The sequence below is a fragment of the Hypanus sabinus genome, chromosome 5 (genome assembly GCF_030144855.1).
Source record: "Hypanus sabinus isolate sHypSab1 chromosome 5, sHypSab1.hap1, whole genome shotgun sequence".
In the NCBI taxonomy this organism is placed as follows: Eukaryota; Metazoa; Chordata; class Chondrichthyes; order Myliobatiformes; family Dasyatidae; genus Hypanus; species Hypanus sabinus.
The window spans coordinates 129,206,346-129,278,434 of NC_082710.1; positions in this window are offsets into that span (position 1 = coordinate 129,206,346).

Below are 72,089 nucleotides of genomic sequence, written 5' to 3' on the forward strand. Positions count from 1 at the left end.
GGCTATCTATGAAATTATAATAACAAATTCCTCATATTCTGGTGGAAACAGAGGTGAATAGGTGAACAGTGCAACATAGGCAGTACTATCCCAGGCAACACCAGGCCCACCATGGTCGACCATCAACCATGCTTTTACACTAATCCAGCATTAATTCTGTTTTGTTATTGTCTCCACATTCCCATCAGCTCCCCCAGTTTCCACCACTCACCTACACACTAGTATCAAACTGCACTGGCCAAGCAACCTACCAACCTGCACACCTTTGGAATATGGGGGGAAGCCAGAGCATAGAGAGGACCTCCAGACTCCACAGAGAGAGCACAGGAGGTTGGGACTGAAGGCAGACCCCAGTGCAGTGAGGTAAAGGCTCTGCTATCACTTCAGCACAACAACAAAGTAAAACAATAACAGAAAAACAAGCCTCTTTCCCACCCTCCCAACCAACCAACCAACTAACAGACAGGCTTCCAAATCCAGGACAGACTACTCCAGTGTTTTTGGTCCTGGACAAGCAAACTCATAGACATCAGGCCTCGAACCTCCAGATCCTGACTCAGACTCACACCTATCAAGCCTTTCACTTCCACACATGCTGACCCAGGGGGCTTTAACGTCATCCCCCAGTCTCGCCCACTTCAGTCTTCAACCTTCGGACTTCAACCTGTAGTCCTGGTCCTAAGGCTTGCCAGTCATGGATCTTTAAACTGCAAGCCTCCAACTCTGGACTCAAACAACCACTGACCCTGGGACTTGTCAACCTTGGATGCCACCATCCCTCACAGACTTCAGACTCCAGGATTCACTGTCCAGAAGGATCACAGGCCTTCATCCTCAGAGCCAGCTGACCATGGTCCTTGATCTTGGGGTCACTGGTCTTCACTTCTAATGCCTGCCAAACCGACCCCCGGGCATTGCTGGCCTTTGACCATAGAGCTCTCCGATCTGGACTCTGACCACCAGCTCTTTGCCCTGACTCACCAGTTAAACCTGCAACAGCTCCTGGAATGCACTTCCAACTGCTACCATCTGGCAAGTGATACCATGGTATAAAAGACAGGACCAACAGGCTCTGGGACAGCTTCTTCCACCAGGCCATCAGACTGATGAACTCATGCTGACTTGAATGTACAGTCAGCCCTCCTTATCCACGGATTCCGCATGCACGGATTCAACCAACCGCGGATTGGGAAAACCCGGAAGTTCTCTCTCCAGCGCTCGTTGTTTGAGTATGTATGTTCTACTTTTTCTTGGCATTATTCCCTAAACAATACAGTATAACAACTATTTACATAGCATTTACATTGTATTAGGTATTATAAGTAATCTAGAAATGACTTAAAAGTACAGGCAGTCCCCAGGTTATGAATGAGTTCCATTCCTGAGTCCGTCTTAAGGTCGGATTTGAAGTTGAAACAGGTATATCCAGTATTATTTAGTGTCAGTTAGTCAAACGTTTTTCTTAGTATTTAGTACATATTTTACCTTTCTATGCATATAAAACATTTAAGAAATATATGTATTTCAATAATTAAACCACTGTGTTGCTTAGTAATAATTGTAGCTTTCATCGGGGCAGGGCCTTTCACATGCTCCATTAAAATTGTTCCGATCATTGACCGACTATAGCCTAACACTTTTCCAATGACTGATGGCGTTTCACCTCTTTCCGATCGCTTTTTTACTTCCACATTATTTTGAATCACGATCATGATTATTTTCGTGAACAGAAACACCACGGATTCAGAGCTGCGCCGGGTCCTAATGTCTACCGCTCTGAATATGTTAGGTAAAGTCCGGGGTTCCACTGGGTCCTAAAGACCACCCCCACTGCCTCAGGTTAAATAAGGGACTTAAGCATTCACGATTTTTGGTATCCGCGAGGGGGTCTCGGAACCAATCCCCTATGGATAAGGAGGGCCAACTGTACTCTATATTACGTTAACTGTACTATTTATAATAAAATACTAAAAATTACTATGATTCCACATTGCACATTTAGATGGAGACGTAACGTAAAGATTTTTTCTTCTATTGTATGTGAAGGGTGTAAGAAATAAAGTCAATTCAATTCAATTCTAAATTACTCTTCTCCACATGATATAAACAGTATAATAACAGCCAAAATCACCTGAAATACTTAGTTATACTTATTAATTCTGTGGTCAGTTAATTGTATCCACTGGGAATAAGTCACAATAGTACCTCTTACAAGTACGTTACAGGTGTTATGAAATTCCCGTAACTGGATCACTTACCAGCAAAGATAGAGAGGTCCGTTGAAGTCTGATGGTACTATTTTTAAAAGTCTTTATTTATAAAGGGGCACAAAAATAAGATTAATACATTCAGATAACATACGTCATCAATACTTAATCTAAAAAACACGGGTATAATAATAATCATCAATTAAGCAATAGCTCTATCGTTTGTCTAGGGAATATTGTATTGTCCGATGGAAAGATAAAAGTCACTGTCCTTTCAAGCTGCAGCTCTTTGGGTTTAAGAGTGATGGTTTTAAACTTGCCCGGGTCTTTTATGAGGCCAATCCATTGAGTCGGGGGGAGTTGGTTCCCCGTTGTTAGTTCCAAGTCATTTTCCGTGGTACCAGCCACCAGCCCCCAGGCAAGGGAACCATACACACGTGGCTTCCTTCAAATGGCTTCGCGCTATTACGGGATCGCTAGCGTTTCTTCTGGTGCATCTGAGGGGCTGTCCCTACAGCTCCCCTTTTATCTTAACTCACCAGGTAGTAGATGTCAATCAGGTTGGGGTGATGCAATCTCTCTCTCAACCAGCCCACTTTGCCCGAGGGCTTGCACGTAGCATAGTCCCCAATCCACAAACGTGGTCTCCAGGAGACAATGGCCATGTCTCTCTCTCATTTCCTGGGTCCTCTGACCCAACCCAATAATGCTCTTGCGATTCTCACAAAGGAGGGGGCTACCCCGCACCCTTCGGCCCCTCAGAGCTGTGGTACATTCATAACACAGGTATCACTAAAAATAAGCATATTCTTGCCATGAAGACTTTGCAAATTGTCACTTAGAAGACAATGTAAAGATGTGTAAGAAGGTCTTGTGGTTAGATGAGATAAAATGGAACTTCTCGACCTCAAAAGTAGTACAGTATGTGTACATTTAATACTGTGCATCAGTCAGGTAAAGACCATTCCTACTGTGAAGTATGTTGGAGGTATCATCATGCTACAAGATGCTTTTCAGTAGCAGGGACTGAAAATCTGATCAGGATTGATGGGAATATCGAAGCTGCTAAATCTAGAGTGATCCTGAATAAAAAAACCTGCTAGCCTCTTTCAGAAAACATAAATTGGGGAGGAAGTTCACCTTTCAGCAGGACAATGACCCAAGTACACTGCCAAAGCAACCATGGATTGAGTTGAATTGAATTATGTTGACTTTATTACTTATATCCTCCATATGTATGAGGAGTTTATGTTACCTCTCTATCTAAATGTGCAATGTGCATTTGTAGTAATTTATAATAAATATTATGTACAACAGGATAGTCAATATAACATAGAAATACAGTTGCATCAGCATGAATGAATCAGTCCGATGCCTGGTGGAAGAAGCTGTCCCAGAACCTGTTGGACCGGGCTTTTATGCTGTGGTACCGTTTCCCGGATGGTAGCAGCTGAAACAGTTTGTGTTTGGGGTAACTCGGGTCCCTGATGATCCTTTGGGCCCTTTTCATGCACCTGTCTTTGTAAATGTTCTGAATCATGAGAAGTTCACATCTACAGATGTGCTAAGCAATCCGCACCACTCTCTGTAGGGTCCTGCAATTGAGTGAAATACAGTGATGCAGCCAGTCAGGATGCTCCCTGTAGAAAGTTCTAAGGATTTGGGGGCCCAGCCCAAAGTTCTTCAACTGCCTGAGGTGAAAGAGGCACTGTTGTGCCTGGTATGTGAAGACCATGTGAAATCCTCAGTTATGCGTACATTGAGGAAGTTAAAGCTGTTCACCCTCTCAATTCCAGATCCATTGATGTCAATAGGGGTTAGCCTATCTCCATTCCTCCTGTAGTCCACAACCAGCTCCTTTGTTTTTGTGAAATTCAGGGAGAGGTTGTTTTCTTGACACCACTGTGTCAGGCTTCAAATGAAGAAAATTGATGCCCTTGAGTGGCCCAGTCAAAGTCGAATATCTCTGGCAAGACCTTACAATTGCCGTCCACCACCGTTCCCCAACTAACTTGGCATATCATGAGCAATTTTGCAAAGATTAATGGGTAAAGATTGCTCCATCACATTGTGCAAACTAATAGAGACTTATCTAGAAAGACTGCTGGCTGTAATGGCCATGAGAGGTGTTTGTCTAAGTATTGAGCAAAGGGAGATGAACACTTTTGAATTGCTGACATTTCAGTTTTTGAATTATTAGTTTCTCTTGTTTTACAGTTTTCTGTTTTTTGGGCTCTACTGTGGGAAAAAAGGAGCATGGGATTCGCAAATAAAAACTCTCAGTTAAATTGTTGAAAATCATTTATGTGAACAAAGGTTTGGGGGCTGAATACTTTAACAAAGCACTGTATGTGCTCATATAATGAAGTGCATAATAAATCAGTTCATTTTAAACAATCACAATACATAGAAACATAGAAAACCTACAGCACAATACAGGCCCTTTGGCCCACAATGCTGTGCTGAATATGGACTTCCGTAGAAATTACCTAGGGTTACCCATAGCCCTCTATTTTTCTAAGCTCCATGTACCTACCAAGGAATCCCTTAAAAGACTCTATCATATCTGCCTCCACCATGATTGCCGGCAGCCCATTCCACACACCCACCACTCTCTGCGTAAAAAAACTTACCCCTGACGTCTCCTTTTGTACCTATTTCCAAGTACCTTAAAACTATGCTCTCTTGTGCTAGCCATTTCAGCCCTGAGAAAAAGCCTCTGACTATCCACACGATCAATGCTTCTCATCATCTTATACATCTCTATCAAGTCACCTCTCATCCTCCACCTGTAGTGAGGTGACCAGAACTGAGCACAGTACTCCAAGTGGGGTCTGACCAGGGTCCTATATAGCTGCAACATTACCTCTCGGCTCTTAAACTCAATCCCACAGTTGATGAAGAGCAATGCACCGTATGCCTTCTTAACCACAGAGTCAACCTGCGCACCAGCTTTGAGTGTCCTCTGGACTCGGACCCCAAGATCCCTCTGATCCTCCACACTGCCAATAGTCTTAACATTAAGACTATATTCTGCCATCATATTTGACCTTCCAAAATGAACCACTTCACACTTATCTAGGTTGAAATCCATCTACCACTTCTCAGCCCAGTACTGCATCCTATCGATTTCCAGCTGTAACCTCTGACAGCCCTCCACACTATCCACAACACCTCCAACCTTTGTGTCATCAGCAAATTTACTAACCCATCACTCCACTTCCTCATCCAGGTCACTTATAAAAATCATGAAGAGAAGGGTTCCCAGAACAGATCCCTGAGGTGCACCACTGGTCACCAACCTTCTTGCGGAATATCTACAACCACTCTTTGCCTTCTGTGGGCAAGCCAATTCTGGATCCACAAATCAAGCTTCCTTATTTTCTCAATGAGCCTTCCATGGGGTACCTTTCCAAATGCCCTGCTGAAATCCATATACACTACATCTACTGCTCTATCTTCATCTTTTTTGAACTTTTCATAAGCTTTTCTTTTTTTCTTGACTAGATTTACAACAGCCTTTGTACACCATGTTTCCTGTACCCTACCATCCTTTCCCTGTCTCATTGGAACGTACCTATGCAGAACGCTACACAAATATTCCCTGAACATATGTTGCATTTCTGCTGTGCATTTCCCTGAGAACATCTGTTCCCAATTTATGCTTCCAAGTTCCTGCCTGATAGCTTCATATTACCCCTTAATCCAATTAAACACTTTCCTGACTTGCCTGTTCCTATCCCTCTCCAATGCTATGGCAAAAGAGATAGGATTGTGATCAGTATATCCAAAATGCTCTCCCACTGAGAGTCCTGATACCTGACCAGGTTCATTTCCCAATACCAGATCAAGTACAGCCTCTCCTCTTGTAGGCTTATCTACATATGGTGTCAGGAAACCTTCCTAAACACAACTAACAAACTCCACCCCATCTAAACCCCTTGCTCTAGGGAGATGCCAATCTATATTTGAGAAATTAACATCTCCCACCATGACAACCCTGTTATTATTACACCTTTCCAGATTCTGTCTCCCTATCTGCTCCTCGATGTCCCTGTTACTATTGGGTGGTCTATAAAAAACACCCAGTAGACCCCTTCCTGTTCCTAACTTCCACCCACAGAGACTCAGTAGACAATCCCTCCATGATTTCCTCTTTTTCTGCAGCCGTGGCACTATCTCTGATCAACAGTGCCACACCCTCACCTCTTTTACCTCCCTCCCTGTCCTTTCTGAAACATCTAAAGCCTGGCACTCCAAGTAACCATCCCTGCCCCCGAACCATCCGTGTCTCTGTAATGGCCACAACATCATACAATTTATTGATTCCAGTTAGTTAATAGATAGTTAGTATTACTCTGTGAGGAGTACAAATCTCCTCCGACTCCTAATGAAATACAGCTGCTGTTTTCTCTTTGTTGTAGTTGTTGGACCCAGGATAGATCTTCAGAATTGTTGACACCCAGGACGTTGGAACTGCTTATCCTTTCCACTGCTGGTCCCTCGATGAGATCTGGTGTGTTCCCTTGATTTCCCCTTCCTAAAGTTCACAATCAATTCCTTGGTCTTACTGACGTTGAATGTAAGGCTGCTGTGACACCACTCAACCAGCTGATCTCCCCTCCCCTCCACTGTATATTAATACACACTTTTCTTAATATAATTTACAGCTTTTTGCTCAGTATTGCAATGTACTGCTGCCACTAAATAACAAGTTTCACAACATATGCCAGTAATTTATAGTTTTTTATTATGTATTGCACTGTACTGCTGCCAAAAAATAACACATTTCACGACATATGCCAGTGATATTAAATCTGTTTCTGATTCTAAAGTTACAGTATATCACACACTGAAGCAAATACTTGTGGCAAATTACCTTAATCCTTCAATTAACTGCACACATTGTCTCCCCTCACTTTATCCACACAACCATCCAACTCCACCTCTCCCCCTCGGCATACCCAACCAATTTTAATTAGCTTGAGTGCTTATTCCAGGCTTCCAATGGTCCAATCTGTAACACAAGCTGCAAAGTGGGGTATAGGTACATCAGCAAAGGTATGCTCTCTTCATTTTCATAATGGCTGACAGGTAACAATATAATTACTTCCATCTTTTTGAGAGGGAAAACGTTTAAGTCTCATGGATTCATAGACCTACTGAACTTGAAATTATATATTCTCTTGATCAGCATCAGTTTACTTCCCAACAAGAGAGAATAATAGTCTGCCAAAGTGCAATTAATTTGTGATCAACATTCATCTGCTTCCAAGAGAATTCCCAAAAGAGTTTTTTTTTATGAAAATAATACTACTTTGAAATCACACTGAGACAAATTGTACCACGGATACTTGCAGATCAAAGCAATTCTTTACAACTTGGGCTGCTAATACCTGCATCCAGACCCAGGCCACAAGAAAAATCCAGCCAAACAAGTTATCATCAGATATTCAGATGATTTAACGATTGGATCAATGAGAAATTATTCGCAAGCAGCTTTGCCTTAGCATTTATTTCTAGCCTCCAGATTGTATAAATGATGTATAGAGAGAGTAGAAAGGCATACTGATGTAAATCAGCAAGCCTTCTCTCTAACAGTATTAGTACACAATGCCTTTCAAAGTTTAAATATAAATAGTAAGAAGCATTTTCTGTCCAACTTTCAATAGACCATGTCAAGAAATATTTAGAATTTGCACTCTGCCTTAAATTGGCTGAATCTGCTGCCCAAAGTTAGATGTTTTTATTTTAATTCACTAACCCAAACCACTTATTCCCTTGATAACTGAACACAGTGGGCTTAATGACTTCTCTGCCAATTTCTTCATGAGACTAAAAATCAACTTCGGTTGTAACATTAATCTGTGCAAATGTCTTGTTCATCTTCATTAGTAGTCAACTGGAGAATATTGGGGTAGGACATTTATCACATTTCCAGTTGACTGAACAACTAATAGCAGCAGAACAAGAGTATTTAAGGTCCTCTAACATTCTACAAGGAACACTCGGTGTGCCTGTCATAAACTAAACCTAAGGTTTAATTTATACCTATTGAAATATTTTGATATGGTCACATTTCAGTTTAAAATGAATTTGTGACTTTCCTGTATTTTCAACATTCTCATTATAAACATATACTAGTCTTTTGAGCCAATAATTTTCTATAAAGTCCTCTGAATACTATATGTATTCAGTATGGCGTCTGCTGCTGGTGAAAGTTGGAAGAGAAATGTGAACACTTAACAAGGATAAGTTAATTATGTTTCCTTAACACAAGCAAAGTACACGACACTTGTAAAATCAAGTCTTATTTACTGCCTCTGCTTAGTGATACAATAATATAGCATCTCAAAAGAAACTGAACACATAAAAATATGAACATTTAAATGTTACTATCAATTCCAAGAAAGCATAGTAAACTAACTGTAGGCAATTTTTAAAAAGTAATCCTGCTTCTTTTTCAAGTACTGCAAATTGTTGCCTACATTGCTCTTAACCAACCACCAACCCAAGAAAACTAGAACTGCTTTTGACTAAAAATATGTTTGAGTAGCTGGTTAGAACTATCTTTCATACTTATAATTATTTGGGCTCATGCATGAGGTGTAACGAAATTCACCTGCAAATTGTGGTGTCTGTCCTAGCCTACAATAATATGGTTATTTTAAAGTAAATAGCAATTTATTTGGGCACATTTAGGTTATTGAAATTTTTTTAAAAAGCAAGAACAACAACTGCACCACACAAATATGCATCAGCTAGTCTTTGGTTGCTGGAACTTTTGCCTTCTAATCAACAATATGAATATTCTAAAGCCCACAGTAGCCTCAGACCAGAGACTGGTGGATATTTCTTTCACTGTTGTGAGAATTCTGCTGTCACATTTGCTTTCATGACAGCTCTACAATATTTTATGAACCTGTGGACCTTGCCACATTAATGGAAATCTTCTTTCTTGGGACCTTTGGTAGCAGATGGCATTTCAATCATCAGTCAAGAGGAACAAGTATTTGAAACAGCATTGGTCTTTTCAACTCAGTCACACAAAAATTCATCCATTGGTATTGGTTTATTTTTCTCACATGTACCCAAGTATAGTGAAAATCTGTTCATGGATACTGTTCATAAAGTTTAATTCATTATATAGAGCACTGAGGTAGAACAAGGTGAAACAATAACAATGCAGAATAAAGTGTAAAGGCTACAGAATGCATGGAAATGAAGTTCAAGATCATAACAAGGTAATTTATGAGTTCAAGAGTCCAACTTATCATACAAGACAGCCATTCAAGTTTCTGATAACAGCCACATAGAAGCTGTCCTTGAGTCTTGGTAAGTGCTTTTAAGTTTTTGCATCTTCCAACTGATGGGAGAGGGGAGAAGAGGGAATGTCTGGGGTGAATGGGATCTTTGATTATACCGGCTACTTTGCTGAGACAGCGATAAGTATAGACAGTGTCTATAGAGGGAAGCCTGGTTTCTGTGAAGTATTGAGCTGTGTCCATAACTCTCTGTAGTTTCTTGTCATCAAGTACAGAACAGTTGCCATACCAAGCTACCATACATCCAGATAGAATGGTTTCTATAGTGCAGTAATAGAAGTTGATGTGGGTAACAGGGACAGCCAAATTCCTTTATTTCTTAATTCTTAAAATTTGGCAGTCTGGATGAAATCTGAGGAACATTAAACAATTTGCAAACCCAAGGACTGAGTTTTCAACTTTCCACTAACGGGCAGACAACATACTTCTTGAGGAATCGAGCCACAGTGCAGCTTCAGCCTGTTTTTTTAATGTTCTGTGAAAATCAGCTTGATTTATTTAGTGAAGGTATTTGCACAGTATATCTAAGTTTAAGCTTCAATTCTTGTTTACAGTGGTTCAGAGAGTAGCTGAGAGACACAACATAGCACGGGAGACCGTAAATACAACAACAGATCAATATGAAGCACTGTTAAATATCTGATTTGCTTTGCTCAGAATCATGTCTAATCCTCCATTAAAACATGCAGTGTTTTTTGATGTTTCATTCCCTTTATGTTAAACCCTGAATTTTAATATTTCTATTCAGGAAGAGGGGTCAGGGTTGACATTGAGTGTACTGACCAGCTTTGCAAGCAATTGAAAACCATTACTTCCTGCAGCAACAGCATTCCTTTCTGCAACATGGTGGTTCAGCTCTATCCAGCTGCTATATCTCATTAACGCACATTTGACCATTACAGAAGACTTCTGAGGGCTGACACTTGAAAGGCAGGCACTGGCAGGCTATCAACTATAGCAACAGGAAATTGCCCGAAGACAACAATGAAAAAATCAGCAGCTGCAAAAACCAAAGCAAAGTATCTTTACATGCTTGTCATTTTTTTTTTGTTTTTAATTTACACATTTTTGTTTAGACTTAAGCCTTTAATTGGAGTTTGTTCCAAGCTGAAATAAAGTACATCCAGATAAAGTGATTGTTGCCTAAAAATAAATACAAATTTTGAAGGAAATGGGAAGGCAACATTTAATATTATTACTTGCAGGGAATACATGCTTGAGAGAAAATAATGAAATAGTTCAAATCATATCAAAATTTGATCACCATAACCTATAAAATTTTAGTACACCCCTGCATATTGTTTTTTTTACTCTTTGAGCCTTACGTTAATTAGGCTGAATATAACAATGTAAGTTTGCTGTGAGTTTTTTTCAACTAAATTTTCCTGGAAGTGCAAGGTAATAATATCGTAGCGATTGAAATAGGGCATCTGGTATCTGACTGAATGGACTAAGTAATGGGATATCCTATTAAATTATTTGGTTGATAGACTCTGAGTTGTTAAAGTGGGTAAATTCAATGCCAAAATCATTACAAGGTTGGGGTTGGATAGGACCTTAACTGGAAGTCATGGGTTAAGGGTGAATGGTGAAAAGTTTAAGGGAAACATGAGAGGAAACTTTTTCACTCAGTGGGTCGTGAGAGAGTGGACAGAGCTGCCAGCAGAAGTGGTGCATGCAAGCTTGATTTCTATGTTTGAATCGGTACATGGGTGGCAGGGGTATGGAGAGCTATGGTCTGACACAGGTCGACGGGTGTAGGCAGTATAAATAGCTTGTCACAGACTAGCTGGGTCAAACGGTCTGATTCTGTGACTCTACAAAATGAGATATAAAGGGAAGGGAAGAGAGATTTTATATGGAGAAATTTAAAAGAAGGAGCTGAAGAGAAAGGAAAAGGGAACAGAAGCTTCACTGCTCTTCAGACCTGGGTTCAACCCTGACCTCAGGTGTTGTGTGCATGGAGTCGACATGCTTTCTCTGTAACTAAAGAGGTTTTCTTGGGATGCTCCTGTTTCCTCCCTCATCCCAACAATGTGCAGGCTGGGAGGTTATTTGTTCATTGCAAAATACCTTGAGTACTTAGGTGAGTGGTAGAATGTGGAGGGATGAGGAGTTGATGGGAATTTGGGGAAAATAAAATGGATTAATGTAAATGGGTAGTTGATGACCAACATATAGTCGTTGTGCTGAAGAAACTTTTTCTATGCACTACCTCTCTAAGACTCCATGACTCTCAACAAGTATTAACAACAATTGAAACTTGACTAGCTTTGGTGCCAAATGTATATTAGCAAGTTTTGGCTGCTGGACTGTTTCATTTTCAGTAATTGATGAATAGCAATCTGTTAAAAATAAAGTCTAGAAGTTAACTTGGGCTTTATTAAAATGCACAAGCTATACAGAGTTGTAAATCAGAGTCAGAATCAGATTTAGTATCACTGGTATATGTCATGAAACCTGTTTACTTTGTGGCAGCAGTACAATGCAGTACATGATAGATACAGAAACAATGAATTACTCTAAGTATATATATGTTAAATAGTTAAATTAAAATATGCAGTGCAAAAAATAAAGAAGTCGTGAGGTAGTGTTCAAAGTCCATTCAGAAATCAGACGGCAGAGGGGCACAAGCCACTCATGAATTGCTGAGTGTGTGCCTTCTCAACCCCACTTCCTGATGCTAACAACGAGAAGACAGCATGTCTGGATGATAGGGGTCTGAAGCACCACTCCTGGAAAATACCTTGGCTACTACAGAGACCGGAGCCCATGTTGGAGCTGACCAGTTTTGCAACTTCCTGCTGCACATTTCAATCCTGTGGAGCCGCACCATCACCCCTCAACCCATACCAGATAGAGATGCAGCAGCCAGGACGCCCTATTGCAAGTACATCTGTAGAAGTTTTCATGTGTTTCAGGTGACAAACTGAAACTCCTCAAGCTCCAAATGAAAAATAGCTGCTGTCTTGCCTTCCTTGTGGCTGCATCAATATAAGACCATAAGACATAGGAGCAGAATTAAGCCATTCAGCCAACTGAGTCTTCTCCACCATTCCATCATGACTGATCCCAGGTCCCACTCAACCCTATACACCTGCCTTCTTGCCATATCCTTTCATGCCCTGACTGATCAGGAAACGATCAACTTTTGCCTTAAATACACCCACAGACTTGGCTTCCACCACAATCTGTGGCAGAGCATTCCACAGATTCATTCCTCTCTGTCTAAAAAAAATCCTTACCTCTGTTCTAAAAGTTTGCCGTTCAGTTTTGTGGCTGTGCCCTCTAGTTCTGGATACCCCCACCGCAGGAAACATTCTCTCCACATCCACCTTATCTAGTTCTTTCAACATTTGGTAGGGTTCAATGAGATGCCCACACATTTTTTTGAATTCCAGTGAGCACAGGCCCAAAGCTGCCAACACTCCTCATATGTTAACCCCTTCATTCCCAGAAGCATCCTCGTGAGCCTCCTCTGCATTCTGTGCAATGACAACACATGCTTTCTCAGATACGTGGTCCAAAACTGTTGACAATAATACAAGTGCAGCCTGACCAATATCTTATAAAACCTCAACATTATTTCCTTGCTTTTATATTCTATTCCCCTTGAAATAAATGCCATTATTGCACTTGCCTTCTTTACCGCAGACTCAACCTGTAAATTAACCTTCTGGGAGTCTCGCATAAGGAATCCTAAACTCCTCTGCACCTCTGATGTTCGAACCTTTCATTCCTGGAATAATTCTCTTGAATCTTCTTTGATGTTAGTCCAATGTTAGTAAATCCTTTCTAAAATAATGTTAGTCCAATGTTAGTAAATCCTTTCTAAAATAATGTTAGTCCAATGTTAGTAAATCCTTTCTAAAATAAGGAGCCCAAAACTGCACACAATACTCCAAGTGTGGTCTTATGAGTGCCTTATAGAGCCTCAAAATCACATCCCTGCTCTTATATTCTATACCCCTAGAAATTAATGCCAACATTGCATTTGCCTTCTTCACCACTGACTGAACCAGGAGGTTAACCTTTAGGGTATCCTGCACAAGTTCTCCCAAGTCCCTTTGCATCTCTGCATTTTGAACTCTCTCCCCATCTAAATAATAGTCTGCCCATTTGTTTCTTCCACCAAAGTGCATGACCATACACTTTCCAACATTGTATTTCATTTGCCTCTTCTTTGCCCATTCCCCTAAGCTATCTAAGTCTCTCTGCAGGTTCTCTGTTTCCTCAACACTACCTGCTCCTCCACCTATCTTAGCCACAAATCCACTAACCCCACAGTACAAACCATTGACATACATCATTAAATGAAGCAGTCCGAACACTAACCCCTGTAGATCTGCACTGGTAAACAGCAGCCAGCCAGAATAGGTTCCCTTTATTCCCACTCTCTGTTTTCTGCCGATCAGCCAATGTTCCACCTATGCTAGTAACTTCATGGCTATAGGTTAGCTTATTATAGACCCTAATGGGCGAGGATAAGAATGACCTCATATAGTACACTTTGAAGCAGCACAGTTGTCTTAGTCTATTACTGAAAGGGCTCCTCTGTACAGCCAAGGTGGCATGGAGAGAATGAGAATCATTGTTCAGAATTGTCAGTGTTTTCCGTTGGGTCCTTTATTGCTGATGTTGAGTGCAAGGTTGTTGTTATGACACCACTCAACTAGCTGGTATTTCTTGCCCCTTACACCCTCCCATCACCATCTGAAATTCAGCTAACAATGGTTGTATTATCAGCAAATTAATAGATGGCATTTGAGCTATTTGCCTCAATTTAGAGCTGCATTAACTTTCTATAGCATTCTCAGTTTATATTCCACTATGCAACGACAGAAAATTAATGCATCGTTATATGTTTTAAATAATATCTAGAAGTAGTAACTTCCCAAAGCAGCATGGTAGCATAGTGGTTAACACAATGCTTTTCAGTACAAATGACCTGTGTTCAAGTCCCACCACTGCCTGTAAGTACTTTATACATTCTCCCCATGACCATGTGGTTTCCTCCACGTGCTCTGTTTTCCTCCCACAGTCCAAAGACATACTGATTGGTAAATTAATTGGTCATCATAAATTGACCCGTGATTAGGCAAGGTTAAATCACGGCTCAAAGGGCCAGATGGGCCTATTCAGCATTGTATCTCAATAACTGAATAAAGAAATAAATATTCCTGGAGACCTGAGTGGATTTGTACATTTTCTTTAGCTAAGGTTGTTGCAGTGCTACATGCAATATTATTGTCACTATTTCAAATTATGGAGCAACTGCATTTTGGAAATGTGACTATAATACTTAATGCTATTCAGTTGTGTGAATTAATAAGAATTTTAAGTTTTATGAATAAGGGAAAATGGAAATTCACAGAAGGATGGTGAAGAATTAAAATTAGACTCTTATATGCAGTGTAATGATAGCAAAGACAAAACATTTCTACTCCACAAGCCTCTTCCCTTCCCTTTAGTCTAGACTAGACATTTCCTGGCAGTGAGATGGAAAAATAGGATGCAGCCATCAGACCTGGATGATGAATTATGAATTTAATGGCAAGGCTTCTAAGTTCTCACTCCTGTTGCTTTGTGATTGAAACAGAGGAAGTGGGTGAGGTCCTTCACGAGTATTTCATGTCAGTATTTTCCAGGAATGACAAGAAGTGTGATGATGAGATAAGGAAGGAGTATCTTGATATTAAAAAGGAGGAGATGTTAAATGCCTTGTAAAACATTAAGGTGGGTAAATCCCTAGGGTCTGATAGGATTTATCCCAGGATACCAAGGGAAATTCACATAGATCTTTGTATCCTTTATAGCTATATAGCCAGAGGGCTGGAGAATAAGCAATGCTGCTGCTTTGTTTAAAAAGAACAATAGAGACAAGCCAGGAATTTGTAGGCTGGACAGCCTTGTACTAATAGTAGGAAAGTTATCAGAGAAGAGTTGGGGCCTTCTGGTGTACCTGGCAGGGCACTCAAAGCCTGTGCCAACCACCCGCCTGGAGTGTTCAAGGACATTTTCAGTGTCTGGCTGCTGCAGTCAGAGGTCCCCACCTGCTGCAAAAGGCAACAATCAAAATGGTGCTCAAGAAAAGGAGGGTGAGCTGTCTCAATGTCTATCGCCCAGTTGCACTCACACCTACAGTGATGGACTGCTTTGAGATGTTGCACATGGACGAAATTCACTCTTGCCAAAGCAAAGACCTGGACCTGCTTCAATTTGTCTATCACCACATTAGGTCTCCAGTGGATGCAATCTCACTGGCACCCCACTCAGCCTTTGATCACCAGGACAATAGCAATACCAATGTCAGCCTGCTTTTTATTGATTACAGCTCAGTGTTCAACACAATCACATCCTCAATTCTAATCTACAAGCTCCAAAACTGGAATCTCTATACTTCCTGTGCAACTGGATCCTTGACTTCCTCAATAGGACACAACAGTCTGCACTGATCAGAATTAACATCTCCTCCTCACTGACAATCAACATTGGCTCACTTCAAAGATATGTGCTCAGCCCACTGCTCTACACTCTCTACGCCCACAATTGTGTGGCTAGGTACAGCTCTAACACCATTTGTAAATTTGCTCATGGCATACTGTTAGCAGAATGTCAGATGGTGGGGAGGAGACATCCAGGAGTGAGACAGATTGGCTGCCTGAGTTGTGTCACAACAACCACCTCACATTCAACATTCATATTAGCATTCATTTCAAGAGGTCAAGAACAAGGATGTGATGCTGAGGCTTTATAAGACACTGGTGAGGCCTCACCTTGAGTATTGTGAACAGTTTTGGACCCCTCATCTTAGAAAAGATGTGCTGGCATTGGCGAGGGTCCAGAGGAGGTTCACAAGGATGATTCCAGGAATGAAAGGATTATCACATGAGTCATGTTTGGAGGCTCTGGGTCTGTACTCGCTGAAATTCAGAAATGTGGGCGGGGGATCTCGTTGAAACCTTTCAAATGTTGAAAAGCCCAGACAGAGTAGATTTGGAAAGGATGTTTCCTATGGTGGGAGAGTCTAGGACAAGAGGGCACAGCCTCAGGATAGAGGGCTGCCCTTTCAAAACAGATGCAGAGAAATTTCTTTCGCCAAAGGGTGGTGAATTTGTGGAATTTGTTGCCACATGCAGCTGTAGAGGCCAGGTTATTGGGTGTATTTAAGGCAGAGATTGATAGGTTATTGATTGGATATGGCATCAAAAGTTACAGGGAGAAGGCCAGGAAATGAGGTTAAGGAGGAGAACGAAAAAAAGGATCAGCCATGATTGATTGAATGGCAGAGCAGACCTGATAGGCCAGATGGCCTAATTCTGCTACTATGTCTTGTGTCTTATGGGCTACATCAGTAAGACCAAGGAATTGATTGTGGACTTCAGCAAAGGAAAGTCAAGAGAAGACACATCAGTACTTATCAAGGGATTAGCAGAGGGAATGGGGAGTAGTTCAAGCTCCTGGGTGTCCACATCTCGGAAGGTCTATTTTGGAGCCAACATATTGATGCGATTATGAAGAGGGCATGCAGCAGCTATATTTCATTTGGAGTTTAAGGAGATTTGGTATGTCACGAAAGACTAGCAAACTTCTACACCACTGTCTGATATGGAGGGGACCACTGCACAAGATCAGAAAAAATTGCAGAGGGTTGTAAACTCCTTCAAAAGGAAATACCTCATAAAGGTAGCATCCATCATTAAGGATCCTCACCATCCAAGACTTCCCTGTTCTCAATACGACCATGAGAGGGGAGATGCTGGAGCCTCAACATAGTTCTGCTCTCTTTTTGTACTGCTTATTTAATTTATATTTTTTATACATAGTGCATATATATGTTTCCTGTAAGATGGTAATGCATTCATATGTAGTGGCCTCTTAAGGGCCAACCAAAGATGTTTTGTCTTTTTTAAACATCTTTGTTACTGCTGCAGGACAATGCTGGACATGGACTTCAAATACTGCAGGTCTAATGCTCATTGGCTGAGGAGTTCGAGGAGCTGGACTAGGTGTAAACCATGTTGCTGCCTTTTACAGAAAGGTCGGTGCATGAAGGCAGTGTGCAGTCCAGAATGTTTCTCTTGCAATCACAAGGCACTGTTGAACGTTGATAATGTAGAATAATACGTCCATTTCCCTTATGTATTGCCGAGACAGATGCCAGGGAGTGTCGTGTAACCTCGGTTATAGCAAGGACTCGGCCTCAAGCCTGGGGCTTGCCTGTTACAGCAGTCCAGGAGAGGAGACGTCAGAGGTGGGTGTAGCATGGCATCCATGCTGGGTTGGGGGCTGACCTCTCCTGTCAATGCTGCCCTCCAGTGTTTTCTTGGCGGAAGGCAAGCTGGACTGCGTACATGCATGCTTACGCTCATCTGCTGTCTGCTGAGAACTGCTTGTTCTTGCTGATAAAACCCTTGTAACATCAATTTACAGGACATGTGACACAGGGACTTTGGCTATATATATTTTTTGTGTGTGACTGTATGTTTACTGCTATGTTATTTATGCTATATGCATCTTGTGTTGCATAAGGCTGTTGGCACTGCTTTGTGCAACCTGACCTCAAAGGAAGGTTGTTTTGTTTGGCTGTATTCATGGGTATGAAAATATGGTTGAATGCTAATTAAACTTGAACTTGAACTTAAACTTAAATTTGATGTATGCTATATTTACACTGTAGATTCTGGTTAATTGGGACAAATAGGACCAGTACATTTCGGCCAAACTAAGCGGCTGCCCCAATTAGTCAAAGTTTCATGGAAATAGTTAAAAAGGTATAAAAAGACAAACTACCATTTAACTGAGTAATAAGCTATGTTTCTAAATGGAATGCAGAACAAATTAGATCACTATCATTACTTCTATTGTACTATAAAGCTCTGTATAAGTTCCTAATTGTTATCGACAGAGGAATTCATTCAGTGTATGCCGTTGTGTGCTTTGATTGACTGTAAATAATCAAAATCAATGAAGACACCTATTGTAGAATGTTTTCATACAATGTTATCAATCATTGTATCCTTCAAATCTTCATTTTCATTGTAACATTCAAAATAATTCTTAACACCGTCAATTTCTTCATAATTCCTAACTTGCTGAAGTAGTGAAATAGTTTCATTTTCATTCCTGGAATGATCTGGCATCTCCAAGCCTGAAAGCCTGAGAACTGCAGTGAGCAAAACAGGTTTGAATTGTCTTACCACTTGTTTCTTGCAATTATCAGTGACAAAAATCATTGCTTTTTGAACACAAGCACACACACAACTGGCGCTATTTAAAAACTGTTTGCTCTACACACAGTGTAGTATCTAACAGCCAAACAAGTGACACATTTGCCACTAGTTAGAAACTGTTCAGCAATAGTCTCCTGTCCCAAGTAAGCAGGTTTGTGCCCCAAATAAACTATGGGAATCCTGGCTATTTTCTCAATTAGTTTTTATTCTTTATGAGTTGTCCAAGTAAGCGGCTGCCCTGGTTAACCAAATAGAACAGCATGTGTTTGCCCTGTCTGTGCCCCTCATGATTTTGTATATTTCTCTAAGATGTCCCATCATTCACCTGTGCTCCAGGGAAGTGATAATGTAGTGATGAATGGGATCAATTGGCTTGGCAATAATGTTACCAATGAAGAAAAGAGCAGGTCTTGTTATAAAATCCCATTCTCTAATCAAAAACATCTGAATGTTTAGATCTGCAAATTAGAACAGAATATTACTTTGTAATCGGTTACATAAAGCCAACAATGTACCAGCCAGCATAACACTTTACACCACCAGCAATCGATGTTCAATTTCTGCCGCTGTCTGTAAGGAGTTTATAGGTTCCCTTCGTGACCACGTGGGTTTTCCAGATGCTCTAGTTTCCTCCCGCATTACAAAGATGTACAGCGTTGGGGTTAGAAAGTTGTGGGCATACAACAAGCATGCAAACAGGATTATAGAAGGCAGAGCCTAACGGCAACTCCTTTGCTTGCATCTTTGGAAACAGCTGTAATTCTATCTTCAATATCACTTTTTTTTCCTTTTCAGGGTTCGTTTCAAGATCCTAACCTAGGATTACCCATTGACTTCGGTTCTTTGCAGGAGTGGGACCCGCTTTCAGGGCCTCACGACCAGCCATTTTATGACATGCCAAGGACGTGGCTGAGAAGAATAGCATGGCTTCAGGGTACCAGATTTTCATGGCTCTGGAGGTGGGCGGATTCATAGTCGGTGCTGCTGCAGAAGACTGGTGTGTCGTGGGAGTACAGGGAAGATCAAAAGCAGCAAGCTGGCTGCTGGCTGTGTGCCCAGAGACAAGAGATCTCTGGGCACTGAGCTCAGAAAAAGTGATGCAACAGACTTTTAACACAATAAATTGACGAGTTGTTCTGTTATGTCTCCACTGTCACTGTGAAAACGGGGACACCTCGTTTTCTGTTATTAGGGAAGAAAGAGAGAGAGAGAGAGAGAGAGAGAGAGCCTGTGGTATGTTGAATGCCGGGTGAATGAATAGTCTTTGGGGTACTGCAAATCTATGTCATTATTGATGCTTTGCTGCATGCTTGAGTGCTCCGTGGGGGGGGGGGCACCTTTTTTTTTGCTCATGGTGGAGGCTTGAGGGTTCTAACATTTAACTGTCATTCATTCTTTGGGGCACTTCATTTCATGGATGTTTGCCAAGAAAAAGAATTTCGGGATTAATATTGTATACATTTCTCTGACATTAAATTGAACTTATTGAACTTGTTGCACATCCGCAGATTGTATCGGTCGTTGACGCAAAAAAGCATTTAACTGTGTTTCAATATGCTTGTGACAAATAAAGATAAGCTTTAAAAATGTCACTGTTATGTTCCAGCTGGGTACCTAATGTTGAACAAATGAGTCGACTGGTGCATATAACTGGTCATGGCAGTCTTCAGGTGATTAATGGATTGATGAACACCAAACCTTCAGGGCATTCTGTCCGTCCTTTCTAGAAACATTGCAAACCTAAAGCACAATAAAGGCCCTTCAGCCCACAAAGCTGTGTCGAGCATGTTCTTACCTGAGAAATTACCTAGGGTTACCCATAGCCCTCTATTTTTCAGAGCTCCATGTACCTATCCAGGAGTATCTTAAAAGACCCTATCGTATCCGCCTCCACCACCGTCGCTGGCAGCCGATTTCACGCACTCACCACTCTCTGTATAGAAAACTTACCTTGATACTTCCTCTGTACCTGATTCCAAGCAGCTTAAAACCGTGCCCTCTCATGCTGGCCATTTCAGCCCTAGGAAAGAGGCTCTGACTATCACACGATCAATGCCTCTCATCATCTTATACACCTCTATAAGATCATCTCTCATCCTCTGTCTCTCCAAGGAAAAAAGGCCAAATTCACTCAACCTATTCTCATAAGGCATTCTCCCCAATCCAGGCAACATCCTTGTAAATGTCCTCTGCACCCTTTCTACCATCAGTTACCTGTGTTGTATGAACTTTAACTCCATTGAATGCCATCCTTTATAAAAAGGGATAATGCTGTACACCGTATGTCTCTTTAAGAATTAATTTGATGAGTTCATATTCACTTGGCTCATGTTAGCATCAGTTTTCTTATATTCAGCGTAAGAATGATAAAATTCCAGATTTAACAGGGAAGAATGATATCCACATCATGTTAGATTGATTCTTAGAAGTAGCCTGCATTTGCACAAGGTCAGTTTCATGTTTGCTAACATGAAAAGCTGTACAAGACCAGAAGAAATTAACTGAAGAATGAAGCAAGTGAATAGATCACTTGGTTTCATGCATGGGTTAGCGATGTGAATATTTGCCTACATAGGGTCTTTGAGCACTACAGCACAGAAACAAGCCTTTTGGGCCCATCCAGTCTGTGTCAGACTATTATTCTGCCTAGTCCCATTGACCTGCTCCCAGACCATAGCCCTGCATAGCCCTCCTATCCATGTAACTATCCAAATTTTTATTATATGTTGAAATCAAACCTACACCACTGCCTCCACTGGCAACTCATTCCAGGTTCTGATCACCTTCTGGTGAAAAAAGTTTCCACTCATGCTCCCCTTTCACACTTAACCCACGACCTCTAGTTGTAGTCCCAGTCTTCAGTGGAAATAGCCTGCTTGAATTTACCCTATCTATACCACCTATAATTTTGTATACCTCTGTCAAATCTCCCTTCATTTTCCTTTGCTCCAGGAATAAAGTCCTAATCTATTCAACCTTTCCCTCCAACTCACGTCCTCAAATCCCAGCAATATTCATGTAGCTTCCTGCTTCTTCTGGCAATTGTTCAGTATTTGTCAAAAGTCTGCCCTCTTATTTCACTTCTCACTCTGACTTTATTTACTTTCAGTTTTTCTTTCTGCCTTTTCATTTAACTCAGTTAAAAATCTGATATAACAAAAAGATCAGCCAAAGCTTCATGCACGAAGAAAAGTGGTGACAAGACAGCTCAAGTACGACTACTTTACACAAAAGGAAACTTACTTGTGGAAATGATTAAAGAGAGAAAAAAAAAATCAGGAGATAAAGAGAGAGAGAATGTAAAAATGAGTTCCTGCCAAAAATTTACGATGTATGAAATATCCTGACATTGGAAACAGCCATAAATAGAGGAGATTTTGCAGATGTGGTATTATGACTATGAGCAAAGTCACTGAAGAGACACTGAAGCTGGTGGAAATAGAAATCTTTATTCAGACAAACAAGCAGGAATCATTCTGGGACAATCTTGGACGAAGAATCCTGTTTATGCTAAAGATCAAAGATAATGGCAGGGCAATTCTATAGTTATGATATATCCACAATGCTTCCTTTACATTATATATAGTTTTCACACTCATATAAAAATATACACATACATATCCAATCTCATAAACTTCTCAACATCACCCCAGACACCCAAAATGAATGTTAATTCCCACTGACTCTGGGCAGTGTTCATGCAAATTCAGACATCTCAGGTCAAATGGAACTTCGTAAGCAGTCCCCCAGGCTGCAGCTTCAAAACTATCATTGTTCTGGGTACATTTTAAACTCATTCTACAATCCACGTTCAGGTCTGAAGACTGGTTGCTGTTGAAATTAATATTTTCTACATACCATATCTCCAGAATATGCCCTATCTCTGGAAATCCAGAGGAACATATATAGAATGTTGGAGGACCTCATCAGCATTGGAAACAATCTATCTGGCCTCAGCAACAGCAATTTCAATTTATATACCTCTTCAGGATTATTAAAATGTTCAAAGATGCTTCAGAAGGAACTTAATGGACTTAAATTGATACAGAGCAATTTTGAACTCCAACTATTTTTGATTTATCTCACTTAGTGTTAAAGACAATTCACTTCTCAACACAAAGAAGCAGAAATTTGTGGAAAAAATGTTAGAAGTAGAATTTTACAAACTGAAAGATGCTGTGAAATGGGACCCCCTTGATGGGAGGTGTCAAGATCGTCTTCATAGCCACCTTTTTACAAAGCTATGCCAGGAGAAAATCATCAGACTTTAAGGAACCCAATCTTGCTGCAACCACAAGCAAGTGGCATGAAAGCCTACCGTGAAGTATGACAAATATAGGAAAAAGGAATTCTATTGTTTCCCATGGCATGAATCACCGTGAGTTAATATGACTCAAGATGATCAGGATAACAGCTTGATGAACTGAAATATACAAAAATGAAAAGGATAAAATTAATGAGACAGCAAGTAAAAAGTTTTTGGAAAATGCTTTGACCAGTGGAACAAAGATCTTGGAGATAATCAGCACCTCAACAACACATTGGAGATCCTTAAAGTTGTGCTTCACTGGGCAGTGTGTTCCTTGCTCTTTTGTGTTATTGCCTGCACCTTTGAGCTCCAATTTCAAGTCAAGTCACTTTTTATTGTCATTTCGACCATAAATGCTGGTACAGTACACGGTAAAAATGAAACAATGTTTTTCAGGACGATGGTGCTACATTAAACAGTAAAAAAAACTACACTGAACTATGTAAAAACAACACAGAAAAGAAGCTGCACTAGACATACCCAGGACTGCATGAAGTGCACAAAACAATGCAGGCGTTAGAATAAATAATAAGCAAGAAAATAGGCACAGTAGAGGGAAGAAAGCTGGTGTCAGTCCAGGCTCTGGGTATTGAAGAGTCTGATGGCTTGGGGGAAGAAACTGTTACATAGTCTGGTTGTGAGAGCCTGAATGCTTCTGTGCCTTTTCCCAGATGGCAGGAGAGAGAAGAGTTTGTATGAGAGGTGCGTGGGGTCCTTCATAATGCTGTTTGCTTTGCAGATGCTCTGTAATGGCAGGAAGAGAGACCCCGACAATCTTCTCAGCTGACCTCAATATCTGCTGCAGGGTCTTGCGATCCGAGATGGTGCAATTTCTGAACCAGACAGTGATACAGCTGCTTGGGATGGTCTCAATGCAACCCCTGTAGAATGTGATGAGAATGGGGGGGTGGGAGATGGACTTTCCTCAGCCTTCGCAGAAAGTAGAGACGCTGCTGGGCTTTCTTTGCTATGGAGCTGGTGTTGAGGGACCAGGTGAGATTCTCCACCAGGTGAACACCAAGAAATTTGGTGGCTCTTAACGATCTCTACCAAGGAGCCGTCGATGTTCAGCAGAGAGTGGTCGCTCCATGCCCTCCTGAAGTCAACAACCATCTCTTTTGTTTTGTTCATGTTCAGAGACAGGTTGTTGGCTCTGCAGTAATGAGCATATGCAAAAATTCATGCCATTAGGTGCATGCCTACTGCAAGGAAACATTGGGCCCACTAATATGATTAGTGCACAGAAATACTCAATCCATTTCCCTAATAAATGCATTTTCACTGGGAAATGGTTACAAGTACATTTTACTCTCGGTTACATTATTTTTTTGCAGAAAACAGTTACTAATTAATCCAATTTCTAGACTAAGAATGAGTGAACAATAGTTCAATTGACAGGTAAGATTTGGAAACATTTTACAGGAGGAAGAGGGATTGATAGCTGGAGAGGTCAGATGACAGGCAGAAAAATGTGGAATGATCATTCTATTTTCCCTTTCCTGAGAGAAAGAGGCCATTGACCCTGTGATACGCTAGGTTTCAGAACATTCCTCCTTTTATCGATTTAGAATCAAACCCAGGGCACTTTCCTCAGTGGCTGTTGTTGCTTGTTGTATGTTGGCTGTGTATTATTCTGCTGAACATTGTGAGCGTTTTATGTTGTTGCTGGAATGCCCCAGCATTTCCTCAGATTGTAGTGGTTGTTGACGGAAATGGCGCATTTTACTGTATGTTTCGGTTTAATATGATTAATAATTAAATCTAATTCTGCTCGTATAGAGGAAAACAGTAGTGTGAGGCTTGGACGACAAACACAAAATGCAAGAGGAACTCAGCAGGTCAGGCAGCCTCTATGGAAGGAAATAAACAGTTGGCAGTTGACATTCTGGGCTGAGACCATTTATCACCAGTTCAATTACTCCAGCATTGCTCAAGACGTCCAACATCTGCAGAATCTCTTGCATTTTGGATGAAGCTTGGAACAGGTCCAGATTAATGGTGAGATTGCCAAGCTTTGGTGATGGAGAGCATTTAGGATTGACAGCCCAGTTCAGTGAGAGTCAGGGGTTGTAAAAGTTTTGGTTCAGTTGTAAAAGTTTTGATTGTAGATAAGTACAGGGGTGGAAACAACAGTTTGATGCAGATGTAGCACTTAACCGAAGGGACGTTCTTCTGTACAGTCCTTCGGTTCTTGATTGTTCACGTTCTTATTGGTTTGTGGTACAGCGTTTAGTCATGGAATCATACAGTATGGAAGCAGTCTTCCACCACTGAGTCGACACTAACCATCAGAAATCCTAAATGAAACTAATGCAGCATTAATCCCATTTTATGCTCCTCACACTGCCAAAAAAAAACCCTTCTAGCTTCTCCAACTTAATTTGAGTGGCTAATTTACCTCCCAACCCATCTTGAGGATATGTCTGGAAACCAGGGATCCCAAAGGATATCTATGCCATCACACTAAGAATATGCTGATTCTGTACAGAGAACAGCTGAGGTCAGGATTGAATTAGTTTGCTAAAGTAAAAAAAAGTTAAAAGGCTCCAGTCAGTACACAAGAACAAAGCAAAGCTTGTTTATTTAATTTATAAACAGACGTAAAATAAAGGAATACTTTTTACCTCAATACAATTGCAAGGGAAAAGACACCAAATGAATTTGCTGTATGATATTCTTTATTTGAGTTTGCTATAAGTTCAAATGTTTTCCTTGAAACTAAAAGCTGTAGTTGCTTTCTGAAATTTGTACAAGGTAATAATTGTTGATATTAGCCCATAAACAGTCACTTTATCCACAGCATCCAGCTACTACACTAGCTAACAAATCAACTAAGTATCTTCTGGTCCATGCGTTCAAGAAATGCTTTCAAGTAAAAGGCAAGTCAAAGAGCATTTAGTTACACAGTAGTCAGTAAAAATATCAGAAGCGGAAGGAAACATAAATACTTCTGAAGCAAAGATTCAAAGTACATTTATGTATGCAGTATACAGCCCTGAGTTGTGTCTTCCCACAGACAGCCACGAAACAAAGAAAACCATGGAACCCATTCAAAGAAGAACAGTGACACCACCCCATACCCGAAAAAAAATCAAATTGTGCAAAGGGCTTTAAAAAAGAGCAAAAAAACACAGAATATAAATTTGAAAATTGAAGGAGTCCAGGCACAATGCAGTTCAGCTCAGTGTTTGCTCTCCGCGGGCCGCCCAATTCAAAGCAACAAGAAAAGGAGCAACCAGACACACATCACAATGTGAACTACAGAGTCCAGCCCACAAACCACATGGATTAAACCTCACCCAACAATCAGAGCACCGAGGAGGAATGGAAACCGTTCAAACACAAACCTTCCTTCAGGAGCAATGAGCAGGAGAGAGGGAGGAACCACCACATGCAACAACACAAGCTGGTAGGAAAAGGACTTAGCCAAGATCTAGACAGAAACTTCTGTTGCTTCATGGCTAGTCCTTTGCGATTGAGGATGACTTTCACTGAAATGACTCTGCAAAAGCTAGGCCAGTTGGAAAGCATCCTGCTTGCTGCTGCTTCTAACATGGAAATATTCTTACGATATGGCTGTTCATAATGAATGACTGAAGCAAATTCTACCTCAGGGTTGTGGCGGTCAGCTCAAAGCAGACAAACCCTGTTAGGGGTTAGTGTGCAAAATTATAGCAATTGTGGATGCTGTAATTATTGAACAAAAGAATTCATTATGTCATAATGCATTGAGCTGAGAGCAAAATCCTGAAAGAAATGTGTCGAAGATGTAAGCTATGACTCTGATAGAAATAAGGAGTGGTCTCCTTTTCCAGTGACTCAGACTCAGGTATACCATCTTCTCATTATCACTATTGGGAAGAAGGTACAGGAGCTTGAAGACCCACACTGAATGTTTCAGGGATAACTGCTTCCCCTCCTCCATCAGATTTTTAAATGGTCCAGGAACCCATGTCTGTGTTTGTGGTGCAGTGGCATCCGCACCCGGACTTTGGAACTAGAGGTCCTGGGTTCGAATCTGGCCAGCTCCTTGCTCAAGTTCTACCTATTCTGGGTTGAGCATCAAGCTAACAACTCAGCCTTGTAAAACAGACAAATGTGAAGGTTGCTGCTCGATGCATCGAGTATGTGCAGGGAGGAACTTTACTTTTACCTTATACCATGAACACTACCTTATTATTCCTTTTCTGCTATATTTACTTATTTTTGGAACATTTAGGGTTCAAAGGTCCAATTTCATGTCAGAGAAATGTGTACAATATACATTCTGAAATGCTTTTTCTTCGCAAACATTCACAAAAACAGAGAAGTGCCCCAAAGAATGAACAACAGTTAAACTTGAGAACCCCAAAGTCCTCCCCAGCTCCCCCCTCCTGTGCATAAGTGGCAGCAAGGCAACGATCCCCCCTCTCCCTCCAGCAAAAGAAAGTGAATCCACTACCGAGCACAAGCGTGAGCCAGGCGATAGCAAACATATAGACCAGAGTTACCCCAAAGACTATCGCATTTCATCCAGCATTTGACAAACTACAGGTTTGTCCATAATTTTCACAGCAGGCGAGAGACATAACAACAACACGCTGGTTTACAATTTTAAGAAGTCCATTTCGTCGCTTTTTACGAGCTCTGTGCCTAAAGATTGCAAAGATCAAAGGGTCTTCGGGTCCACAGCGAAAGATTTTCCAGCCTCCCCGACAACACACAAGTCTCCTGCCATGACACCAACCCTCGATCTAACCATCCCCGGAACCCCAAGATCTTAGGCTTCCAAATGTGAGCTGGGCTCTCAGGCCAAACCCTTGGTGTGCCGAACAACAACAGCAGGTCCTGAAACCCCGAGAGTGGGTCCCATTCCCGCAAAGGACCAAAGTCTCCGTGTAACTCAAGGTCAGGGTCTTCAAAAGAACCCTGAAAGGGAAAAATAAAGATATTAAAAATGGAAATTGTGGTGAACTACATATACCATCTGGACATGCCCCCCCCCCCCCCCGCTGACTGCTCCTGTGGCTCCTCCCACTGACTGTGGCTCCTCCCACAGACCCCGGTATAAAGGTGATTGGAGCCTGAGCCCGGCCTCTCAGTCTCCAGGATGTTATGTGGTGGTCAATTGCTGCTTGTTCTTTCTTCCAGCCAATAAAAGCCTATATCTCGCCTCACGTCTCAGAGAGTTATTGATGGTGCATCAGAAATAGAGCTGTTTCCAAAGATGCAAGCAAAGGAGTCGTCATTTAGCACCATCTTAATAATAGCCCTGTCTTCAGCTGTGTTGTGTCACAAAACAACAAGTTTCAAGGTTTTGTGTCAGTGATAATAAACCTGATTCTGAGGTTCAAAAGTCAGACTGGCTATGAGCTTGTCGGCTGTTGGACGAGATTTGAGGGGCTCACATATGACCCATTCTGAGCCCTTTCCCTTATGTTTATTGTGCTTCGGTCAAGAGTATTACTCCAAAGATAAGCAGCAACTAAGTATTAAGTTATTATTTGTAATGAATATAATATTGGCTGTAAACAATGCTATTACCTTAAAGCTATTACGTTGTGTTGTCAGCTTTCTGGCCCGCAATAAAGTAGATGGGATGTTGAAGCAAAGCTGACTGTGCAGAAACCTTGATCAAAACAATGTCTTGTTTGAAGTTCCTTGGTCATCATATATTTGTCTGCACTCTCGCAGTGATCTTTCACAATATGTTGGGAATACAACATGGACTGACGTAAGTTCAGTAAACATTTTATCTGGTGATGGCTAATTCAGCATTTAAAAAGCAAACTTTCAAATGAAGATACTAAACAACTACATCTATACAGATAAGATTTTCAGACACTTCGTGGGAAGCTAGCGTTCAACCATGAATACCACTCTTGACTACAATCAAGGATGTGTGTTTACCCAGACATCAGGGCCCCTGTTGGATTATTCAGCCAATCAGTAATACTTGCCTGGTTTTCCATTATCTGTAGGTGGCACATGGTTTACAAGTATCAGAGCATACAAACTCAAAAGAGACGTGATGGAGAGGGCCTTACTCACAACAAAAAGATCCATACCTGTCATAGAATGGTTGTTTTATTGTCCTAAGACTCTAATCCACAACCCACTCCACCACACCACCACCACTTTGCCCTTTTCCTGTTCACTTTACCTCAATTTGATGCCTTTCATGTCCACTTGGACTCCAATCTTTCCATGTCAGGTTCATACAACAACTTTTGCTCATTCCTGTGAGAGTCTAATAGCACTAAAGGTATAAGCCAACCAAACTTCAAGCTTTCTTGATTTAATATCTTATATAGTATTTTGCCATCCTAGGGTCACCTAGCTCTTTTGTGTTCAAATTTCAATAGAGTGGATAATGTCTTTGGAAGTTTATTTTGGATTTCACTTATTCCATGCTATTCAAGGTGATTACATTGTGAAATAGTTTGAGCAAATATATAACAGAGATCTAACTGAATTATTTTACCTTTACTGTTCAATCTCTCTCACAATAACTTATGGGTAATGTTACTCTGTACCAATAAATGCAAGCACATGTTTTTAATGGGCATTGTTTCTCATTTAACTCAATAAAGTTTGACTTGAGCCACATCAGCACGAGAACAGGAAGCTGACATTAATTTATGTAATTGGTCTGCTGGGCATGTCAAGTTGCTTCAGCGCTGCCCAAAGCTGTTGAGGAAATGTATGAAGACTCGGAAATTGCAGTGAATTAGAAAAAGAAGTCAAGATCCAGGATATGGCACAGAAGAGAGAAAAACAATAGATATCCTCAAGTGATAGCAAAGTTCCAAAGTGTAACACGTCACTTCAACCCAGAAGGAACCTTTCAATATTCTACTATCTTTAATCTATGGACTCTCTGCCAGGGGAATAATCTTGCAAGTACAATGGAAGCTGCTGCCTTGCAAGCTTGCTGCAGCTGTTTTATTCATAGCAGTGGATTATTTTTTTCTTCAGCAATTATAATTAAAAGTATTCCGGTGGTGTTCTTGGTTTCAATGTCCACTTAGAAATCAGATGGTAGAGGGGAAGAAGCTGTTCCTGAATCATTGAGTGCATGCCTTCAGGCTTCTGTACCTTCTCCATGATGTTAGCTAAGAGAGCAGGGCATGTCCTTGATGATGGGGATCCTTAATGATGAATACAGCCTTTTTGAGGCATCGCTCTGTGAAGATGTCCTAGATTCTACAGAGGCTAGTGCCCTCGATGGAGCTAAGTTTACAACTCTTCATAGCTTAAGTCGTTCCTGTGCAGTAGCTCCCTGCACCCCCCCCCCCCCCCCACATCAGACGGTGATGCGGCCAGTCAGAATTCTCCCCACAGTACATCTGTAGAAATCTGCGGGTGTCTTTGGTGACGTACCAAACCTTCTCAACCCCTAATGAAATACAGCCACCATCATGCCAGATTGATTTATCTGTAAAGTTTATAAATACTTAAATATAAATAAATTAACTAATTGAATATTTCAGATCACAGTAATATGCATCCTATTTAGCTATATTAAACTTTAGAGAGATTATATGCAAGTTCATGTCTTTTTTTAGTTTGATTCCACAATAACTTTAGTATTTTGGTTCATTTCATGACTGTCATATGCCTGGTAAGATCAAATTAGCAATGAAACAACCACATCATTTTCAAATCATGATGAAATTGGAGATTCTAAGAGTCCACAACAGAAAATCTGTCGGTGATCTCTTCCATGTGAATCTACACAGAGTCCAAGCTGGAGAACTTTCACTAAGGAAGCTGCTTTGCTATAGATCTCGTACAAAATCAATAAATCTCCTTATTTCATTGAAGCTATTTTGGCTGCAAGGAAGAAAATTATACATTGCATGCTGTTGATGTTTGCGTTTACAAAGATGTTTATAATTACTGAAAAGAGCTTTAAAACGTCTTACTTCATTTTTAATAATGGGTATTTTTAATTGCTTATTTCTATTTTAATTTCTTTTGAATGCCTCTGATTGTTAGGGACATTCCAAAGCATTCCAAAAGCTTGAGAGCACAGATGTTATGATGCAACATTGCCACCTTGCAGTGGTTATGTCACACCCATGTGACCTGATTACACCACACAATGCTTGATGCCACACTGGGCCTTGTCTGACAGATCGAGAAGGGTTCTGTCCAGCACATTTGCTCTTCTCGATCAGAACCATTAAATGTTAGGGCGACTGGGAATTCAGAATCAGGCTTAATATCACTGGCATATGTTGTGAAATTTGTTGTCTTTGTGGTAGCAGTACAATAAAATACATAATAATAGAGAAAAAAGGGATTACGGTAAGTGTATACTTTATATATTAAATAGTTAAATGAAATAAGTTATGTAAAAATAGAAATAAAAAATTAATGTGGTGGTGTTCATTGGTTCAATGTCCATTCAGAAATCAGATGGTAGAGGGGAAGAAGCTGTTCCTGAATCATTGAGTGTGTGTCTATGGGCTCCTGTATGTTCTTCCTGATGGTAGCAATGAGAACGGGGCATGTCCTCGGTGCTGGGAGTCCTTAATGATGGATGCTGCCTTTTTTGAGGAATCATTCCTTGAGGATGTCCAAGCAGGGAGTGTGGGCCGTGCAACACATTGGCAAAGACCAAAGCACAATTCGTGGAAAAATTATTAAATTGGCTGTATGAGATTCCAGCCAGTGAGAACACTAAGCAACGGGAGAAAGGCAAGAGCTGCCCACTGAGGATACGCAGGAATTTTAACGAACATAGTGCTGACTTACTTGAATGATTTTGGTATGCATGGCTTATAGTTCCAATTAGTACAAAACAAAATTGGAGCAACACACTCAAAATGCTGGAGGAACTCAGCAGGCCAGGCAGCATCTACGGAAAAAGTACAGTTGGCTTTTCAGCCGAAACATCAACTACTTTTTTCCATAGATGCTGCCTGGCCTGCTGAATTCCTCCAGCATTTTGTGTGTGTTGCTCAGATTTCCAGCAACTGCAGATTTTCTCTTGTTTGTAAAAAAAATTAAATTTTATTTCCTGAAATTCAGAGAATTAAGAAGCGATATGTTGAATGTTATTAAAGAGAAGTGACAGGGAGAACCTGTATGTTCAGCATTCTCGGACTGGGGACACGGGTCAACAGTTAAAGCCAGAAGAGAAATCGGAAACCACTTCTACAGAAAAGAATAGTGATGGAAATCTCTCATTTTTCAGCAACAGAACAGCTGTTCTTGGTCATTAGAATTTTGAATATGAAAATGGAAGATTTCTATTAACCAAGAATATTGTAGGATCTGAGGAAAAGGACTGGTAAATGGGTACAACAAACAAAAGGGGCAGAAATAACTGAAAGGTTTCCACCAGTTCTCGTGTATGAAGTGATTTTTCTTAACACCCTGAGTCACCAGCATTGCTTGCTCCAGGAGGTCACTGGCCTTCTTCAACCTTGGATCACCACCTCTCCTCAAGTTCAATGTCATCTGCACTCTCGTACCTTGATTGATCCACCTTCCTGATTGTGGCCCGATTTTCATTCTCCCTCCTATATGCTGATACATCACTGCCTTTGATTCAGCCTACCACACTAGTGTTAACAGCAAATTTAAATACGACATTAGAGCTAGGCTTTTAGCCACACAGTCATAAGTGTAAAGTGAGTAGAACAGGGGCTAAGCACACAGCCTTGTTGTGCACCTGCACTGATGGAGATTGTGGAGGAGATGCTGTTGCCAATCCAAATTGAAAGGAGTCTGCAAGTGAGGAAATCGAGGATCCAATTGCACAAAGAGGTATTGAGGCCAAGATCTTGAAGCTTATTGATTAGTTTTGTGGGGATGATAATACTGAATGCCAAGCTGTGATCGATAAAGAACAGCCTGATGTATACATTTTTGTTGTCCAGAAGTCCAGGATTGAGTGAAAAGTCAATGAGATGACATCTGCTGTAGACCTATTGCTCCTCTGGGCAAATAGGATTTGATCCAAGTTGCTTCTTTGGCAAAAGTTGATGTGTTTCATCACCAACCTCTCAAAACCCTTCTTCATAGCGGATATAAGCGCTACCGGATGATCGGCAGTTTACCACATTCTTTTTAGGCAACTATATAATTGAAAGCTGATTGAAGCAGGTTGGTACCTCAGATTTCCAAAGCAAGAGATTAAGGATATCAGTGAACACTCCAGCCAGTTGATCAGCACAGGTCTTTAAAACTCAGCCAGCTACCCCATCTGTGCTGGCTGCTTTCCGTGAGTTCACTCTCCAGAAGGTTGCTCTCACGACAGCCTCTGAGATCATGGTCTTTAGGCCTATGGCAGTCCTGGAAGGTTCCTCCATGTTTTGATGGTCAAAGCAAGGAAAGAGGGCACTGAGCTCATCTGGGAGTGAAGCCCCGAGTCACCTAATTTGCTTGATTTTTATAAAGTTCTATCAGACACCGCTGTTAATTGAGCCTTCATGCTTTGGTGGTGGTTCTACCTGATATTTACCTTAGTGAATAGTATCAGAGAGAAATCCACAGATACCTATTCAAATTGAATATAGAAACAAGCACTTCATGTTTCTCGTGCAAATGGAATCCAATTTTCTTTATTAAATGAAAAGAAGCAACATTTGTACTTAGGCTATCTTTTTGCATTACACTGAGTATATAATAAATTTAGAAACCTCACAAGCAGAGAGTTGCAAAAATATGGAAATTTACAGTCTAAGTAAATTTACAGTAAATTTAAGTATATGTTACCATATACTGCCCTGAGATTAATTTTCCTGCAGACATTCACAGAAGAATAAAGGAATACACTAGAATCAATCCTATTCTGAGAATCTATCCTGGGCCTAACATATCAATGCAGTTACAAAGAAGACACCACAGTGGCTATATTTCATTAGGAGTTTGAGGAGATTTGATATGTCACCAAATTTCGGGAGATGTACCATAGAGAGCATTCTAATTTGTTGCATCACCGCCTGGTATGGGGGGCAAGGGCAGCGGGCACTGCACAGGATGGCAATAAGCTGCAGAAAGTTGTGAACGCTGTCGACTCCATCGTGGGCACTAGCCTCCCTAACATCCAGGTCATCTTCAAGAAGTGATGTCTCAAAAAGACAGCATCCATTATTAAGGACCCCCATCACCCAAGACAGACCTTCTTCTCTTTGCTACCATCAGGAAGGAGGTACAAGAGCCTAAAGGCTCACACTCAACGTTTCAGGAACAGCGTCTTCTCCTCTGCTATCCAACTTCTGAATGGACATTGAACCCATGAACACTACCTCACTACTTTTGCTTTTTCTCTCCCTCTCTCTTTGCACTAATTTAACTTTTTGTAATTATGTAATATATATATTACTTCTTACTGTAATTCACAGTTATAATTATTAGGTATTGCAATATAATGCTGCTACATAACAACAAACTCCACAACATATACCAATGAAATTAAACCTGATTCTGGTTCAAAGACTGACAAGCAACCAATGCATAAAAGAACACGGCCAATTTGTGCAAATACAAAAATAATAAATAAACAAACAGACAGATAAATAAATAATGCATAGAACATGAGTTGTAGAGTATTTGAAATAGGACTCTCAAAATGTTTATAAATGGAGATTGCAATAAAAGGCCTTGACTCGTAACTTTGTAAATTTGTTAAATAAGTTTAACTGTATAAGCCTTGTGTCTGAATTCATACGTTCTTTTATATAAGAATTTCATTGTAGATCAGGAAAATAGAATAGGTCAGCAGGACTAAGTCCATGCAAATCTGCTTCTTGTGACAACAATTAAATACTTGTTTTCTGCCTTCTTTCATCCGACCAACCCTCAAGAAATAATTACCCATGAAACAAATGCCACTTACATAAAACAATATTTTTCTACATATGGTATGAACATGCTTTCATTTTCTTAAGTGCTTTCAGGATAATTTTGCCTTATGAATAGTTCTTTCTGGCTGTCTTCAGTTTTCCTAGTTGTTTTTACCTTGGGATGAGGCTCCTAGTTATAATTGCTCCAGGAACTTTAATTCAGTAAATAATCGCCATCCAGTGTTGCCCTTAAATATATCAGGGTATAATCATATTTCCTCATCCTATTCATTTGCAGCTAACCTTTTAACAAGGAGTCAATGCAATCAATCTTATTCCAAAACATTCAATCCTATGTTTTGTATATGAGTGAATATACTGTATATATGGACATGAGTATACCATACACTTTGTGACTTGTTCTATTATCTACTGTTGTCAGTTGAGTGTTGACTACCATCAATAAAGAATGTTTTGTTGATAGCTTTATCAGAAGCAGCTTTTCTCCTGAGGTATGTTTGGACAAAAAAAAGCTCTAAACCAAATAATATGATTATAGTACCAGAAACCAATGTTATCAGCAATTACTGCACCATAAAATAATGACTGATCCTGAGGAATTTCAGATAGATTAGTAATTTCCTTTTGTAAGGAGTCTTTTAACCAACTGACTATTTAAAACCCCAAACCATCCTGAGGCAATTAAAGAGCAATAAACACACCGGAGACATTGGGAATTCCTGCTAGAAATACATCGGAGATTACAATGCAAATCAGTATTAGCAATCATTAGCCTGTGGCAGTCCACTTACTTTTATTATTGCAAGGTATCCCCATGATCAGAAGTCAATCTGTAGGGTTGTTTTTTTTCACTGCAGGTTAAAAACAAAGGAATCAGAATCAGAATTGGGTTTAATATCACCAGTATATGTTGTGAAATTTGTTAACTTTGCAGCAGCAATATGATGCAATGCATAATAAAAGAGAAAAATACTGAATTACAGTAAGTGTATATATTGAATATTTAAAGTAAAATAAGTAGTGCAAAAATAAAAATTAAAAAAGTAGTGAGGTAGGGTTCATGGGTTCAATGTCTACTCAGAAATCAGATGGTAGAGGGGAAGAAGCTGTTCCTGAATGATTGAATGTGTGCCTTCAGGCTTCTGTACCTTCTTCCTGTTGGTAGAAATAAGAACAGGAGTTGTCCTATTCTCATGGCAGAGAAATAAAGAAACTGGGTTATATCTAACAGAGAAGATTACCCTGGGATCTAAAACATTTTATCCAGCTACCCAACCTCCAAGAAAGGGCTTATGATTTGCTCCCGTGCACCAGATCCTCGATTTAAATTCCTTGGTATTATCATTTCAGAGGACCTGTTCTGGGCCCAGCATGTAAGTGCAATTATGAAGAAAATACAGCAGCACCTCTGTTGCCTTGGGAGTTTGCAAAGATTCAAAATGACATCTAAAACTTTGACAAGCTTCTGTAGATATATGGTGGGGCTTTTATTGACTGGCTGCATTAGAGCCTGGTATGGAAAGACCAATGCCCTTGAAACGAAAATCCTGCCAAAAGTAGTGGATATGGCCTAGTCCATCACAGATAGACCTCACCACCACGGTGTGTTGTCATAGGAAAACAGCTTCCATCATCAGGGACCCTTTCATGCAGGTCATGATCTCTTCTCACTGCTGCCATCAGGAAGAAGGTACAGGAGCCTTGGGACCCTCACTACCAGGTTCAGAAACTGTTATTACCCTTCAACCATCAGGTTTTTGAGTCAGGGAGATAACTTCACTCAACTTCAGTTGTCCCAATACTAAAATGCTAAAGTGGACTCACTTTCAATTATTCTTCATCTCATGCTCTAGATATATTATTGCTTATTTATTTATCTATCTCTCTATTTATTTATTTGTTTGTTTGTTTGTTTATTTATTATCATTAGTTCTTTCTTTTCATATTTGTACATTTTGTTGTCCTTTGACACCAAATTTTCTTTGAACATTGATCAAAGCTGAAAGTAAATGGATAAAGAAAAGATGTGATAGACCCTGAAGACAAAAATAGAAGTAAATAGCATTAAATAACTATTCAATACTGGGGAAGGAAAGTTATTGCAAACATAACATGTAACTAATGTGGAAAAGATTAATATAAAAAAGCATTGAAAGGAAACAATAAGATTTCAGCAATATTGCATAACATACTTCAAAACCAATTTACTGAATAGTTTCCAACATCTGGAATACACAGGAATGCAATTCAATTTAAAAAAATATGTTTTCCAATGTCACACACCAAATTTAAACCCCATGGTTATGTGCAAAGGCCATAAACACTCTGGCTGGTGCTGCTTAAGAGCAGAGATTGCAATAATAATGTGGAAGCATAAATTTTCGGCGTTTTCTACACCTAGTCAAATGGCTCTGATTAGTCTAGCTTTTCTAACACTATGCCCTCCCTCAATGAAAGTACAGCAGTGCTATCATGTTAAAAATTAGGAAAAAGAGATGGAACATACATTCAGTACTTCCTATACCTAATTAAGTGACCACTGAGTGTACTCTGCTGCTGTAGTCCATCCAATTCTAGGTTTAACATATTGTGCATTCAGAGATACTCCTCTGCATACTACTGTTGTAATGCATGGCTATTTGAGTTATTGTCTCCTTCCTGTCAGCTTGAACTTGTCTGGCCATTCTATTCCGACCTTTCTCATTAACCAGGCATTTTCATCCACACAACTACTGCTCCTTGGATGCTTTTTGTTTCTCGCACAGATTCCAGAGGTTGTTTTGCATGAAAGTCACAGGAGATCAGCAGTTTCTGAGATACACAAACCACCCCATCTGGTACCAGCAATCAATCCATGGTCAAAGTCACTTAGGTCACATTTCTTCTCTATTCTGATGTTTAGTCGAAACAACACTGAACCTCTTGATAATGGCTGCATGCTTTTATGCACTGAGTTGCAGCCACATGATTGACTGATCAGATATCAGAATCAAAATCAGATTTAATATCACCAGCATATATTGTGAAATTTGTTTACTTTGTGACAGCAGTATCTGGAGATGGAAAGAACAACCCGAATCAAAGACATCTTAAAAGCCAACGTGAAGAAATGTAACACCGACATCAACAATTGGGAAACCAAGGCCAAGGACAGGAAACTCTGGCAAGCCATCATCCGAGGAGGAACAGCAACTTTCGAAGCCAACAGATGTGCAGAATTAGAAGAAAAAGAAAAGAAAATGGAAAGAGAGGCAGCAACAACCAAAGCCCGATCTGCCATCTGGAACTACCTGTGCTGAATGTGGAAGAACTTTCAAAGCCAAGTTTGGACTCACAAGCCACTTGAGAACCCATAAATAGATCAACAGAATGAAGACCATCATCCTTGACCTCGAGGGATAGTCACAACGATAACTACCACCATTACCAAGTATACATGTCCCACCAGCAATAGAGCTTGTGGGTCCAGGATAGGACTATATAGTCATCAATGATCTCACCTTTAAAGGAGTGGATGTCGTCATCTGATTCTGATGGACAACCGAAGAAGAAGAAGACGAGTTAAATTAAATAAGTAGTGCAAAACAGAATTTAAAATGTAGTGAGGTAGTGTTCATGGGTTCAATGTCCATTTGGAAATCGGATGGCAGAAGGAAAAAGCTAATCCTGAATAATTGAATGTGTGTCTTCAGGTTTCTGTACCTCCTTCCAGATGGTAACAATGAGAAGAGACAATATCCTGGGCGGTGGGGGTCCTTAATGATGGATGCCGCCTTTTTGAGACACCGCTCCTTGAAGATATCTTGGATACTATGGAGACTAGTGTCCATGATAGAGCTGACTAGTTCTATATTTGTTTAAATGAGCAGGTATACAGTTGCTGCTGTGGCCAATCCCCTCAGAAGCAAGGCTATCCCTTTGATACCGCTGGTGGGGGGAGGAGTGGGAATGACGGGGATGACCTATCAGAACACAGCAACAACAGGCAGGCTGGTGGCACTGTGACCACCGCTGAGGTTCATCATATAAAGGTAACGTCTGCTAGGGTGATAATGATAGGGGATTCAAATGTTAGGGGAATGACAGGAGATTCTGTGACTGCGAAAGACACACCAGAATAGTGTGGTGCCTCCCAAGTGCTAGCATCCAGTATGTTGCGGAGCAGCTGCAGACTATTCTCAAGAGCAAGGATGAGCAGACAGAAGTTGTGGTGTTTAGGTAGAAAGAGGGAAGAGGTCCTGCGTAGTGAATACAGGGAGTTAGGGAAGTGACTGAAAAGCAGGACCTTTGAGGCTGAGGCCTTATAAGGCATTGGTCAGACCACACTTGGAGTATAGAGAGTAGTTTTGGGCCCATTATCAAAGAGAAGATGGGCTGGCATTGGAGAGTGTCCAGAGGGGGCTCATGAGAATGATTCCAGGAATTAAAAGGTTAATGTACAAAAAATGTTTAATGGCTCTGGATCTGCACCCACTGGAGTTTCAATGAATGAGAGGGTATCTCATTGATACCTATCGAATATAGAGTGGATGAGGAGAGGATATTTTCTATAGTGGTGAGTCTAAGACTAAAGGGCAAAGCCTTAGAATAGAGGGATGTCCATAGTGAGCAGAGATGAGGGTGAATTTCTTTAACCAGAGGGAAATGAATCTGTAGAATTCATTGCCACAGGTGGCTGTGGAAGCCAAGTCAATAGGTATATTTGAAGTGAAGCTTGATAGGTTCTTGACTAGTCAGGACATCAAAAGTTACCGGGAGAAAGTAGGAGATTAGGGTTGAGATGGATAATAAATCAGCTATGGAATGGTGGAGCAGACTCAAAGGGCTAACGGCCTAACTCTGCTCCTAGGTCTGATGGTCCTATGGTCTTAATTACCTAATAAAGTGGCCACTGAGTGTCCATATATTGAATGATGCATCCCCGTAATATTTCATTTGAATTTGACTTTCATTTAAGTCGCTGCCTTCTTCAGTTCATAGCCTTACATTTCATCCAAAAACTATTTGCAGCCTCTCTTTAATACACATTTTTACAACTTCACTCTCTCCACCACCATGACACCTAGTCTCCGTCTACCCTCAACACCAATCTCAGCCTCTTATACTCCCACTGCTGATTGTGACCCACTGACCCTCCCAGCTCCCTGACTACCAGTCACAACCTCATTGGCAATTGCAGTCTCTATTTACCCCCAATGAAAGTTTTCATCGGTTTCTCTGTCCTTTTATCAATCAGCTTCTCTCTACACCACTGTCAGTCACAATCTTTCTCTCCACCTTGTCATCACAGTCTTCTCTAATCCAATACCATTCATGACCATTCCCCACCATAAATTTCAATCACTGCAACTCTCCCCCCACGCACTGCCAGTCTCAATATTTCTCTCTGTCCAATGCCAGTCACAAAAACTTACCCTCACCACTTTCAACCTACAGAATTTCCCTGCCTACAGCCTTTAATCAGCCATTACAGCCGATGAGATGGAAACAGACCTAAAAATAATAAGGATTTCCTTACTTCATGATTGATAACATCTCCTCATATTCATCCCTGGCTCCTTCTAATTATCAACGTATCTGAAGAGAATTTAAGATCATGAGAAAAAAAAGGCTAATGAACCTGAGGGGTGTTCATTTCAATGTCATGAAGAGTGTGTGGAAGTAACTTGATTGTCAGTCCACCACTCAACATTTGGACCTCGTGGGAATGAGTGCATGTCGTGATCTTGTCTAATTAACCACATGAACGATAGAGCAAAACTCTGCCAGACTGCTGTCTTAATCTAACAAAAGCTGGTGTTGTTGATTGTGTTTCAACAAAACAAGAGAAAGAATGTTGCCATAAAAGTAATGCAAGAAGCAGCACTCGTGAGGTTAATTTCCCAACTAATTGGAAATCAAACAAAAAATTACTGCAGATGCTGGAAACCTAATATAAAACAGAAAATTCTGGAAATACTCAACAGGGCAGGGTGCATCTGCATGAAGAGAAACAGAGTTAATGTTTCAGATCAGAGCAATTTTTTCAAAACTAGGAAGATGAAAAAAGAGGTTGGTTAAGCTATGGGTGGGGGTGGGGGGTGGGAGGAATGTCTCCTACAAACAAGAGTTATGATGTAGATGAATTGTAAACAAGGTAATCTGATCAATCTTCTCTAACTGCCCCCATTCACTGATCAAGTAATTTTGTGTATGGTTTATCTCCCCAGTTTCACCCTGTCAAACATACATTGCATTCCACACTTCTGACAATTAATTATTTTTTAATCTCCTTCCTGGTTGTGATGAAGGATCTTTGACCTGGAATGTTACCTCAGTTTCTCTTTCCACAGATGCAGTCAGACCCGTTAACATTTCCAGCATTTTCTGTTTCTTTCCTTAGTATAATTCTTTTTTATTGATTGCTCTTAACACTACCATTTTACAACTCAAGGGATATAAATGGGCAACTGAATATTACAAAGTAGCGCATAGCACAGGAAGCTTTTAGATGTTAGACAATGGTTTATTGACTACAACTCCACCTTTAATACTATGATTCCAAGCAATCTAATTGCCAATCTCTAATAGCTGGAACTCAACACCTCCCTTTGCAACTGGATCCTTGACTTCCAACTGACTGACCAACAGACCACAATTAATAATGATAGGCATCAACTCCTCCACCAAGATTATCCTCAACACTTCGAGTTCTACATAGCTGCTTCCAGAGTTCCCTACTTTTCTCCCTGTATGCTCACATTTGTGTGGCAGATACTGTGTTGTCACATGAACAAAGTCACCAGAGAGAAGTACTGGTAGATCTGAAGTAGTCTCTTTATTCAACAAAATGAAACACAGTGGGCATCCTTTCGGAGCAAGATGTCTTCCTGACATAAAACTACATGACAATTTGGATGCTAAAGATGAAAGGACAATTCAGGCTAAAGATCAAAGAACAATTGCATTCTTACAATTATTCCTTTGAACTACACATCACCCTCACACCTACATGATAGACACCTAAATAAGCAATTTAATCAGCGTTGGCTCTTCTTCCAATGAACTGTGGTTCCCAGTTTTAGGGACCCATTGTTTAGAGGTTCATTTTAGATTTAATCCACAGTTCATATTTGAATCTAAAGACTGGTGGCAGAAGTCAGTTGCTGAAGTTACTTGCTAACTCCAAAAAGCACTCTAACGCTTTTCATTGACACCATCTACAAGCTTGCAGATTATTTCACTGTAGTGAGCCGTATCACAAATAATGATGAGTCAGTTTACAGGATAGGGATAGACAGCCTAGTAACATGGGGTCATGTCAACAACAGTTCCTTCAATATCTGTCTGCAAAATGAAAGAGCTGGCCATTGACTTCAGGACTGGGGAAAGTGCACCTGTTCTTATTTATATCAATGGTGCTGAGTTCAAAGGGTTAAAAGCTTCCAGTTCTGAGGAGTAAACAGCACACTGTCCTGGTCATTGACCGTGTTGATGTCATGTCCAAGAAAGCTCACCAATGGCCCTACTTCCTTCAGAGACTAAAGAAGTTTGCACGTCCCCTTTGACCTTTACCAATTTTCAATTGGTACACCATAGAAAGCATCCAACCCAGACACATCACAGCTTGGTATGGCAGCTGCTGTGCCCATGATCACCAGAAACTGCAGCAGGTCATGGGCACAAACCAACACATCACAGAAATCAGCCTCCCCTGCTGGACTCTGTCTGCACTGCTCACTGCCTCAGTAAAACAGCCAGCGTAGTTGGCTCAGGCTGCCCACCCTGGGTGTTCTCTCTTCTCTCCTCTCCCATTGGATAGAAGATACAAATTCACATACACCAGGCTCAAAGACAGCTCTATCCCACTGTTATAAGGAATTGAACAGTTCCCTAAGACAATAAGAAGTTTTCTTGACCTCACAGTCTACCTCATTATGACCTTTTACTTTATTGTCATCTGCTGTGCAAGTTCTCTGTAACTGTAATACTTTATTCTGTATTTTGCTAGATTAGACTGTTTAATTGCTATTTTCTTTGCAGCTTAACAATTAATTGCTTTTATGTATTTTATATAACTGTTTAGTATGTTTCCTATTGGGCACAGTATGCATATGCAATTGTTCAGTGTGTCTCCTAATGGTTACAGTTCTTTGCAAGCTCTGGAGAGTTCTCTGGTTTTGCATTATTTGAATAGTAGCTATCTGATTGGTTAGTTCTTATCTATGAATTAGAATGGAACATTTCTTACCTGTGACAGAACACGCTGCTCCACCATCTTTAGTCTTTCTGTTCTTTGTTCTTAGCTCCTAGACTTTTGCAGCTTACATTTCCAATATTCGTTGCTCATTTTCTGCTTCATAAGATGATCATGAAGCAACAAATTTTATGCCTCTTTCTTGACTTTTGAAAGAATATTCATCAAAAACACCAGAATACAATGATTTTGATATTGTTTTTCTTTGTACTAACTCAATGCACTGTTGTAATAAATTGATTTGTATGAAAAGTATGCAAGACAAACACAAGAGGCTCTGTAGAGGCTGTAAATCTTGTGAAACACACACAAAATTCAGCAAATCTGGCAGCATCTATGGAGGGGAATAACATTTTGAGTCAAGATCTTTCATCAGGACACAGGAATGGTCCTTCATCAGGTTCTGATAAAGTGTCTTTCCCAAAAAGTCAACTTTATTACTTTCCATAGATGCTGCCTAACTTGCTGAGATTTTTCCACATTTTGAGTGAGTATTAAAGATGGGTTTTTCATTGTACCTCAGCACATGTGACAATAATAAACCAATTTACTATTTACCATTTGGCTTTCATTAATATTAATGTACTACACAAATCTTGTCATTACCAAACTCCACCTGTTGTTCATTCAGCTCCTTCCTGTATGTATGAATCTAAAGTTGCTTTGCATGTAATTATATGATTGCCCAATGATCCTTTGCAGTAACAAGATCCATCTAAATTATCCATTGGCCAGTTGCGGAAATATCATGTATTAACAGTTTCTAGACCTGGTCTTGATCATGGTACCATCATGTATTCACAGGCAATTATTCACATTGCAATAAAAGTTCTCAATGCTTGCATAAGGGACATCCAATTGGCTGCTGATCCAAGGACAGCAGATAAATCCCAAACACTCACTTTGTACCTTATTAATGTTTCTCTGCCTATAAACACAGACAGGGATATCAGATGTAATTATCTACCAGGAGTTTCCACGTCTTTTGGGTCACAGTTTGCTGAAAGTGCAAAAACACCAACATAAGATAAGTCTGACTGGATTTTGGCAGTACCTCCTCACTGCTGACAAACCAGTAACTATATTTTGAAATAATGCTTTGTTCACCTTTCGATCTTATCTTCAGCATACATGGAACACAGAGAAATCCAGAAATCCCATTGCACAGTGCAACATTTTGTGCTCTCCATAAATAAATTGGCTCCATTTGATTGTGGCACCAAGTGGATTCTCCACATGCACAGAATTCCCCATGGGGCGCAAAATACACCAGTGTGCAGCCTATTGCTTGATATCACCTATGCCAAACTCTTGTGTAAATGAGCCCCATGTGCAGTTCAGGTATCCACATTGAAGAAGACCTTAAAGGAAGAGAGGATTGTGGCCTACTTTACACTTAGTGATGGCATTCTGAACCACTGCCAGAGAGTCCAAAGAACCTTTTTCCAGGTAAGTTCCCAATGGTTTTGTTATTGATCACTCTCAGGCACCAATACCAGTGTCCTTAGGATTTCAGTTACCCTTCTGTCAGTAGTAACTGCACAAACATACTGATACATTGATAGTTCAATAAATTCTCATCCTTAGCTTCAACCAAACATTTACCAGAGCCCAAAATGATCCAAACCTTAACTAATCATGCCTTTCACAAGTACTACATCCTCAATTTCCTCTAACTCAGATCTGCCAGAAGAACAGTCTCTAATCCCTACAATCTGCAGAGCCTATTCTATGCTCTGGAGCTCAAACACAATAGAACTTCACTTCCAGTGGTCTCACACAAAACTTATGCAGACATATTGCACAACTTTAGCACATCTTTTCAAGCACTCAAGGTTTATTTTTAACCCCAGTCAATACATTCATGGTAAAATATTATTCATGGGGATAAAAACTGGCCAAAATAATGTCATTAAAAGATCTTAAATAGGAGATGTGAAATTTTAATTTCTGTTTCAAGCCTGGACCAACAGATGGTCAATACATTTTTGAAATCAAGACTATTTACAATTCCTGCCAAACTTTTCAAATCCTTCAGGTGCTGAAAACTGGGAAATACACCAACCCACTTTTAATGGGCTGTTGTATCTTTAGCACTGCAAATAGAGTCAGAAATTTCAAAGCTTGCCACAAGTGAAATCACACATGCATACATTTTTAGCATGTATTCTAGCAGTAGGAGTGTTGGAATGTTTAGTATATGGAATATTCCACTGATATTAAACCCGTTTCTGATTCCAATTCTGACACCTAAAATTCATACTGAGTGGTCACTTTGTTAGGTACCTCCTTATGTTCATGGTGTCCTGCCACTGTAGCTCATCCACTTCAAGGTTCGACGTGCTGTGCACCCAGAGATGCTCCTCTGCAAACCACTGTAGAACCGCATAGTTATTTGAGTTACTGTTACCTTCCTATCAGCTTGATCGAGTCTGACTATTCTGCTCTGACTTCTCTCATTAAAAAGGTCTTTGCTGAATGTCTTTTTGTTTCTCGCAGCATTCCCTGTGAAGCCTAGATGCTGTTGTGCATGGAAATTGCAGGCTATCAGCAGTTTCTGAGATACTCAGACCATCCTGTCTTGCACCAACAAGTATTCCATGGTCAAAGTCACTTAGATCACATTTCTTCCCCAGTCTGAACAATTGAATCTCTTGAATGTGTCTGCACGTTCTTAAGTATTGAGTTACTGCCACATGAAAGGCTGATTAACCAGCAGGTGAACAGTCTACCACGATGGTATTGGGTTTGCTGATTGCAACATTCTAAACTCAAACAGAAAGATTAAGCCCTATTGGATATATAGTAAATAGCAACAGGAACTCTCACTGACTTTGAATTGAATTGAATTGAATTGAATTGACTTTATTATTTACACCCTTCATATACATGAGGAGTAAAAATCTTTACATTACATCTCCATCTAAATGTGCAACGTGCAATTTATAGTAATATATACTAAATACTATCTACAACAGAATGATCAATATAACATAGAAATACAATTATGTCTCTATGAATTAAGCAGTCTGATGGCCTGGTGGAAGAAGCTGTCCCAGAACCTGTTGGATCGAGCTTTTATGCTGTGGTACTGTTTCCTGGATGGTAGTAGCTGGAACAGTTTGTGGTTGGGGTGGCTCGGGTCCACAGTGATCCTTTGGGCCTTTTTTACACAGCTGTCTTTGTAAATGTCCTGAATCGTGGGAAGTTCACATCTTTAGATGTGCTGGGCTGTCCGCACCACTCTCTGCAGAGGCCTGTGATTGATGGAAGTACAGTTCCCATACCAGGCAGTGATGCAGCTGATCAGCATGCTTTCAATTGTGCTCCTGTAGGAAGTTCTTAGGATTTAGTGGCCCATACCGAACTTCTTCAACCGTCTGAGGTGAAAGAGGCGCTGGTGTGCCTTCTTCACCATGCAGCCGGTATGTACAGACCACGTGATGATGGTGGTGTTTATGCCGAGGAACATAAAGCTGTTCACCCTCTCACGTTTAAATCCAAACAACATTCTTAAAACATATTTAAATCTCTCAGAGGATTTCTTTGTTAAACATTTCCAAATCACAATCCATTTTGAGAGCATAAAGCATTTCCTAAATTCAAAGGACACATAATTTCCAAAACGCATACACAATTCATTCCACTTCCTGATTTCACATGTAAATGATACTTTCTCAAATATCATTTTCATACAAATGATCTAAAAGCATCTTGGAGACATTGATCTCAGCTTAATGCTCAGAGTTCAGAATTAATGCTGTATAGCTAACTTTCTTGAGTACATAAAATTCTCAATGATAAATACATCAGTAATTTGATATACTAAATGATATTATCATCTGGTCTACAAGCTTCTTTGAAGCAATTTAGTCAGCCTGTTGGTTTCGAAACAAATTCAACAATCCATTGTCTTATATAGCAATAAACCAGATGCAGTGAGTTACTTCTCACAGGCAGAGCATCTGGAAAGCTGCTCTATAGACAATACTTTGTTTTAACTTCAAACTGATTACTCTTTTCCGTGTACACTTTAAAGACTGAGGACTGACTTCTGTTTATGACCAGAAGCTAAACATTGTAATTCTTTTCTCTCCGACAAGGCAATTCCCATTGCATCATAATGCTTTCATGTATACAGTGAGAGAAGAGCATTTCCTCTTCAAGTTTGCCGACCCATTGCCTTTCATCTTAATGTGCACAACTCAGAATCTAAAGCAACAGCCATCAGGCAGAATGGCTGGGTGCCTAACCTCAAAGCCAATAATTTGCCTCTGGGCCCAGGTGTGAATGCAAAACGTTGAATTAAATTCCTGTCAGCACAAAAATACTCTCCTTGTTTGGCTTCAAATCAATGCATTGACTATGCAGGTCAGCAAAATGTAGATTGAGCTTAAGAGTAGACAATGCACAGCATATCTGAAACCAGTAAAAGATTCATATCACTGCAGATGCTGGTCAGCTTTATCATTCAAAAGATGTCCGGCTATGCAGACTGACACCTACAATTGTTAGCTAGAAAAGAGATTATTTGATAATCTTTCTGTCCATCCTATCCACAATTCATCAGTCACTGAAAGTAAGCATGCAGGTACAGCAGGCAGTGAAGAAAGCTGATGGCATGCTGGCCTTCATAACAAGGGGAGTTGAGTATAGGAGCAAAGAGGTCCTTCTGCATTTGTACAGGGCCCTGGTGAGACCACACCTGGAGTATTGTGTTCAGTTTTGGTCTCCAAATTTGAGGAAAGACATTCTTGCTATTGAGGGAGTGCAGTGTAGGTTCACGAGGTTGATTCACGGGATAGCGGGACTGTCATGTGTTGAAAGATTGGAGCGACTGGGCTTGTATACATTGGAATTTAGAAGGATGAGGGGGGATCTGATTGAAACATATAAGATTATTAAGGGATTGGACATGCTAGAGGCAGGAAACATGTTCTTGATGTTGGGGGAGTCCAGAACCAAAGGCCACAGTTTAAGAATAATGGGTAGGCCATTTAGAACAGAGTTGAGGAAAGAGTTTTTCACCCAGAGAGTTGTGAATCTATGGAATGCTCTGCCTCAGAAGGCAGTGGAGGCCAATTCTCTGGATGCTTTCAAGAAAGAGTTAGATAGAGCCCTTTAAGATAGCGGAGTCAAGGGATATGGGGAGAAGGCGGGAACGGGGTACTGATTGTGGATGATCAGCCATGATCACATTGAATGGCGGTGCTGGCTCGAACGGCTGAATGGCCTACTCCTGCTCCTATTGTCTATTGTCTATAATTGATAATCCCCAGAGACAGCATAAATTTCCCATTTATAATAGATATGTGGCTATCCTCCTTCAATGTATTCTGATGGAGAAATCACTTCGGTTTTACTGAGAGATGCAGCTGTATTTTTCAGATCATGATTTCTTTCACAGAAGACTCCCTCGAAGTAGAGTCTCAAAACTATTTCAGCAAGCAATCTGTTGGAGGATCACAACAGGTTGACCAGCATCTGTGGGGGAAGGAATTGTCCATGGGTTAGGTCGAGTCAATTCAAGTTTAATACCCTGGTTAAGAACGTGGTTTATTGTATTACTAGCATAATGTTGTCGGGTATTTTTATTTTCTGTACCTTTTCTGTAAAACACAGTGTGTCCTGTTAATCAAAGCTTTGCAGTCCAGTATTTGGGTTTCTGGTAAAATAAGGAGTCACTTGATGAGTTGAGGAACATTGTGTCAGCCAGTCACATTGGTCTTGATAACATTCTGTCCTGTGGGATACCATGGAACATTTGAGAGGGATTGCTAGGGGAACGTGGATTGGCTTTGGGTTTTTTTTCCCAAGAGTTGGGAGGAAGTGAGGTGCGGTGAAGAGACAACGGAAGACATTCACAGAACCCCACCCGAAGGACAGATGCCATTGTAAGAAGTTCTTGGTGCAGATAAGTGGTTCCACGGTGAAGTGCCAGTACTTCTGAGCTAGCCAGTTAGTTTGTAATGGATCTTGAGGAAAGTTTGAATTATGGCTGGTGTCTTTCACGCAGAATGCAAGTTCAGTGCCATGAGTAATTAAAGTGAAGCACCTGATGACCCAGCCCCGAGCTCCAACTTTTATTATACACTGGTTTAACTGCAATGGGCCCTTTTCCTGTTGAATACTTGTTAATGTTTAAATATTTGTGCCAGTGTAGGTTCCATTATTTCCTGGCGAATGATAACTTTTGCTTGGGGCAGTATTTATACAGTATTCACTATAACTTCCATTCCCTCAACGGTACATTCCAACTTTACTGTTTGGCTGAACCCGAATCACACCAACCCTAGACATGTGTTGCTTATTGGAGATGGCCATCTCACCACATCCATGCATCACTGAGTCATGCGGCTGTTAGCCAACAATAGCTCATGTGCCTAATTTGGTATGATCCATGCTGAGTGGGTTACACAAGTTTATTATCATTTAACTACATACATATATACTGCCAAACAAGACAACGTTACTCTGGAACAGGATGCAAAGCACAGTAGTACACATAACATGCAATAACTTCAGAAAGTAAGAATTAAATCTACAAATGAATTACACATAGATAAACAAAGTACATTAATTAACTATTGTAGAGTACAGTTCAAATTATCTGGTGACACCTTGAATGCAGTGATGCTTTGAATTAGAAGCCCAATGGCCTGAGGAGGCAGTTTACTTAGATATTGCATTCAGCTGCATAGTTGGTATCTAACTTTTATTTTAAGAGTTTTAGTTAACAATCCTGTTGGCCTAGCTGTATTGTTTTCCTTTTCCTTTAAATTCTGCAGCCGGCATGTGGCCAAACAGTTAAGGCTTTGGTCTAGTGATCTGAAGGTCGCTAGTAGTTCGAGCCTCAGCTAAGACAATGTGTTGTGTCCTTGAGCAAGACACTTAGCCACACATTGCTGTGCAATGACACCAGTGCCAAGCTGTATTGACCCATGCCCTTCCCTTGGACAACATCGGTGGTGTGGAGAGGGGAGACTTGCAGCATGGGCAACTTCCGGTCTCCCATACAACCCTGAAACTTTCCAAGATGCAAATCCATGGTCTCTCGAGATTAACGGATGCCTATTGTTATTATTATAAATTCTGCAACAGTTCTTAAAGAAGTCAGTGAACTGTCAACCTGTCTCAATCTCTCTCTCCCTTCACTTGGGCCATATCAGAACAGAGAGAGAGAGAGAGAACAGAGGGCATGGTGACTGGAGTGGGAAACACACCAAAGGGGAGTTACCTAATATTGGAAGATTCAATGTTCATACCATTGTCTTATGGACTACCCAGGTGGAACCTGGGATATTGTTCCTCTAGTTTGAACTGGTACACCAGCACCAGAAGCCTTCGTGTTCCCACTATCACACTACAGCAGCTGTCTCCACTTTCACCCCCCCCCCACCCCTCTACTGCCTCTTTTTCTTTGCCTCCAACTATCATGTGTCTCAGGTCCTCCCTTCCCACATCCGCTCCCCTACCTGACTCAATCTACTTGTCATTCCCCAACAACTCCCCTCCTCCCCAAATCCACAAATCATCTCTGGCCCCTGTGCACCACTCCCCCTCTCCTCTTCATACCATTTCCCCTCTTTCCCCAGCTATTTCCCCTCTTTACTGTCAGTCCTGCAGCTGGGTTTTGACCTGAAGATTTGATATTTCCTTCCCCACCCACACAGGTGCAGCTCACCCAGCTGAAATCCTCCAGCAGATTGTTTTGCTGCGCTAAGTCCTAAATTTTCTCTCACATGGTAGCATATTGGTTAGCTTTAGATTACAGATGACCTAGGTTCAATTCCCACCACTGCCTGTAAGGATTTTAGTAGGTTCTCTCCGTGAAAGTGTGGGTTTCCTCCAAGTGCTCCGGTTTCCTCCCACAGTCCAAAAACGCACCGGTTGGTAGGTCATTGTGAATTGTCCCATGATCAGGTTAGGATTAAATTGGGGGAATGCTGGCCAGCATGGCTTGAAGGGCCGGGGGGGGGGGGGGGGGGGTGGGTCTGATTCCATGCTGCGTCTCAATCAATAAGAATTTCCATCAACTCCCCTGTTGTCTTGTTCTTCTGTCACCCACTCTCATGCAGCTTGTTTATGGCTCCAGGCTCCAGCATCTGCCATTTCTTGTGTCTCTCAATGATTTCTGATGTGTTGAGCTGTTGAAATAAAATTTGAAATGATATGCCGTTGAAAAGTCATCGATCTGAATCATTGCCCCTTTGTTTCACCTCTCAGATGCTGCCTAAAATGTTAAGTGTTTTTAGCGGCTATTTATTTCAAATTATAGCAACTGCAGTGTTTATAAAAAAACAAGTGAACACTACCAAGTAAATAGGCATAGCCTTTAAAAGGACCACTTGTTAATTGTATTACTATGCATTCTATCCTGCCTCCAGCTCACTCACTAACACCATCATTACCACAGACGTCCTCTCCATTCCTCTTTTCATCAGCACCGCAGCTCATGGATATCAGTTGCCCCGAGCAGCTCTTCTAAATAGCCAATTTGTTTCATTTCTCAAAAAGCATAGCCATAAAACTTTTATCTGATTGAATGGAATTATTCAGTTGTCCGCAGTATAAAGCTTCCCTTGTGTAAGATTGTTTGAACCTTGTGAAAAAGGCTTAACATCTTCTTGGAACAACACTGTACACAAGTAGAAGGTCATCGTGGAATATAATTATGAAAAGCACTCAGATAAATGGATCAGAAACTGAATGGATTGGATTGTTGTTTGCACGGGAAACAACCATGTCAAGTTAGCCAATCTTGCCCAGAAACTGGATTTTGTCATTTTGTGGTATACTAAATTGTGCTGCATACAACATCGAAAGTTAACTTGGCCAAAAAGTCATCAGAAGCAGTGTTATGGTGACTTATACCCAGAAATATGCATCTGTGTGGGACCTGTGCAGTTCCAAACGGAGCTCATCTAATTCAGCATAACAAAGTTCAAAGATCAAAGTAAATTTTATTATCAAAGTACATATGTGTCACCATATACAGTCCTGAGATTCATTTTCCTGCAGGCATACTCAGCAAATTTATAGAATAGTAACTATAGCAGAATAAATGAAAGATCAGCTAGAGTGCAGAAGACAACAAACTGTACAAATGCAAATATTAATACATAACAATTGATAACGAGCAGATGAAGTAATAAGATGGAGTCCTTCAAGTGAGATCATTGGTTTTAGGAACATCTCAATGATGAGTGAGTGCTCTTTGTTCAAGTGCCTCAAGGTCGTGGGATAGTAATTGTTCTTGAACCTGGTGGTGTGAGTCCTGCGGCTCTTGTGCCTTCTACCTGATAGCAACAGCGAGAAAATAACCTGGATGGAGGGGGTCTCTGATGATGGATGTTGCTCTCCTATGACAGCATTTCACATAGACGTGCTCATTGGTTGGAAGGGCTTAACTCATGACGTAACTGGGCCAGATCCACTACCTTTTGTCGGATATTTCATTCAAAGACATTTACGTTTCTATACCAGACCATGATGCAGCCAGTCAAGACACTCTGCACCACACATTTATAGGGGTCTGTCAAAGGTTTAGATGTCATGCTGAATCTCTGCTGACTCCTCAGGGAGTAGATGCATTACCATGCTTTCTTCGCAATTGCACTTGCATGCTGGGTCCAGGGCAAGTTCTCTGAAATAGTAACACCCAGGAATTTAAAGTTGCTGCCCCTCTCCACCTCTGATCCTCTGATGAGGATTGGCTCATGGACCTCTGGTTTCCCCCTCCTAAAGTCTATAATCAGTTCCTTGGTCTTGCTAACATTGGGATATTAATCTGAGGAGGGTTAGCATTCAAGTTAGCAGCTATCGACCATTAAAGTTTACTCCTGACAACAGCATCAGATGTGACAGTTTCAGGCGGAAAACTGAGACTACGGGGACAGAGGGTGTTTAATGAAAAGCTGCAGGCATTCTCAGTGGTCAGAAAAAATGCAGAAGGGAGGTTTTGTGTTCTGTAGGAACAGTCAGAAGATTCACTAGGACCATCAGAGGAAGATAAAAACAAGCTGCTGGAGGAAGTCAGTGGGCCTGAGAGCATCTGTGGAGGGAAATGGAAAGAGAAAGTTTTGAGTTGAGACACCTCCATCTGGATTTGTCATCTACCATCTACATTTGCTTGTGCCTTCCCCATATGTGGTGAACTACATATACCTGTCTGGACACGCCCCCTGCTGACTGCTCCTGTGGCTCCTCCAACTGACCCTGTATAAAGGCAATTGAAGGCACTGCTCCTCCCTCAGTCTCCAGGATGTTGTGTGATGGTGTCTGGCTGCTGACAGTGCTTTCTTCCAGCTAATAACAGCCCATCTCTCACCTCACGTCTCCAAGAGTTATTGAGGGTGAATCACCATAGAAAGAGGCTGCAGAGAGGTGGCTCAGTAGCCTGCTCCAGATGTGAACATTTTCACTCAACAAAACAATGATAGAATAAATTTTGTGTCTTCACCAGACATAGAGTCATAGAAGGACAGAATTGGACAGAACAGAAACAAGCCCTTCAGCCCATCACATCCCTGCCAACTGATTCACCCTACCATACAAATCCCATTTGCCTACATTGGGTCTATATCCTTCTATGTCTTGCCTCTTTAAGCAATTGTCGAAATGTTTCTTAATTTTAGCGATTGTAGGTGACTCCAGCACCAATCATGATGGCACTAGTGTACAACACTATCTCAGACAACATCTTTCAGATAGCACACAAAAAATGTCTTTTTCACTTCTTTTATGTTTGTTTTTTTAACTTAAATGTGCTTCCAGGACCACAAGAGCCTGCAATTTGCGGTTTCTTACTGAAAATTCCTGGAAGTGAGCACATACCCAGATGGCCTCAATGCGAAGAAACTTTGAGATGGGGTGCAAGTTGACTCCATTTTAAAGCATCCGTTAATCACTGATTCAAGCATCAAGGAAGATTGAGACATCAAGGTCAATGTGAAAGGCAAGCAGAAATTCATCACCGACTGCCTGCCTTTTAATTGCTGTCGGAGAAGGAAACTGTGAACAGACTATTGCTGTGTGGCTCGCTGTGGCAAGTGGGTAGGCCTCTCTGCCTTATATGACCTCCCTCTCTTTCAATGAATGTCAGTGATATCAAAGGATGGTACCATGGTTGTGCATTTATGGATCAGACTATAGAGTTTATGGACAGTGGACTTTTTCAGATTTATGGTTTTTATATTCTGTGTTTTTTCATTGCCTGTTCCTTTTCTGTTTTGTTGTGTGAGGGGAGGGTATTTTGGGGTTGATGTTCTGTTGTGTTCTGTTAGGTTTTGTGTGTGGGGGGGTGTCTATGTTCCTGTTATATTTTGTGTGGGGAGAGGGGGTTTTGATGATCGGGGATGCTTTTCTTTTCTGTGTGGTGGGAAGGACAGGGTTTGATGTTTCTCTCCGAACAACATTCATGTTTTTTTTTGTTTCATAGCTACCTGGAGAAGACAAATCTCAGAACTGTATATGGACACATACTTTGATAATAATTGAACCTTTGAAGCTTTGAATCTTTGAACTTCTAATGGCAACAGCAAATTCCAGATATCCACTACTCCCTGTGTTTCTCCTTAAATTCCCTTCTAAATTCATTTGTTGTGTATAGCTTTTCATTAATTTTTTTGTACTTCTTCGTTCTACTGTGAATGCCTGCAATAAAGTGAATCTCAGCGTAGTAGTGGAGACATATACAGTACATACTTTGATAATAAATTTACTTTGAACTTAGAACATTGAACTAAATATCTGTGGTGCCAACTTCAGAGAATGTGGTGAACTACATATGCCTGTCTGGACACGCCCCCTGCTGACTGCTCCTGTGGCTCCTCCCACAGGCCCCTGTATAAAGGCGATCGAGGCCTGAGCCCGGCCTCTCAGTCTCCAGGATGTAGTATGGTGGTCACTCACTGCTTGTTCCTTCTGCCATCCAATAAAAGCCGATATCTCGCCTTACGTCTCAGAGTGAGTTACTGATGGTGCATCAGAGAACTTTGGACTTGAATGCCAAGGTTTGTTCCTCTTCTGATCAATATTCCTTGGCACCCTACCATTTACTAAAAATGCCTCAGCTCACTGACAACAGTTACAGTTTGTCATTTCCATACACGGATCCAGGATTTATTCACAATGTGTCATGATCAGCGTGAGTAATTTTGCAACAGAACATCTGAGCAGTTATTACCTGCCGCTTGGGCTCTCTCAGCTGATTACTGATGAACTATTTGAGTAGTAAGGATTACACTGTGGCAAAGGTCACCGTATACTTAGGGAATATGAAAGGATATACACAAAGATTGCAATGCTGAAATCTGAGGCAAACAAACAAAATGCTGGAGAAACTTAATAGGTCAAGGCAGCATCTGAGGAGGGAAATGGATTGCTAACGTTTTGGGTCGCAACCTGAAATGTTGACTGTTTACTCATTTCCATAGATGCTGCTTGACCTGCTGAGTTCCTCCGGCATTCTATGTGTGTTAATCTTTATCTTTATGGAGCTTTCCTTTCTAGTGTGAATGTGACTCCTAGAGTAACCGTGCTGGGGTTGTGAGTTGGTTTTGGAAGCCAGTGAAGTAGAGGATCTACCTGGATCCATCTCGCCTGGCACTGTTGGCCACAAAATTGCTAAGCAATTCAGTCTCTCTGTGGTCTGTTTCCTAGGAAAAGGAAGTCTGTAGCATTGTGATCATTCAGAAATAAAACTGCGAAGAAACTTTTCTCAGCAAAGCGTAGCAAATATCTGGGATCTCTACCCATGAAAGTTAAGGTGGCTAAATAAGTGGAAATATTTAAGGTAGAGGTAGATATATTTTTGAAACTGGGGGATAAGTGGTACAATCACATGGTTTGAGACCAGCGTAGATCAATAGTGATTATATTGAATGGCAGGGCAGGCTTAGGAGGCAGGTGGTTTAGGACAGATACTAATTTCTTGTGCCCTCATGAAAATCTAGAAATCCACAATCTCCTGAATTTTGAGGGGATTGACATCTTCTGCGTTGATGGAAAAGTCCTGATGATAAGTTTACTGACTGCATGTACTTTTTGAATAGCCAGCTTTGGTGAGAAATCACACTGCTTGTGATGATGTCACCAGAATCAGAGGACAAGATTGTCTGTCCATGACAGTAAGAAAAGCCACAAGTTTTGAGATACTGCAGGGATCTGCTGCAGCCTCTTGGGAAGACCCTGTGGAGTTGAGTTCAACTGGACCTCCGTGAAGAGAGAATTTTGGCCTCTTGTCTTTTCTGCATCATCTATGGTTAAACCTTGGGAAACCGGAGCTTGGGAATTTATTGGTCTGGTCTAGATGTAATGTGTCTGAAGGCACAAGTTTCCTTACTGACAGAGAAACCTTTACCTCAAAATCCTTGACTTTTCTTTGCATAGACGTATATTAATGGCACTTCTGGGTTGATGCCACTATAGCGTCTCCACTAATGCACCTACAAAATGAACATCAGAGCAATTACCAGCTGGGAAAAATGTTCCTTCTTTGTTTGTAGGAATTTTGTGAAGTCTTTGAATAGCCCGCTGTCATATCTGAAGCTGCCTGGACTTGTCAACATAATGCATTGAAATAATGTAATGTATGAGTGGTGCTGCAGCAACAACCTGACACTCAACGTCAGTAACACAAAAGATCTAATTGCAAACTCGGGAAGGGTAAGATGAAGGAACACATACCAATCCTCATAGAGGGATCAGAAGTGGAGGGTGTGAGCAGCTTCAAGTTCCTGGGTGTCAAGATCTCTGAGGATCTAACCTTAACCTGGTCCCAGCATATCAATTTAGTTATAAAGAAGGCAAGACAGTGGCTATACTTTATTAGGAGTTTGAAGAAATTTGACATGTTAACAAACACACTCAAATACTTCTATAGTTGTACTGTAGAGAGCATTCTGACAGGCTGCATCACCGTCTGGTATGGAGGGGCTACTGCACAGGACCGAAAGAAGCTGCAGAAGTTTGTAAATCTAGTCAGATCCATCTTGGGTACTAGCCTACAAAGTACCCAGGACATCTTTAGGGAGCAGTGTCTCAGAAAGGCAGTGTCCATTATTAAGGACCTCCAGCACCCAGGGCATGCTTTTTTCTCACTGTTACCATCAGGTAGGAGGTACAGAAGTCTGAAGGCACACACTCAGCGATTCAGGAACAGCTTCTTTCCCTCTGCCATCCAATTTCTAAATGGAGATTGAATCATTGGACAGTACCTCACTATTTTTTTAATATAGAGTATTTCTGTTTTTGCACATTTTTAAAATCTATTCAGTGTACATAATTGATTTACTTGCTTATTTATTATTATTAATAATTTATTTTATTTATTATTATTTTTTTCTCTCTCTCAAGATTATGAATGCATTGAACTGCCACTGCTAAGTTAACAAATTTCATGTCACATGCCAGTGATAATCTGATTCTGATCCTGATTCTAAATTAATAATAATGTAATGGGCAGTAAGTATTATGTTATTTTACATCACTGGCATTTAGGGCAACAGTGAATGTCCTCCATCTCTGGCAGTGTTCAGGGCTTCCTTCATTGTGCCAGTAACTTCCTCTCAGTTTTCACTACTGTCAGCAATTCAGCTCCCAGGTAGAGATTCAGGAATACGGTCACATTCAGATATAGAAGTATTCTTCACTGCTGTTTCTGTAACAAGCCCTGACGCTGGGTTATTGAGACATGCAAGCCTCCAAATTCAACAACAAGGTTGCGGTCCTCTTGAAGGAATATAATGTACAGCTATATAACAATGGTCATACACTCTATGCCTGTAAATGCAGAACTGCACAATGGCCAATGATCTCACTTGCATGTCTGACGCTGAGAAAAAACAGCAAAGGTACTGATATCAAATAAGCCAGCTGGTGGTGTTGTGGCATCCACACCGGACTTTGAGGCAAATGGTCCAAAGTTCGAATCTAGTTGACTCCTTGCATGCTTTCCATCGGTGCTGGGTTGAGAGATGAGCTAGCAACAGCTACGGAACCAGCAAAAATGCTGCCTGATGCACTACAAGGTGCAGATAGGGACAACAGCAACAGCAACTGATACCAACAGTGCACAAAAACGCTCAGATTGATTTCCTAATCAACTCAGTTTCACCTGGAGCATGAAGTAAGCACAGGTTAAATTAGTTCCACGCACAGATTTCCTGAGAAAGCTGGCTCTGCTCTAACTAACTTCTAGGTCGTTAAGATTACACCCATCTACTGAAAAGATTACAAAAGCTCAACACTAAGGTATATCACCTAACCATCCTCTCAAAGCCTTTTGAAGCTTTAAGGCCAGAAAAGCTTATCTGAACCAAAATAAACAAGATGGATAAGCATGTCAAACATTCACCCCCTCTCCATAGTTATCAGATGTGATCTATAACAGTGCTGCTGCTGCAGCTTAAATGATCCCAGAAGGAACTGGAGAGATACCTATTTCTGAATTCAAAAGAATCCATTTTGATTTACTCAAATGTTTTACAGTTCTTTATTTACCTTTATTTATATCTAATGATAACTAAACAATATCCTTTATGTTTGAGTATTAGCAGTCAAAATTCTCAGATAGTATTGATGTTACAAATACATAGTAATCTTACCTTGCAACTGAATGCAGCAACATTGCCCTGGAGCGATCTTGGCCTGGAAATTTGATTTCATGGGGTGTCTTCTATGGACATTTAGAACTTCCAATAAGAGTATAATTTTGATCACAAATCTTGATTATAATATTATAGCACAGTTGATGTTTAGGGATTGAGTAAGATTTTGGTTAAGTTACTTCAACAGGATCTGGAAGCCTGCACCAAAGTTCAAAGTATATTTATTGAAATATGTATACATTATACAACTTTGTGATTTGTTTCTTTAAAGGCTGCCACAAAACAAAGAAACATAAAAAATTTTTTAAAAGACTATCAAATACCTAATGCACAGAGAGAGAAAAAACAAATCATGCAAAATATAAATGTAAACAAACAGCTTCAGAATAGAAATTTTATGAAAGATACAAAGCCAGGAACCACTGCAGCTGGAGCAGGCCACAGCCTCAGTTCAGCACAGAGCTGAGTAACAGTTGCAATACCACAGACTCGAAGTTAGGCATCACTGCAGTCAGAGCAGGCCACAGCCTCAGTTCAGCACAGAGCTGAGTAACAGTTGCAATACCACAGACTCGAAGTTAGGCATCACTGCAGTCAGAGCAGACCACAGCCTCAGTTCAGCGCAGAGCTGAGTAACAGTTGCAATACCACAGACTCGAAGTTAGGCATCAATGCAGTCAGAGCAGACCACAGCTTCGGTTCAGCGCAGAGCTGAGTAACAGTTGCAATACCACAGACTCGAAGTTAGGCATCACTGCAGTCAGAGCAGACCACAGCTTCAGTTCAGCGCAGAGCTGAGTAACAGTTGCAATACCACAGACTCGAAGTTAGGCATCACTGCAGTCAGAGCAGACCACAGCCTCAGTTCAGCGCAGAGCTGAGCTGCGAGCAGATCCAAGCCGAACTGCCCTCACCTCGCCTCCAGTCCCAAAACCCTGACATTTTCAATCTGACCTGACGCTTAAATCATTCAAATATCAGGTCATTCTTCCCTCTGTGGTTTGAACCCTGCTGCTATGATTCAGCCCATACACTACCTTTCCAATTTGGCTTGGCACTTAAATTGATCAGAAATTGGGACCCTCCTTGCTCTCCACAACTCTGCCTTGACTCTGCTTCCACCCCTCCTCCCCCTTCATTTGCCTCAGTCATACCCCTGGCTGTACCACCAGTCACCTCCGCTTTCCTTAACCATTTCTTGCCTGCCCCTCTGCCTCTGCTACCACCACTGCTCGTCCCTCCGTTGTTAGCTTTGATCATGTTATTAATGCAATACTTAACAGTTTTTTGCCACTGATAAGTAGCCACTGGGCACCATCAGTGCCATCTTAAAACAACATGAATTCAAATTTTTAATTGAAGCTGAAATTAAAAAAAACAATACCAATAATAGCAATCATTGGCAGAAGATACAAAATCGTGAAAATATGTATTACTAGGCTCAAGGACAGCTTCTATCCCATGGTTATAAGACTACTGAATGGTCCCCTAGTATGATAAAATAGATTCTTGATCTCACAATCTACCTTAATGTATCCTGTAATGTTGTTGCCTGCCCGCACTGCACTTCCTCAGTAACTGCAATACTTCGCAATGTATTCTGTTAAGGTTTTTGCTGAGGCTACCTCAAATCACTGATGCGATAAAGTGAATGGATGGCACGCAAAGGAGCATTTTTCACTCTACCTCAGTGAACCAGATAAAGTAAATTGTCATTTAATTCTAAGGTAACTGAATTATTATTTTAAAAAAGTCATCTGGATTGTAGATGCCCCTCGAGAGAGAGAGAGAAGGAGAGAGAGAGAGAGAGAGAGAAAGAGAAACTTGCTCTGCTGACCCAGTCTGGCCGGAAAGCTGCCCTCAACCTAAAAATGTCAGAAAGCCATTCTACTGTAAACCTAAAGACTCCTAACTGTCTCCCGATGTAGCTCAGAAAGTCACGGACGCAATTTGGGATAGACAGTAAATGCTAGCCTTGCCAACAATGTCCTTAAGTCATGAGTGAATTAAGTAAGGAAAAAAGTAATAAACAGAATTGTATGGTCTAGTATACGTACAAACAAGCTGAAGAAACTCAGCAGGTCGGGCAGCATCTGTTGAAATGAGCTGTCAATGTTTCGGGCTGAGACCCTTCGTCAGGACTCCAGTCCTGATGAAGGGTCTCGACCCAAAATGTTTACTGCTCGGTTCAACGGATGCTGCCTGACCTGCTGCATTTCTCCAGCTTGTTTGTACATGTTGATTTGACCACAACATCTGCAGTGTACTTTGTGGTCTAGTATACATCTTCCAGTCCCTGTTCTAGGTCTTAGGTACAATTGATTAGTTATAATGTAAAGAGATATTCTGTCTGGCTGTACCAGGAATGCACCTCCGAAAAATACATTTGCAACTAATGATAATTTTGTCACCTTAAAAGTTACTTAGCCAAATTTGCCTTAACTAATGACATTTCCTAATTAGATTACTGGATAAAGGCAAGCAGTCTTCATTCATTGTGCCAGAGGTATTTTCTTAAAATTGCAATACAATGAATTGACTACATCTCATCACTCATTGGTTGAAATATAGGAAAATGAACATTGCCAGTGTATGTATCAAACACTTCCCACAAATTCATGTTATCATCAGTGGATCAGTAGAAGAATTATTATTGCTGGTAGCTTAACTCTTTACAAGTACGATCTAAATTTCTGGGTCTGTATTGACTAAATTTAATCAAATAAAACCCTTTTTAATAATCAGCTTCCATGCCCATATTTCAAGCTGTAAATTTTCATCAGTAGTATAGCCATTGTTTCATATATGAGATTCCAACATTTCATTTGTTTTGGCAACCCTCTTTTAACATAATATATCAGTTTAATTGTTCAGTCTATTCTACTGAAATGAGATTGCCATGCAACCCAATTCTAATCACCATCACATAAAGTAAATAAGTGCACACGTGCTGACATACACATGTGCGACTGGATAAGTAATGCATTCAGTCAAAGAAACCTGGCAAATATTAAAATAGCATTATATTTTATCAGATTATTTATGAATTGAGAGGAAATTAAGGAGTGAAGAGGGTAAATGATATGTTGGCTTTTATCACAAAAGGATTTGAGTATTTGAGTAAGTTAACGACCACAGGTTGAATTGTTATGTGCAGGTCTGGTCTACTTTTGTCAGGAAGTATTGATAGAGAGACTGTAATGAGAACTTATCAGATACATTTCTGGGGTGAGGGAGAAATTAAGCAGATTAGTCTATACTTCCTACATAATGACAATGTGGTGTAGCTGGTAGAGCTGCCAGTTTATTTATTTGTTTGTTTGTTTGCTTGTTTGTTTATTTATTTATTCTTCTACACCATGGAATAGGCCCTTCCTGCAATTCAAACCACACCACCCAGCAAGCTCCCAACTGAATCGTAACTTAATCACAGGACAATCTTACAATGACCAATTAACCTACCAACCGGTGCATCTATGGACTGTGTTAGCAAATCAGTGCATCCAGATGAAACCCACGTGGTCACGGGGAGAGAGTACGAACTCCTTACAGGCAGCACCATGAATTGAAGCCAGGTCGCCTGCACTGTAAAGCATTGTGCTAACCACTATGTTACAGTGCCGTCACAGTTTACAGTGACTTGGGTTCAACCCTGAAATCCGGTTTATCCTGCATTGAGTTTGTAGGTTATCCCAGGTGTGATATTTTCCTCTCTCAGAGGCATGAATTGCCAAAGCAATTGCCAAATTAATTGGCCAAAGCAAATTGTCCTGAGTGTGTTGGTTCATGGTAGGATCTGGGGTTACAGAGGAAATTAGTGAGAATGGAATTAAGGAAAATTCAACATGTCCCAGTTTTGATAGATATACAATATAAAACATCCTATCCAAATGCATCACAGCTTGGTATGGCTTTTCCCAAGTCCATAAGAAATTGTGAAGAGTTGTGGACACAGTCCAACCCGTCACAAGAAACCAGCCTCAACTCCATGGACTCTGTCTACACTTTTCACTGCTTCCAAACAGCAGCCAACTTAATCAAAGCACCTTAGTGCACCATTGAAGCAAGTCTGCTCAAAACAAGTCAAGATCTCCTTCAGCCACAACAGGTAGAATTTCCTAGTGGCTACGTATTTTAATTCTATTTCCCATTTCCATTCCAACCTGATGGTCCATTGCTTCCTCTACTGCTATGATGAGGCCACTCTCAGGTTGGAGGAGCAACACTTCATATTCTGTCTAGATTGCCTTCAACCTGATCGCATGAATATTAATTTCTCTAACCTCCTGCAATTTCTCCTTCCCTCCCCTTCTCTCTTTTTCAATCCCTCATCTGAGTCCCCTCTTACCTCTTCTCCTCACATGTCCAACACCTCCCTCTGGTGCCTTTCCCATTGCCTTTTTCCCATGATCCACTGTCCTCTCCTATCAGATTCTTTATCCTTCAGCCAGGTACATTTTCCACCTATCACCTCTGAAACTTTCACTGCCCTTCCCCCCTCACCTGGATTTACATGTCACCTACTAGCTTGTACTCCTTCACCTCCACCTACTTTCTTATAATGGCTTCTTCCCTCTTCTTTTCCAGTCATGATGAAAGGTTTTGGCCTGAAACGTCAACTGTTTATTCCCTTCCACAGATACTGCCTGAAGGCGGTGGAGTGGAGTATTGATGGTGCTAAACGGCGGCTCCTTTGCTTGTATCTTCGGAAGCAGCTCTATTTCCATCTTTAATATCTTTATTTTCCCCTTTCAGGGTTTTTTTTGAAGACCCTGACCTGCAGTTACACACTGACTATGGTTCTTTGCGGGAATGGGACCTGTTCTCGGGGTTTCATTACCGGCCATTGTTGTTCAACACGCCAAGGGCTCAGCCTAAGTATTTGGCTCGGCTTTGGAAGCCCAGGATCTCAGGACTCTGGAGACAGGCGGATCGAGGGTCAGTGTCACAACAGGAGACTCGTGTGTCATCGGGTGAGTCAGAATATCTGTGGCTGTGTGCCCAGGTACTCATGATCTTCGGGCACAGAGCTAAAAAAAAAGTGACATGGTGGACTTTTAACGTCATAAACCAGCGAGCTGCTTGTTATGTCTCCCCACTCACTGTTTAAACGGAGACACCTCTTTCTCCCTTATCAGCGAGAGAGAGAGCCTGTGGTACGTCGAATACCGGGTGAAACGCGAAGTCTTTGGGGTAGCGGCAAGTCTGTGTCTTTGCTGTTGCTTTGCTCACACTTGAGTGCTTGGTGGCGGGTACCGATGCTTTTTTTTTGCCAGTGGGGGGAGGGGAATTGTTGCTTGCTGCCACTGATGCATGGTGGGGGGGTGGGACATTGGGGTTCTAACACTTGACTGCCGTTCATTCTTTGGGACACTCTTCTGTTTTCGTGGATGGTTGATAAGAAAAAGCATTTCAGGATGTATATTGTATACATTTCTCTGACATTAAATGTACCCTTGAAGCTTGCTGAGTTTATAGCGCATTTTGTGTGTTGCTCAACATAATCAAAGGTTCGTCTCACCTTGGTCATTCTGCTTTCTCTCCCCTTCCATTAGAGCTGTAGGTACAAAAGCTTGAACTACACACCATGAAGCTCAAGGAATGCTTCTATCTCCACGTTATAAGACAATCGAATGAAAATACAATAAAATGGACTCTTGAACTCAGAATTTACCTTACCACAGCCCTTTCACCTTATTGTCTGCCTGCACTGCACTTTCTCTGTAATTGTCGTACAGCTTTCTGTTATTGCTTCTCCCTTGCACTATCTTGTACTCATGAAGGGAAATGATCTGTATGGGTAATTTTCACTGCACATGAGACAATAACAAACCAATTGTTCCAGTAGCATGTTTCCCACCCATCTGAAAATATTAGAATCTATCCCAGATCACAGCTTCCATAACCCTGGGGTAAAATATTCAGATAGTTTTTAACTAATAGCACTTCTTCAAAAACAACACCCAAACTGATTAAATTACCTTCCTATCAGCCCCACTCACTGCAAGAGCATCGATACAACTTTTCTTGATAGCAGTCATATTAAATTACACATTTAAAGTGTTTTACTCTTCTGAAACAGTATTGCCTCTTCAGGATGTTTAAAGTTTAATCAGTATTTTGTAGATTGCAGATTGGAGTACACTGTACCTGTTCATTTCTGGCTGCAAGTCAGACAATATTGATGAGACCTGTCATAAGTTGGGGGACTAGTTTGTTGAGTACCTCTGGCACAAGTGGAACTTCCCCATGACCAAATATTTTATTTCCTATTCCAATACCCATTGCGACATGTTGGTCCATGGCCTCCTCTTGTGCCAAGATGAGGCCACTGTCAGGGTGGAGGAGCCACACTTTATGTTCTGTCTGGGTAGCCTCCAACCTGATGGCATGAATATCGAGTTCTCCTCTGGAATGAAAAATTCTCCCCTCCCCCCCCCCCCTTCTATTTCCCACTCTGACTTTTTACTTCTTCTCACCTGCCTATCACTTCCCTCTGAGTCCACCCCCTTCCCTTTCTCCAATGGTCCACTCTCCTCTCCTATCAGATTCCTTCTTCTCCAGCCTTTGACCAGTCCCACTCACCTAGCTTCCTCTACCACTTTCCAGTTAGCCTCGTTCCCCTCACCCCACCTTTCTCTTCTAGCAGCTTCTCCCTTTCTTTCCAGTCCTGAAAAAGGCTCTCAGCCCAAAACGTCGACTGTTAATTCATTTCCATAGATACAGTCTGACCTGCTGAGCTCCTCCAGCAGTTTGTGCGTGTTGCAACTTAATATTGTTTTGCTTCCGTACCAAAGTGGGACATCTGCGTAACATTCTTTTAGATTAGTTGCAATAGCAAGAACATGTTTAAGTAAGTATATGAGGATGTCACCTTGATGGTGAAGAAATGTTTGCAAGCTAATTGCCAAGCTCGGCAAACACTACAATGTCAAATGCCTCAACCTGAGCTGTCTATCATCCTAAAATCTGCAAGAATGCTTTCCAAGCTGTGAGGCCTGTAACTCATGAGGATAAATACTTCTTTATGATGATATGTAGCTAGTATATCTATCATAAGGAAGATGCCATAAAGAAAAGCATTCGCTCATCCTACATTGAATGATGAAAATTACCAAACTTCCATTTTTTTTCACTAATTGCTAGTGCCTTTCTGTGAAAGTCAGCTGCAGTAATCTTTCCACTCTATACATAAAATTCGCCAACCGGGAACGTACTCACTGAAAGTCAGAGTCCCCACTGCTGCAGCACAATAATCTGAAGAGTCATTAGGGAAATACGTCTGAGGAAGTAGGCCTCTATGACCTTTAGGAATGAGGTTGTTAGGTCTGGATATTTTAAATAATTCTCTGTCTCACATCGTAAGCACTCAGAATGTTATGGGTAAGATGATCAGACCTAAGGTCTAAAATGCAGTTAGAGCCAGCTGCTGCAACAAGTGCTGTAGCAGCTTCAGTAATTGAGACCATAAGATGAAAATTCCAGATAGAAAGAAGTGCTTTTGTTGGTGGCAATTGGGCAGTTGAGGGGGTAGGGTTGTAATTTTTCTTCTTGCCACTCCATTCATCCATTTCCTTTCCTTGTTGGTTCGTACAAAAATATGCAAGGGCGTCAAATCTGAGTTGTCACAGTTTTCTTTTTCATTTAACTTGTACACATAAAGTGCCAATTAAGCCTTTAATTGCAAATTAATGTCTCATCCAAAACAATCAATTAACTACTTTTGTGCTTTTGAATTTAATTCTCAGCATAGGATGGAAACCTCAGCAGAAAGGATAACGGGGTATTTCAAAAAGGCAAGGTGTGATGAAGATGAAAGGAAGTGAAAAATGGGTGAGAGAGAAGGAGAAAGACAGAAAGAGAGAGAGAGCTTGAGGTTGAGACAGAGAGAGGGAGAAACAGAAACAAACAGAGAGGCAGAGAGAGAGAGAGAGAGAGAGAGAAAGAGAGAAATATGAAAATGAAAACATGAGGAAACTAAATCCTGTACAGCCAGAGAAATCAGTAGGACCTAGATCAGGGGTGGGCAAACTTTTTGACTTGAGGGCCACAAAGGGTTCTAAAATTTGACAGGGGGGCCGGACCAGGAGCAGATGGACGGAGTGTTTTGGTAATACACCTCATAAGAGAAAATAAAATATCATGGGATATGTAGAAAACATGTGCTTTAATTTCAATTGAAAATGAACAAATGCATTACAACAAAACATCTGTCTTTGAAGTCCCATGGTATTTAGCTATTTATTGAAATGACTTTTAAAACACTGAAAATTAAATTAATGAAATACAGCTTTTTTTAATAGTAACAGTTATTATTTTAAAGCACTGAAAATTCTGTTATCCTTCAAGATATTATCATCATCACTCTCCTCCTGACTGTCTTTATTTCAAAAATGGTAGGAAATGCAGGTCTACTTGTCCTGCTCCTTCTTATACAATTGTCCCCTGTGCCAAAACTCAACAACGACCCGCACAATGACAGAACAGTGAGAGTGCGCCAGTATGCGGAGCCCATTATTTGATCTGGAGCGCATTTTTTTATTTTGAGAACGTACGTGTACCTGCGCACTATTCATGTCCATCACTTAACAGAAATAACATGTAACATGTAAGGCTTATTGAAAAAAATATTTTCAAATGCAATTTTTACATAACACAACGAAGAAACTTATTTTTAATTTCAGTGGGAACAGTGTTGCTGGTCTCCCTTTTTAGCCAGCGCATCAAAGTCTGGATTTAGTTTTGTTGTGGCGATTCTCAGGATGGATCTGAGGTGTTGGTCAGTTAACTTGGATCTGTGGCTGGCTTTGTTGATGTTCATGACGCTGAACGCCTGTTCACACAAATAGGTCGAGCCGAACAAAGAGTAAAGCGCAAATGTGGAGTAATACGCTGCACCTCAACAAAGGTCAATGTGTAGCGGTGTGCTACATGCAGCGCTAAAATTACGACACAGAGTCAGTAACTGCAGTCGAAGAAAAAAACTTTATTAGAAATCCCCAGCATCACTTTTAAGCCTCCTTCAACCTGCCCCCCTGCACAGAGGCTCCAAAGCTCTGTGCTTGCAAATCCCCACAGGCTATCTCCCTTAGCCGGAACACTGGCTAATTATGAGCCGGTTCGGATGTGCCAGGAAATGGGTCGCCACAAATGTATATAGAGTGTGTCATCTATTGGGAAAACGCCAGAATTGCGGGGAAAAAACGTTAACAAGGTTTATTAATATAATTTCATCAAGTTCTGCGGGCTGGATTAAAAAGCTTAACGGGCCGCATATGGCCCGCGGGCCGTAGTTTGCCCATGCCTGACCTAGATCACCAGACTCCATGCATCCTCCAAAAAAAGTAAAACAAAATAATGGATAAAATAGTAATTCCTTTCAATTTTAAACCAAGCAATTTGTTCTCAAGCTCCACATTCAAATGACCTACTAGAGAGAGAACTTGCATTCATCTAATGCCTAATCCCAATAGAACTGATATTCCAAAATGGTTCTCATTCAACATCTTTTTAGAGGTGCAACCACTGGGTTTTGTGAGAGTCTTTCAGAACAGGAGCCTTTGTCCCTCCACAAAGGTCGCTGTACGCCAAGCGGTCTGCGTCACCACCCTCCCCTATGGCTGTGAAGCTTGGGTAACCTACAACCATCACATCAAGTCCTTGGAGCGCTTCCACATAAACTGCTTTCAGCGCATCCTGGGAATTACTTGGCGTAAGCGGGTGCCTCACACTGAAATACTTGTAAAGATCAAATGCAGAAGTATTGAAGCCATGATCACCCAGCGTCAGTTGCAATGGCTGGGGCACATGATAAGGATGCCCCCATGTCGGCTACCCCGCAGAGTGTTATACGGCCAGCTACATCATGGTCGACGCTCAGCTGGAGGACCGAAGAAGCGCTATAAGGATCAGATGAAGAATGCTTTAAGGAAGTGCAAGATCAGACCTGAGGACCTGGAGGATGTTGCTGCTGACCGTAACACTTGGCGATAGCTGTGTAGGGATAGGGTTCGTATTCTGGAGATGGAAAGAACAACCAGAAGACAGCAGAAGAGAGCCAGGAGAAATGCAGCCATGGTTGCCATCACTACCACCACTACCACATATACATGTCCTACCTGCAATAGAGCTTGTGGATCCAGGATAGGACTGTATAGTCATCAAAGATCTCACCGCTAAAGGAGTGGATGATGTAATCGGATTCCGATGGACAACCAAAGAAGATGAAGAGGAAACTCATAGGAAAGTTGGCAGAACTAGAAAGTTTGTGCTATAAAAATGATTGGATCAACTGGAGCTGCTTTCTTTCAAAAACTGGATGAAGTGAAATAAAACTACAAAGAGTTGAAGTAGAATGAATAAGAATGAGCTGTTCCCTTTCGTGGATGAGTAAATAACCAGAGCATTTGTTTAAAGTAATTTGGAAGAGGATCAGAGGGAAAATGCTTTCTCACAAAATGTAATGTTAATCTGGAGCTCACCGCAGAAGCCCACATGGATGCTAAAAAGTACTTGTGTAGGTATGGAACTGCTGAAACTATAAGTTCTCAGATGAAGAGGTACGAAATAAAATCATTACGTCTTGTCTGTACTGTCCAAGATGCTCAAATATGTTAGTCCCATTCGTTCACATTTGACCCATATCCCTCTAAGCAGTCCAGAAAATATAATTCATCCAAATGTCTTTTAAATACTGTTATTATACCGACCATAACCACTTCCTCTGGTAGCTCATTTCATATCAGTGCCATTCTCTACATGAAGAAGTTGCCCCTCAAGTTCCTTTAAATATTTCAAAGTTCAAAGTAAATTTATTATCAAAGTACATATATGTCACCATATACCTGAGATCCATTTTCTTCTAGGCATTCTCAATAAATTCATAATAGAATAATAACCACAATAGAAACAATAAAAATACAAAAAGAAAGAAATAATTAAAAGATAGATAGATAGATAATGGATATCAAAACATGCTATGAAGTGTCCTTGAAATTGAGTACATAGGATTTGGGAACATTTTGATGATGGGGCAAATGAACTTGAGTGAAGTTATCCCCACTGATTCTAGAGCCTGATGGTTGAAGGGTAATAACTTTTCCTGAACCTGGTGGTGTGAGCCTCCTGTACCTTCTTCCTGATGGCAGCAGTGAGAAGAGAGCATGTCCTGGTGGTGATGGATGTTGCTTTCCTGCCACAGCATTTCATGTTGATGTGCTCAGTGGAGGGGAAGGCTTTACCCATGATGGACTGGGTCACACCCATCACTTTTTGTAGAGTTTTCTGTTCAAGGGCATTGATGGTTCCATACCAGGCTGTGATGCAGCCATTTAATATACTCCTCACCATGCAACTATAGAAGTTTGTCAAAGATTTAGAAGTCATACCAAACCTTCAAAAACTCCAAAAGAAGTAGAGATGCTGCCATGCTTTCTTTGTAATTGCAATTATGTGCTTGGCCCAGGACAGGTCCTCCAAAATAATTTCCCCCTCTCACCCTAAATCTTTGCCCCTTAGTTCTTGATTACCCAACCCAAGGAAAAAGATTATAATCATTCACACTTTCTTTGATCCCTCATGATTTTATATACCTCTATAAGGTCACCCTTCAGTCTCTTATGCTCCAAGGAATAAAGTCCTAGCCTGCTGAACTTCTCCCTATACCACAGGCTCTTGAGTTCTGGTAGCATCCTCATAAAATGGTATGGTATCACTGTAGTTATTACAATGCTTTACAGTACCAGCAACCCAGGTTCTAATCCTGACACTGCCTGTAAGGAATTTCTACGTTCTCCCTGTAACAGCATGGGTTTCCTCCAGGTGCTCTGGTTTCCTCCCACAGTCCAAAGGTTGGTAGGTTAATTGGAAATTGTCCCATGATTAGGCTAGGATTAAATTGGGGGATCGCTAGGTGGCGCAGCTTGAAGGGCTAGACTGGTCTCACTCCACACTGTATCTCAATAAATAAATAAATGAATTCTTTGCCCACTTTACAGCTTAATAATGTCTTTTCTGCCAAAGTGTGATACAGTTCTGTAACTCAACCACAATAATAACAGTGGCAAAATGTAACACTTGTAGCTTCACCTTCATCCCCAGCTGAATGTCAGTGATGGTGTGGGGTGGGGATGAGCCAAGCAATAGGATTTGTAGCTCATCTACACACTCTGTCTTGCTTTGTAGACTAATGGTGCTTGGACACAAGCCAGAGCCTGCTCAACCCTGTCTGAGTCAACTGGGCAAGAGTGTCTGCTGTTGAAAGACCTGAAACACCCGGTGACCCCAGGTTACGTCACTGATGTTGTGTCCCACCACATCCTAGGATGTATCTCAGCATCTTAATTTGAATGCAGGCCTGACATGAGATCCAATATTAATGAAGCACAAATATCTTTGTTGTTCTTTAAGCCTGGATGATATCACAGAGGTCGGATGGAGCAAGTCCTGTGGAGGAATTTAAAAACAAGAGTGAGGATTCAAAAGGGAAAATACCTCGCTTATTTTCCCTTCTCTCCTTTGACCCATGTGCAGTATTGAATCTGTCCACTTAATCTGACCTCATTATTTGGGGAAAAAACAGGTGAATGATAGGTAATGAGAAATGTAAAGGAAAATGCAATACTGTTCCTAAGAATACTTGTGCTATGCCACAAATTCCATCTGCTCTCCCTATTCTAAAAATTAAATGCATGCCTGCTGAAAGCTAGTCAAGCAAATAACAAGTTTTCCTTGGTTTGAGCTTACAGTGGTTCCAATGCAATGCAGAAGCAGTGAAAAGAAACTTAAACTGTCAAGGAGCCAAGTACTCACACATCAGCTTCGAGCGAGATGAACAGCACTTTTAACAGGTCGCGCCAGGTTTGGGTTCAATGGGCTTGACTGAGATTGAATTGAACTAAATTCAGTCACTGTTCCCATGCTGTTCATTCATCCATGCCTAGGGGCTCTTTCCCACAAACCAACAGCAAACAAAGTGTCTAGTTCATAGCAATAATTCCACCTTCAAACTAAAATAACACGTGGCAACACTAATAGTATTGTGAAACTCTAGAAAGTGCTTGCAACTTGATGATATCTTCATTTTCACACTTACAAAATTTTAATTAGCAGTACCACTTTCTCAACATAATTATAAAGCTTACTTCTGGCACAAGCGTTGAGTACAGAGTTCACAGATGCTTACGGATTTGATAAATAGTTGAGTTGCCATGGTGATGGGACAGCTGCTGGGGTTGTCACGCCTACCCTGGGTGAGCATGTCTGCAGACGGTGGCAGGTGCATCCCACAGCTTCAGCTCTCCCTTATTTAACTATGACACTAATTTCATTGTCTTCTTCCAGCTCAACTCTTTGCAAACATCTGTTAG